The sequence below is a fragment of the Bos indicus genome, chromosome 5 (assembly GCF_029378745.1).
Source record: "Bos indicus isolate NIAB-ARS_2022 breed Sahiwal x Tharparkar chromosome 5, NIAB-ARS_B.indTharparkar_mat_pri_1.0, whole genome shotgun sequence".
In the NCBI taxonomy this organism is placed as follows: domain Eukaryota; kingdom Metazoa; phylum Chordata; class Mammalia; order Artiodactyla; family Bovidae; genus Bos; species Bos indicus.
Genome location: NC_091764.1, coordinates 33894082 through 33966170, shown reverse-complemented (window position 1 = coordinate 33966170; position 72089 = coordinate 33894082). Strand labels below are relative to the sequence as shown.

At 41.1% G+C, this 72089-nt stretch overlaps 1 protein-coding gene and 2 long non-coding RNA genes across 4 annotated transcripts; 1 reads left to right on the top strand and 2 right to left on the bottom strand.

Annotated features, from left to right (window-relative positions):
- Positions 1–15494: 15494 nt before the first annotated feature.
- SLC38A2 (solute carrier family 38 member 2) lies at positions 15495–29972 on the bottom strand. 2 transcript variants are annotated; one of them, XM_019960739.2, is made up of 16 exons: positions 29672–29972; positions 28340–28537; positions 27976–28057; positions 27712–27827; positions 24699–24772; positions 24517–24609; positions 24305–24386; positions 22823–22905; positions 22376–22434; positions 22117–22284; positions 21631–21710; positions 21416–21516; positions 20707–20831; positions 20197–20341; positions 19989–20086; positions 15495–18503 (listed from the first exon to the last, which is right to left on the bottom strand). In XM_019960739.2, exons 2-16 carry the CDS (start codon positions 28453–28455, stop codon positions 18405–18407), a joined length of 1521 nt encoding a protein of 506 aa, XP_019816298.1. In that variant the 5' UTR covers positions 28456–28537; positions 29672–29972; the 3' UTR covers positions 15495–18404. The 2 variants fall into 2 exon arrangements, with proteins under 2 accessions (XP_019816298.1, XP_070645332.1); XM_070789231.1 differs by lacking the exons at positions 27712–27827; positions 29672–29972 and having other exon boundaries at positions 28340–28533.
- Positions 29973–37441: 7469 nt separating this feature from the next.
- On the top strand, positions 37442–46033 carry LOC139183109 (uncharacterized). Its single transcript, XR_011566591.1, has 2 exons — positions 37442–37785; positions 37910–46033. It is a non-coding gene; the product is annotated as an uncharacterized lncRNA (long non-coding RNA).
- A 21219-nt stretch (positions 46034–67252) lies between these two features.
- On the bottom strand, positions 67253–68369 carry LOC139183108 (uncharacterized). Its single transcript, XR_011566590.1, has 2 exons — positions 68103–68369; positions 67253–67605 (listed from the first exon to the last, which is right to left on the bottom strand). It is a non-coding gene; the product is annotated as an uncharacterized lncRNA (long non-coding RNA).
- Between the last annotated feature and the right edge of the window lie 3720 nt (positions 68370–72089).

The following is a 72089-nucleotide window of genomic DNA, read 5'->3' as shown; positions in this document are numbered from 1 at the left end:
TGCAGCTCACAGGCTTAGTGGCCCTGCAGCATGCGGTATCTTTCTGGACCAGGGATCAAACCCATGTTCCCTGTATTGGTAGGTAGATTTTTAACACTTGACCACCAGGGAAGCTTCTCTTAATTATTTTTTATTTACCCTCTGGATGAAGCCTTTACATACACACCACACATACACATTCATAGGTTTATGTATATGTGTAAGTGTGTGTGTATTCTCAGTCTGCCTACTTAGTTTTTTTCACATGAAAAAGAAAAACACGCACTTGGAAGATAACTGTGGTGAACTTACCACTTCATTTTGTATCAAGAAAAGAGTGTTTGGGGCTCCGGGTGACTCTCCCTTTACCTCCCTTACTTTCTCTCTTTTTGATTTAGGCTTCAAGTAAGAAAGTATGAGTGTAAACGAGTATATAGTACCTTTCTCTCAGGAGAAAGCACACAGAAGGAAAAAGCACATCAATAACCAATACAAATGTGTATTTAAAACATGACTGGAATTGAAAACATGTGTCCAAAGACTTGTACAGGAATGTTGACAGCAGTATCATTCATAATAGACATATTGATCAGCCTAAATGTCCATCCCTTGATGAAAAGATAAGCAAAATGTATTTATGCATACAGTAGAATTAATTTATATTTCTATATAAATACATGCATATTTGTATTTGGTGTATTTAACTCTGTGAATATACTTAAAAGTCACAGAGTTGTATACTTTCGAAGGGTGAATTCTATAATATGAATTTAATAGTATGGGAATTACATTTCAATAAAGCTGCTTTTTAGAAAAGAAAAGAACTGTCAACTAGGTTCTGATGGAACTATTGTAATTTTCTTTTTATCACATCTATACATAATTTCACCCTACAAGTTATAGCATTTTCATAAGCAGCCTGAAGTTTATTTACACAAAACCAACTTTTTCTGAAAACATCTTCACCTTAGAAATAAAGAGTTTTCCGGGAAAAGCAGGGAACATTAACAGCAAATTTGCTCAAACTTCTTGGAGGATTATGGAAATGTTTGCATTCTCTATTCACACTCACCAGTTGAAGCTTCTGAGGCAATGTTTGTTTTCGGAACACTGAAAGCTTCCTGGAGAGATTGAAGAATTCTTATTATTAAGAGTAATGCCAAAACAGTATTACGCATTTGACATGAAGAATTAAAGAGAATGACTAATGAAGCTCTAGCAAAGCTCCTTCTAAATTCTACCTCTGTTCTCTTCCAGTGTGTATGAGTCTTATTTTCCTATGTCCAATTCATTTAAGCAATGAATTCTTCCAGAAATTGAGAAACTAGCAAGCAACGACAAAGTCCACTCTAAAAACAAATTTGAGCTTTTGATCGCGCTTCCATTTGATCTTCTTTAAAGATTAAAAGCAACAATGCCATCAATATGCAAAAGGAAGGAATTAGTTTAAAATAATGTTACAGACGTTTAAGTTATGCAATGCTTTTAATCATAGGTATGAAAGCAGAAGTGAAGTCGCTCAGTCATGTCCGACTCTTTGCGACCCCATGGACTGTAGCCTACCAGGCTCCTCCATCTATGGGATTTTCCAGGCAAGAGTAGTGGAGTGGGGTGCCAATTCCTTCTCCAGGAGATCTTCCCAACCCAGGGATTGAACCCTTGTCTCCCACATTGTAAGCAGATGCTTTACCGTCTAAGCCATCAGGGAAGTCTGGCAACTGATATTTGGGGGCTGGGGTCATTTTTTAGTTATCTATAGGAAAATTTCTACACAGAAAAAATTACATCATGAGATTAGATTCAGAGCTTATTTTGATCATACATTTAATTATACTTATTGAGAAAAAATAAATTCTAATTCCATAAGACAGATTAGAAAAAATAGCACAAATCTCCTTAGCCTGCCAACCAGTATTTTTATCAGTTATTATCAGAAATTAGCTATAATATTCAATGAGCTACAACTCCAGAAAAATAAATGACCCAATCAAAAAATGGGCCAAAGAACTAAATAGACATTTCTCCAAAGAAGACATACAGATGGCTAACAAACACATGAAAAGATGCTTAACATCACTCATTATCAGAGAAATGCAAATCAAAACCACTATCAGGTACCATTTCACACCAGTCAGAATGGCTGCAATCCAAAAGTCTACAAATATTAAATGCTGGAGAGGGTGTGGAGAAAAGGGAACCCTCTTACACTGTTGGTGGGAATGCAAACTAGTACAGCCACTATGGAGAACAGTGTGGAGATTCCTTAAAAAACTGGAAATAGAACTGCCTTATGATCTAGCAATCCCACTGCTGGGCATACACACTGAGGAAACCAGAAGGGAAAGAGACACGTGTACCCCAGTATTCATCGCAGCACTGTTTATAATAGCCAGGACATGGAAGCAACCTAGATGTCCATCAGCAGATGAATGGATAAGAAAGCTGTGGTACATATACACAATGGAGTATTACTCAGCCATTAAAAAGAATACATTTGAATCAGTTCTAATGAGGTGGATGAAACTGGAGCCTATTATACAGAGTGAAGTAAGCCAGAAGGAAAAACACCAATACAGTATACTAACGCATATATGTGGAATTTAGAAAGATGGTAACAATAACCCTGTGTACGAGACAGCAAAAGAGACACTGATGTATAGAACAGTCTTATGGACTCTGTGGGAGAGGGAGAGGGTGGGAAGATTTGGGAGAATGGCATTGAAACATGTAAAATATCATGTAAGAAACGAGTGGCCAGTCCAGGTTCAATGCACGATACTGGATGCTTGGGGCTAGTGCACTGGGACGACCCAGAGGGATGGTATGGGGAGGGAGGAGGGAGGAGGGTTCAGGATGGGGAACACATGTATACCTGTGGCGGATTCATTTTGATATTTGGCAAAACTAATACCATTATGTAAAGTTTAAAAATAAAATAAAATTAAAAAAAATTCAATGAGCTAATTCACTGCTAACTCTTTAAAGAACATAGCCTCCAGAATAAAGCAAAAATAAATTAAAAGATGGAGACAGTCAGTCCTTTGCAATCTCTTTAAAGTCAAATGAGATGATTCCTTCCTGGGTCCAAACAGCCTTCTCTCCAGCTGATATCACCAAGGAATTCCCCACCCAGTAAGCCTGAAGGCTATATTGGAAGTGAAGGGCAAAAAGAGCCTCATTTCCAGGGACAGCTGCCTGTCTTTCCTGGCTAGAGACATCTGAACACAAAACTGCCCCCCAACAAGCCTTTGGGACACATTGGAAAACTTCAAAAGCCACTTTTGATGCCCCCCCGCTCATTGACATGACCCAGTGACTAGGGAGCCGTGATATCTGGTCATTGTAGACCATGTAGAGACTATTGCACCCACTTTGGATATCTTGAGACTCACTACATTAGATTTCATTTCTCACCAGCGCCTCTCCCAAACCATTCTAACATCTACAGTTCACCAAAGTGATGTACTATTCTTCTACATAGCAACCCTATTTACTTTTATTCTCACTTTCTCTACTTTGCTTGCCAAGGCATACTTTTTCTCTTCACAGACTCAATCTCTCCAATACACATTTTGCCTATCAATTTTGGAAAAAAAGTTCAAATCTCTCCACTAACTCACCCACCATCTGGGACTGATGGAGCATGTTAACCTGGGCCTAGCAGAGTAGATCAACCTGTTGCCACACATCCTACAGACAGCTGGGCTAGCCTGAGAATTGAACCACTGTGGTGTTTTGAACAGGACACCACTTCTCCCATGGTACATCCAGTTCCATCATTTTTTTTCCATTTGTCTGCTATGATTTCTCTGAACTTCTCAGCATCACAATTTCTTTACTACCGGGTATTGTCTAGAAGAACCATGGACGTCTCATGAGAACTTTCAGAAGAACTTCCAGTAGTCCAAAGAGTATAAAGAAATGAAATTAAATTGCCATATAACCTGACAATTCCACTTCCAGATATATACTCCAAAGAACTGAAAACATATGGACAAACAAAAACTTGTTTACAGCAGCATTATTCTCAATAGCCAAAACTTGGAAACAACCCAAATGTCCATCAGCTGGTGAATGGATGAACAAAATATAATATAACCCATACAATCGAATATTATTCAGTCATCAAAATGAATGAAGGTAAACCACAGCATGGATGGACTTTGAAAGCACTATGTTAAGTGAAAGAATCCAGTCACAAAAGATCATATATTGTAGGATTCCATTTATATGAAATACCTAGAATAGGCAAATTCGCAGAGACAGGAACTATATTCGTAGCTCCCCAGGACTGGGGCTGGCAGGGGAGGAAGGAATGACAAGTGACTGATGATAAACTTGGAGTTTCTTGGCTCTGAATAGGCTTTACATTTCCCTCCCTTTGCCTTTCCAGACAAGCAGTGGTAATGGCTCTGTGCTATTGCTTGTCCCAGATTCTTTATCTTCCCTTGTTAGTTCCTTTAATCTTGTCCACATCTGTTTCTTGTTGGGACAATGGCTGATATCTGCCCCCTTTCTCTGTGTATGTCCCCAGTTTCTCACTCTGAGGCTTCTTGCTGCAACTCCATATATCCACTTCCTTATTCTCTAGGGATAAGCACATTGATGGATCAGAAGTAGAGAAAGGATTACATTACAACTCTTCCTTTCTCTTTTATTCTACACATACTGTTGAGAGATGTCAACTATCCAGGACACAGTGCCGTGCTGGCCTCTAACTAGGGTGTTGGGGTCTAGGGTGTTAGACAGAAATGGGCTCAGTGGCAACCTTGCTGTGCTCCCATGGAATTTTAAGAGACAGCCTGGTACCCAAGTTGCCCTGAAGCTTTAGGATTTTAGCTATTGTTATTTGTAAACCCCATTGTTTTTGTGAGTGAGGGCTTGTATTATACAGACCAACTGGCTCCATTTTTCCAGGAAAGGCATAACTCCTCTTCAGAAAACTAAGATAATTTAGGGTCAAGCCAGAGCCAGACAAGAACCTATATTTATTTCGTTATACAAAATACAAATCTTCCATTGTCAAATGTTTACAATGAGTTGAATGCCCCATCAGCCCAATCAACCCCACACTGCTGAAAACAAACCCTTTGTTAGGCAAAATCAAGTTTATTGGCCCATTGCTATGAAAGAGATCACAAATCAGAGAAACTGTGGAGCATCTCACTAACCAAAGCAAAAGGTAAAACTAGAATAGAGAGAAATCTGGGTAAAGGCTAAGGCTAGGGTTAATAAAATTTAAATAAATCAGTGTTTTTATAGTCTCCCTGGGCTCAATCTCTGGGTCAGGAAGATCTGCTGGAGAAGGGAATGGCAACCCACTCCAGTATTCTTGCCTGGAGAATCCCATGGACAGAGGAGCCTGGCAGGCTACTGTCCCTAGAATCGCAGTCAGACACAACTGAGTGACTAACACTTTCACTTCATTTTCAAGCAAAGTAAGGCAGTGTAAAGTGGTCAACCTCATATTCAGAGTGCAAAGGAGACCCAGGGTCTCATTTCCTTGGTAAAAAGAAAGCTAACATAGATGAGGAATAGAAACTCTGTATCTGAAGCTCTGCACCTGTGCTGTCAATCCAGATTGCTTCTCTGCATCCAAGTAACTTAGACCACTCCCCTCCCCAGACAAGAGTGCATTGTTCCTCTCTTACTGATAACAATTTAAATCAAATTACTTATATTTCTTTTTAAATATTTTTTTAAATTAAAAAGTTTATTGTTTCATTTTATGCATTGGCTTTAATGTTAAAACATTATTTTCTTGAAATTGGCCACGATGGCCATATTTACACCACAGAAATAATCAGACTCTACAGATAGGGTGTTTATCCCCAAAGAACTGGTTTATCAACCCCCTCACTACCTCTCTCCTAGTCCTTCAGTTCCCCTCCTGGTCAGCAACCCATTGTTATCAAATTTTTTGTACCCTTCTAGAACTATTCTATGCACATGTTTCACACTTAAACACACACATGCACCTTTCTTATTACAAACATTAGCACACCATACACATCATTCTCATTTTCATCACACTATGTTTTGGAGACTGTTTCACATTGACAAATACACACTCGCCTCAATCTTTCCAACAGGTGCATAGCATTCTGTGTATGGATGTGTCAACTTGTGTTTAACCAGTGACATAAAAATGGGTTAGAGAAGGAAATGGCAACCCACTCTAGTATTTTTGTCTGAAAAATCCCAAGGATAGAGGAGCCTGGCGGGCTGTAGTCCATGGGGCTGCAAAGAGTCAGACATGACTGAGTGACTAAATAATATAAAAGGTTATTTAGGTTGTTCCCATCCTTTGTCACAGCAGATAAAACCATAATGAATAATATCATATCCACTTGTGCACAGAATGTTCGTTTTAGTTTAACAGACAAGTTTCTGCTCTAGCAAAAGTATTGAACATTGGAGAGTAATACATCAATCTTCCTCTGAAGTTTGCTTGAAGTATCAAATTACTTACACTTTTGACAGTCTCTGATTTCAGAGAATAGTTTCCAAGTGAGGAAGAAAGCAGTCACTTAAAGGAGAGAGCTGGTATGACACTTTACAGTGCAGTGTGTCCTTGGGGGAAATACTGTTTCTTGTTAACTTTGCAGCTGGCTTTATCTGTGTCTTTTATTCCAGTCTAAAGAATGGCAGGACAGATCTTTACAGTCCAAGCTATTTTTACTTTCTCATTGCCTTGGTGAACTGCGTTGAGCATGTAGCAATAAGCAAGAACCAAATTTCCCTAAGATTAAGCTGCTGAGATTCTGGGGTTTTGTTGTGTTGTTTTACCAGAGCATCACCTAGCCTAGCCTGGATGTCATAGATTGTTCTGTTTTAATTATATCTCCACAAAATGAGGTACTAGCTTTGGGGCTGGTAGCAGGTGGCAGAAAACTATTATTGGAGGATGAGTGGATGTATATCTGCATTGTGTGTGCTAAGTTGCTTCAGTCATGTCCAACTCTTTGCGATCCTATTGACTGTAGACTGCCAGGCTCCTCTGTCCGTGGGATTCTCCAGGCAAGGATACTGGAGTGGGTTGCCATGCCCTCCTCCAGGGGATCTTCCCAACCCAGAGACTGAACCCATGTCTCTTACACCTCCTGCAATGGCAGGTGGGTTCTTTACCACTAGTGCTATCTGGGAAACCCATATTCATATTATGCACTGGCAAACTTTTGGTAAAATTGTCATCTGAGGTAATTTGGAAGGCATATCAAGTTCCTAATAACTTGTAGCTGTAGAAGAAGAGATTGGCCAGTATTGGTTGTTAATGACCATGTTTGGCAAGGTGTCATAAGAAATAGATGAGCTCAGAAAACAAGTGGCCAGTGTGTGTGTGAGCAGTAAAGGGAATAGAGACTATCTATAAATTTGGGAAATTATAGGGTTGCAAGAGACCTCAAACAGTAAAAAGTAGCAGTGAGCAATTCTCTGATAACAAAGTCTGATTAGAATAGTCCTGAAGCAATAATCAAATCAAGATAAAACCACTGGGCATGTTGATAAAATTTGTGTGGGCTAATCTGGCACCTGCTATGTCTTTTCAACTGGACAAAATAGGGTTAATGAACTAAAAGTGTGGCTTTCCCACCAAAGATAGGCCCAAAGTAATTGCAGTTGAGAGAGAAAGAGAGAGAGAGAGCAATAAAGCAAAGACATATAGAAAATCCAAGATGTATGAGTAAAGAAAAATCAAAACTATGTCCTTTCAAAAGCTTGTGCATAAATGTATATAGCAGCATTATTCATAATAGCCAAAATATGGAAATAATTCAAATGTCTATTGCTTGATGGATAAATAAAATACAATATATTCATACAAAGAAATACTATTTATCAGTAAAAATTAAGTACAGATACATGCCACAATGTGGATGAACCTTGGAAATATTATGTTAAGTGAAAGACACCAAGCACAAAGAACTATATATTATATGATCCATTTTATACGAAATGTCCAAAATAGGCAAATCCATAGCGTCAGAAAGTAGATTTTGCCTGTTGCTGAAAGAGCTGCGGTGGGAGAAAGTGGGGGAAATCAGGCGTGACTGCTAATGGGTATGGGGTTTCTTTTTGAGATGATGAAATTGTTCTGTAATTACTGGCAATGGTTGCATAATTCAGTGAAGATACTAAAAAGCTGTTGAATCTTACACGTTAAATGGGTAAATTGTATGATATATTACTTTTATCTCAAAATAAGCTTGGATTTAAAAAAGTATATCTCACAAAGAACCGTGGGTATGGCTATTGGTATATGAAATTGATGAGAATCAGACGAGAAAAGAACGAAAATTTTGAGAGAGTTAAAAATGCTAAAGCGACCACTAGTCTAGAAAGGAGAAATTGACTGCTTGGGATTTAAAACAATGCTTGGTCCCAACCTTCGATGAGTAGAAAATGGGCTAGAAAAACTGCCTCACACCTAAGGAAGAGCTATTCAGTAATTCCCACTAAAGGCTAAATAGGATATCATAAAGGAAAGACTCTTACAGAGGGTTCATTCAAGGGCTGTGAAGACAAGAGGATTTAAGAGTTCCTTGTGAAGGCAGAATTGGAGCCTAATTAAAAACTTAACCTATCTCAGGTGAGGAAGCCCTCCCCGGGTTGGCTCAGCAATATTTTAGAATTGCTACAGACCTGGACTTCCAGGAGTGTTTGGTGCACTGACCTAACCTATGATCCTCAGTGTATAGTGTATTGAGGGGCTGATATCTTTTTAGTTCCTAGGACTTTCAGCAAGAAGAATCGCATCTAGACCTAATGTAGACAGAATAGGGTAGAAGCCCAGTGAAGGGAATGCTATACATCGCCCGGAAGTCCTGGACTTGAAGGTTGATGCTGTGGATGACTTTTGCCTCAGCTCCCTCAGGACCACCTGTAGGACTCCCCTCAGCGCAGTAGCTGGCACGTGCTAAGCACTAACTGATGGGAATTATGCTAAATTTTGTTAGAAAGGAAGCCAGCTGAGTTATGGACATACATAACCTCAAGGAACTTGCTGGAGATCACACAGCTAGTAATGACAAATCAGATCTTGAACAAGTTTTGCACAACCACAAGGTCCTGCTTTCCCCCCAGACTTCCCATAAACCGTGGCAGAGTGACGATTAGCGTGGAACGATTCCTGGCATTGGTGATTATTCCGTTTTCTTCAACAAGTATTGTGAAATTTGTGGTGGCCTTTTAATTTAATTATTGCTTACATGTAATGTGTGTGTGTGTGTGTGTGTGTGTCTGTGTGTGAAGAGTCTTGTTTCACTAGCTTCACCTCACCAGCAAGAAGGAATGTTCACTTGCTTTCTTCGTTGCCTCCAATGCAGGCAGTAAGTACTAAATATTTCTTTTTGGAGCAGTTTATGAGAGAAGAACGTTTTCAAATTTATGAGGCTTTCGTGCATTTTCAGAAGAGATTCTCATATTTCACATATTTCCTTCTTTGGATCTTTCTATTTAGAGATCAGTTTAAAAATACAACCCCTCTATCTGGAGCAGAAGGGTTGTGAACCATGAGTTCCACATCTCTGGAGACTTTGAGTCACTTTAAAGGCAAAATATGAAGAAAATAAAAGGAAATTAAAAAGATATATAGCTTAGTTTTGGCCTGGAATGCAGCATGATCCTATGATACAAGCATGATTACAATAGATTGGAGATACTGAAAGAAAATGCATCATTTACCAAAACATAAGGGATATTTTTCCCCCCAAGAGATAAACAGCTGCTTGTTAGAATTGTGTCCTTATAGTAGGCATCCTCAGTATATCTGGTTCCTTTTACTGCCTATTTAGACCAAATACTTTACTCTTAAAAACTATACTGATGCATGATTTTGCCACATTTTCGGTAAGCATGTATAACTTTGGAAGTTTAAAGTTATACACTTAGGACCTAGGATTAATTCCCCAAATCTTTAAGAAGCAGATGGTTCAGAAGAGCAGTTTATGATCACTTGTCCTTTGAAAATTAAAGACCTCCAGAACTACATCTAAGTGACGGTCACCATGTTTTTAAGGTTTCTTACCCTACCTATTTAGAAAGGCTACAATTTCAGCAACCTGAAGGCAGTTTTTGGCAATGGCATCGTTGTTGAGTAGGGGAAAGGAAATGGATTATTTGACATTACGTCTCTTTTCCACTTTGATTTCTTTACCTCTCCGTCTTAGATATATCTGGAAGGACTTGCTTATTTCCTCAGCAACACATTCACCATCAAGGAGACTTGACTTCTATGTGAACTTCGTGTTCATCTTGAGGCTATTGGGTTGTATTGAGGTAAAGAAGACTGAATTGTAGACAGGAAGCCAAGGCCACCATTCTGCCAGTAAGGCAAAAAAGAGGGGACGCAGCTGCTGAGCTTCTGGCTGGCAGGATTCTTGTTACCTTGGGGTCTCGTTCTCCTAAAAGAACTTGAAGCCAGGTTTTTTGAACCCCGTTACATAGAGCCCTAGGTTAAGGCTGCACCTTATGAACCATTGTGGCGGGATGAAGCAAGTGCAAAGAATTGGGAGGCTGAGTCCTTAGAATCTAGACTTCACTTCTGACAGTTTCAATCAGCACAGCTCTGTTTTTATCTACTGTACAGGTTGGGCCCTACATCACACTAAAAAATAATAATAATAATCAGATGAAAAAGTTGAACTTACCAGAACTCCTTTCAGGGAAAGTACTGTAAGTGGTTAGAAAGAATACTAAGGTCAGACATTTAGGAAGGGTGGGAGCAGAAGTGATATCTTTAAGAGCAGAGTGGAAATAAAAAGATAGGACAAGTAAACTGCCATGTCAGGAGAGTGGGTACTGATGACTCCAAGCTTTTGTTTTTCCTGAGATGAATTGGCTGATTTGAGGACAGAGTTGAACTATTCATGAGAAGAGGGGACATGGTGTGCAACGAAGGGTGGACAGAGAAAATCTCTAGCTCATAGGACAGCCAGGCTGACCTGGGGGAAGCATATGTCAAGTGGGATTTTATGAAGCTGCACACAGTGGCATGTGCAAGGTAAAAAGTCCCTTTACTATGTAATCCTCTGACATCCACACCCAGGCAATATTTAGTAAAACTTGCTTTGGGTCTTTCAGCCAGAGAAGGCAAATAATGCTGAAACTTGCAGCTTGATGGTTTAGAGGGAAAAAGACACTGTAAGTGTTTCATTTGGTGATTCACTAGAAGGACTCTTAAGACTCAGTAGCAGGTATTGCTCACTGCTAAGGGCTTCCTTGGTGGCTCAGATGGTAAAGAATCTGCCTGCAATGCAGGAAACCCGGGTCGATCTCTGGATCAGGAAGATCGCCTGGAATGGCCACTCCAGTATTCTTGCTTCGAGAATTCCATGGACAAAGGAGCCTGGGGGGCTGCAGTCCATGGGGTCCAAAAAAGTTGGACATGACTTAGCAACTAACACACACACAAGGGTTATTACAGGAAAGGATACAGAGCAAATGCAACAGGAAAGAGAGACACAGCAGGGTATACCAGAGAGGACCATCATGGGCTTCCGAGACCTTTTTTGTCCAAGGTCACACAAGAATGCTTTTTGTTGTTGTTAGCACTCAACTATAGGGGCGTGTGTGGAATGTCTTTGTCTGGGGAAGTCCGAATGAGCCTCAAGTTCCAAGGCTTTTATGGGGGCTAGTCACATAGGCATATCCTGCTCTGCAACCAGGCTTAGCTATCAAAACTCAGAATTCCAATAATGACATCAGGCACACGTCATAAACCTTGGTGTTTATAAAGCAACCTGAAAAGCCAATATAGGATAATCTGTTGCTTCAAGGGTTTGTAACAAAATCATCGATCATCACATAGAGAACATTTTCAGGGTAGCATTCCCAGGAGTTGGCCAAGGGTCACTCAGGGTTCCCTTGAATCAGGCTTGCAGTTAATGTTTTTCTCACAACATGTGGGGGACAACCTAATTTGACTAGGATTTGGAAAAGGATGTCGCAGCCACAGACTCACGTTGTAGAGGTTAAAGATGGCTTCTGCCACCTGGAGGCAGATCATAGGCTAGGCAAGAAAGCCTTCCAATTGGAGGCCTCTTGTTTTTGTTTTTTTTTATGTTTATTTTTAATTTTAAAAAACGGTTTTATCAGAATTTAGTTGCTTTACCATGATTTTGTTTCTGATGTACAACAAAATGAATCGGCTATATATATACATATATCCCCTCCCTCCCACCCTCATCCCACTCCTCTAGGTCATCACAGAGCCTGGAGCTGAGCAACCTGTGCTATATAGCAGCTTCCTGCTAGCTAGCTGTTTTAGATATGGTAGAGTATATATGGAGACCTCTTGTTAAAGATGACTGAACTCTATTTTTTAAGTCTAAGTGTTTAATTTCATGATACTAGCTATATTTATTTGGCAAGCATTTAGTAAAATTTTGAGCCTCACCTCGACTCTCAGCGACCCCATGGACTGCAGCCCACCAGGCTCCTCCGTCCATGGGATTTTCCAGGCAAGAGTACCGGAGTGGGTTGCCATTGCCTTCTCCGCAACTATGCTGCACAGGGCATATTTATTCATTCAACAATTATTTTCAGAATGTATGTACTATTTGCTAGACATTGTTGTGTTGAGGGTAAATTAATGAAAACTCAGATGTCTGTTTTTATGAAGCATACAAGTCTTGTGGGGGGAAATCAGAACAAATGTGATTTGAGGAAGCTATAATCTACTGAGTTTGGAGCAAAGTCATAAGAGAAGGCAGGTGCACTACCTGGAAGTCTAGAAAAAAGAAATCCAAAGAAACTGGTTATTGGTGTCTGTGGGCTATTTTACTAGATCAGCCATTCGAATTTGTCTGGAACTGAGGTGTTTCCCAGGATGCAGGGCTCTTTCTGTGAAAACTGTTCTCTCAGCCAGGGGGTGAGTCCTGCAGCCATGGCTCTGCTGTATTACCTGTTCACCTGACTAGAAATTAGGACCCATTATTAGCCAGTGTTTATCTCCAGAAGTTGGCTGGACAAGTTGCTCTGAATCTAACTGCATAGCCCCATCATGAAGTCTGCACACCTGTCATTGAGGTCTCTAGAATAAATCTAGCCTGTTTAACTTTTTATTTTGCAAGTTTCTTTTTTTTTTTAAATTTTTAATTGGAGGCTAATTACTTTACAATATTGTGGTGGGTTTTGCCATACATTCACATGAATCAGCCTTGGGTGTACATGTCTTCCCCATCCTGAACCTCTCTCCCACCTCCATCCCCATCTCATCCCTCAGGGTCATCCCAGTGCACCAGCCCTGAACACTCTTTCTCATGCATTGAACCTGGACTGGTGATCTGTTTCACATGATAATATACATGTTCCAATGCTAGTCTCTCAAATCATTCCACCCTCGCCTTCTCCCACAGAGTCCAAAAGTCTGTTCTTTACATCTGTGTCTATTTTCCTGTCTTGCATATAGGGTCATCGTTACCATCTTTCTAAATTCCATATATATGCGTTAATATACTGTATTGGTGTTTTTCTTTCTGGCTTACTTCACTCTGTATAATAGGCTCCAGTTTCATCCACCTCATTAGAATTTATTCAAATACATTCTTTTTAATAGCTGAGTAAGATTCCATTGTGTATATGTACCACAGCTTTCTTATCCATTCATCTGCTGATGGACATCTAGGTTGCTTCCATGTCCTGGCTATTGTGAACAGTGCTGCGATGAACATTGGGGTACACGTGTTTCTTTCAATTCTAGTTTCCTTGGTGTGTATTCCCAGCAGTGGGATTGCTGGGTCATATTAGCCTGTTTAACTTTTAATTTTCTGAGATACCCCAATCTCCTTCTAAGAAGCTCACTGCCATTGTTTTTTTCCAAGAAAGACAATTACTTCAAAATGAAGGGACAAAAGATTTTTTGCTAGATGTGTTATTGTTTCCATAGCTAAACTACTATTTTGATGCAGTCCAATGCAAATACCAAATGGATATTTTAATGTTATTTTAAGAAAGTGATAAAAATGTGTTTCATATGAACCTCATAAAAGTTTCTAGAGGTCCAGTGGTGTGGCCCAGAGAAGGCAATGGCAACCCACTCCAGTGTTCTTGCTTAGAGAATCCCAAGGACAGCAGAGCCTGGTGGGCTGCCGTCTATAGGGTCTCACAGAGTCGGACACAACTGAAGCGACTTAGCAGCAGCAGGAGCAGCAGGGGTGTAGGCATGTCAAGCTCTTTCTTTTATAGGCATAACAGGACGGCCCCTTCTTCCCAATCCTGGCAGATTGACTCCATCAGGTTGTTCTTCTTAACAAGGCCACTCACTGCTCCAGTAGACAGCTGGTTTCCCACCTTTGACAGGAAGTCTCTGCCATCATTCTTGCTTATGTTAATTAAGTGGATCTTCTTTACTTTGTTGTCAGAAACTGAACTAAAATGAATTCTCTAGGTAAGAGTATTTCCAAGATGATCAACAGCTCTGGATTTTTCTGTTCCTTGGCTATTCCTCAAGCTTACTGGAAATATCTGGCTCTCTGTAGAGCTGAAATTTATCTCAAGTGACCCACGCACCAAATATATTTCAAATTTCAGATCAATAAACTGGCATCCAGAGTTCAGTATTTCTTAAAAATGAAATCATTTCACTAGATTTTAAAAATGGTGTGACTGAAAACTGGATTCTGTGAAAACCTGAGTCTGACACATTACCCCAGCCTCTTTCCATGGGCACGTTACTTGCACACAGTAGCTGTTTCATTAAAGCTTCTCGGGTGACTAGAAACTCTGCTAGTCCTTTGTTCTTGAGATGTTGCAAATTCTGCTGTACTTTCTAAACACAATTTCCTTCCCTCTTGCACAATGTTAGTAACCGGATATAAATTTATTGCATTCAAGTTTCCCTTTGTCTTTGGAACCACTCCCTGGCACACCTGTTTTGGATATTTCACTTTCTAATCCTCAAGCTTTCAACCAACCAGCAGGCCACACCTGAGCTACGGTGTGTATGTCAGTAAACTTCCTCAGTGTCCATCCCTCAGGTAACTTTCAGCTGGTCTGATCTCTCTCCAGCCATAACACTTCCTTTCCTTTACTGGAACTATTCCACAAGGGCTGAACTCATCTGACTTCTTCCCAGGCCTATTTCAGCACCCCTTATTTTACTTATGCATCAGAAATCACTTGGATACCTTTCTGGAGAAACAAACAAAAATTCCTAGGCTGCCCTCCAGACCCATGGAATCAGCCTACATAGGCACATGCTCCAGAAAACTTAATTCCCTCAGGACCCTAGTTTTTGGACCTGGAGTCCCCAGATAGTGGCACATTAAAAAGCTCCCCAGGTGTGATTATGGTGCACTGTTTACTTACAGCAGGTTCAAGACTTGGTCCTCCAGATTAAAAAAAAAATTTTTTTTTCCATTCCTCCAAATACTTGGTATGCAAGCATTTTTGATGACCATTTTTGCTTCATCATAATCACTAACACTATATGAACCCCTACTAAGTGCTACCTTACTGTGCTTACAAAATACACAAGACACAACTTATCACTGCTTTAAATAAAACACTGCTGCTCAGGATTAAACATGTATTTATTTTAGTTCAGTTAAAACAAACATACAATGTTTCATTGAAACGGTGTAGCACTCTTTGCCAACAAGTCTTACTGGAATTGTTGGCCTCTATAACAGTACAGTGGGGATATTTACATTATATACAGAAAGCTTACCACATCCAGGTTCTCAAAGGTCTTCCACCACACTAGAGCACATTTGATTTCATTACATTAGATCATGTTTTAATGTGATGTTTTAATAGCTAATACATTTTGAAAGTTTAGACCTTATTTAAAATTTAAGAGTTCTGAACTTGCACCAAGTTTTCATGAAAAAAATGTGTTGTTCACATAGTCTGCTTATTGCAAATACAATTTTAACAGTATTTTAAATTTTTAGTGTTTACACAATTTGTCAATTTGTTTATTGAAATCTCTGTACAGGTACTTTTGGGACAATTCTTATAGATACATAATGTGAATTCATCAAAATGCAGTTAAGAAACTTATAAGGATATATACATTTCAACCCAAGACCCAAACCTGACATTATATACAACCTATTTACAAATACATATGGACAGACACTGTATGTACATAAGATTATCATAAATATTGAAAAATAGGTTAGCTTTAATGGATTAATGCTGTTCTATAAATAACATTAGTTATAACTGAAACATCCACGGAAGACAGCAATGCAAAATGAGGTGACAAGACAGTGGTTTTAATACTGAAGACTGCTCATTACTGGGAATTCACTGTTTAGGAACCTCCAGATAGACAAAGATAGCTCCAAGAAAATCATGCAATGAAATTTACCCTTGGCAGTTGATTTGGAACCTCAAAGAGCCAGGGGACTGGAGGAACCTTCCACATCGATTTTTTTTTTCATTTCTTCCTGGTTGCCTCGGTATTTTCTCCCAAATAAAAGGATGTAAACTGTAGAGGTATTCCCAGGCAAGTCTTAAGTTACAAAACCAGCAATTCTTTCCAGGAATTCAAGCAGAAGTGCCAATTCTTGGTCTGAGCTAGAGGTGAGGTTCTGGATTCGAATGGAGTGCCAAAAGCCCAATTGAATGAAAGCAGTGCTGTAGAATCCGTCTTCTCACTGCCTTTCGAGATGGTCCCCACTTTCATTTTTGTAGAAACAAACAAAAATGGACCATTGGTTTCACCCAATGGAGCACTACAAGACGTCTTCCAGTTCAGTTCCACAAGGGTCTCTGACTACAGACACATCTTGTCTGCAACTGAGTCACATATAATACAAGAATGCGTAACAAAAATCATGTCTGCCACATTTCTGGCCCTTGCCTAAAACTAAAAATGTTAAGTTCAAGAGAACAACCTTACAGTCAGGTGACAAACTGATGATTCCATTATTTGCTTCCCTCAACCACTAATGGAATTATGTGTATTAGATTTTAGACATTATGCCTAATGAGCAAAGTACCACATTATTTAATAACATATTCACCATACACCATGACGTACAATAAATGTGCTCTTAAAGCCAAGTAATTGTTTCACTTCTAACTGGGATTGAAATGGAAGGGTGATCATGCAGTCGGACCAATAGTTACACTCAGGTTGCACTGTTTTCCCTAGCTAACCATTTGTTGGATGTAAACAAGTAATTCTACATTGTACAAGAATGAGATGACAATGCAGTGCACGTGAGTTTTTTTAAAAAGCTTACTGCATGAGAAACCCAGTGGCCTATATGAAGAGAACTTATAGCAAATATAGGTGTAACCTATGGATTAATTAGACCTCTACTGTAGACAAAACATGAACACAACTAAACCATACATTGTCAAGTAATTCACACTTCCATAGCAGATGAGCCATATGAAAAGTTGTACTCTCTGGATAGAACAGTTTTGGCCTACAGCCATCAAATGCCCATTTTCCACTTTTGGAAGCAATGCCAAAAAAGGGCTGGCCCAAAAAAATCCAGAGCTGTCAACCCAACTCTGGAGGCAGATGCAACTGAATAAACCCTGTTTTACCCAATTGCACTATTTGGTACCTCAAAATTAGTTATTTTATTTCCCACAGAAATACCTGCATTATCTTCCATTCTAATAGACTGAAGCCATAAATATTTCAGAGTCTAAATGAACAAAAATATTTGGGGACAGAGAAGAAAAGTGATGAACAGAGTTCACCTGATTTGGTGTAGCCACAATCAACCAATTGTCTTTAAAGGTAAAGTCTGAATGGAAAATGCTCCTAATTACAGTGTAATTTTTCATTATATCATTTCCTCTAAAAATTATTTTGGATTAAAAAAAAGTATTTGGCTTAGTATGCCTACAAAAAGGCAAATCATTTCATAATACTAGTAGTAATTGTTTTTAAGTAACAATGATTTTTTTCATGGAATTCACTGACAACTGCTTTTGGATAAAGTTCAAAAAAAGCAATTTTTAAAAAATAAAATAGTGCTTCTGAGGTCTTTGAATATTTTTGGTACAAAAAAATAATAGTGTTTTTCTCAATGGTTATTTCAATACTTTGCTGTAAATTAAAAAGAATTATTTCTCACATCGAATGGTTCCATTAGGCACATTCAAGTAAAATCATAAAATATCCAAGTTAAACAATGACACAGCCAAACATGTGGCTTGATTAAAGTTAAGAGTTCGTCCATTCTCTGGAATGGAATAAAATTGTCACTTCCGTTAACCCGAGACTCGTGGTTTGGTGTTAATATCCATTTCTACCATACAGAATAGTTTCTTTAAGAACAAAACAAAACAAAACAAGAGTTCACTTATTCTGCACTCAGAAGAACCAGCGAGGAATCTGCACTTCAAAAGGAAGTGAAACTGAAAATATTAGGTGAAATTTCATAGTAGTTGAGAGCTGTAGACTCAACACTGGCATCAAATGGACTACTGTGGAGTTTTAGAGGTGGTGGTTAATGGCCACCTCCCGGGGCATTGTGGACCCAATCCAACACAATCAAGGCCATGCTTCCGGTCATCACCACTATGCCACTGAGCAGAAAGAACATAGCCTGCAATGAGCACAGAGAAAATGGATTAGCAAGCAACAACACATATATGCTAAATATTCTTCTACTTTTAAAAACTAGGCTTATAGATTCTAAAGGGGCTCCCAGGTGGCGCTAGTGGTAAAGAACCCGCTTGCCAATGCAGGAGACACAAGAGATGTGGGTTTGATTCCTGGGTTGGGAAGATCCCCTAGAGTAGGAAATGGCAACCTACTCCAGTACTCTTGCCTGGAGAAATCCACGAACACAGGATTTGCACTAGTGAGCAATAGTCAGTTGGTCCCAAAGAGTTGGACAGGACTCAGTGAATTAGCACATACAATAAATTCCTAAAAGTATGTCTGTATTATTTCACAGAGCTACAGTTTAGCTCACTAAACTGTCTTGAACCATCAAAGTTAAGTAAGGAAAGTCGCTCAGTTGTGTCCAACTCTTTGTGAGCCCATGGACTGTAGCCTTCCAGGCTCCTCCGTTCATGGGATTTTCCAGGCAAGAATACTGGAGAGGGTTGCCATTTCCTTCTCCAAGGGATCTTCCTGACCCAGGGATCGAACCCAGGTCTCCTGCATTGCAGGAAGACTATGATCTGAGCCGCAAGGGAAGCCACTGAATGATCAAGGGGTTATCCATAGAATACTAAGTTACTGTATCTTTAAAATCTTTTCAAACTTTCCCTTCTCATTCCTTTGTATCAAAAGAAAAAGTAAATAATCTTCTTTACTAAGTAAACTATTGCACGCAACAAAACTGGACTGGTATTTTTGCATTTTTGAAAGGGAAAAATCTTAACTTTTAAAATCAAATCTAAGTTATCTTAAAAATGTAGCCCAAGCTAAAGCTGGAGGTTTTTCTAAGAGACATGAGTAGGTCAACTCTAATTTTACTCTTCAATTATTGCACCAGATATTTTGAGTAAAACAAGATAACGGTTGTTGGTTCATAAGCATTTCTAGTACTTCAGTCAGACAACAGTTGTGGGAAAAAAGGACTGAAATGCAGTCTTTCTTCTTCTAAGTATCCCCACCAGGATCGTTTGTGGTTAACATATCATAATCTTTGCAAAATCAGTTGTTATTATACTTTATAGTGTAATAACCCCCTGACCCCACATGAGCTTTGCTTTGAAAATGGTTAGTCTCATTTGACTAAATACTCCATTTTTATTCTCTTTTATACACTCCAGGCCCATTTAAGTGCCTGTCACACAGCAGGTGGTCAAGGTTATACTTTTAACCTCTATTCCTATTTCTAAAGTATCTAGTAACTTTCTTGCAATAAACTTAAGAATACATACCAGAAGGCAAACCATGTCTCCCCTCCCCTCCTCCCCTATTCTTCCATCTGTGAAGTACACATTTATAGGTATATTTATTAGAAACTTAAAATGAAACTACAACAAATGACATTTAGGAGACTAAAATTACAATCAGTTGAGGAACTTCTGGCATTAGATTATTATTATTTTTATGGTCATAAACTCTCACTCACCCCAATCTTTTGTACAGACTTCATAGGTTCTTTCTTCACTAACTTGATATAGAATGCAGATGGAAGAATAAAAATCAACATAGCAGCTGCAGATGCACCTGTAAAAACAGCATTGACTATTTCTTAAGAATTCAATGAATCACTTGCTATTCCTTTAACTTTAAAACTCCTGATAATTCAATCAACTTTGATACTTCCCAAAACTTACCAATGAAACCAAAGATATCCCTAATATTTGGTACAAAGATGACAAGCAAATTGGTAAACACCAAGATAGACACTGTAATGACACTATGACGCCACCAACTGAACTCTTTCGATGCACACAGCAAATGAGTTATGGAACTCCGGATCTGCAAAAAATAAGTGAATAAATCAAAACTGCAGCTTTAATCAATGAAAAAGAGCTACAAACAACAGGAACTACACCTAAACAAGTAGCTATTTAAATACTCAAAGTGTACCCCTCCTCTACTGCTCTTTTCCTAAACATCTAAGCATTAGAAAGATCATTATATCCTGAATTATGGGAAAAGATCCCAAGATGTATTTTAAAGATGGACAAAACATTAACAACAACAACAACAAAAACCTTTCAAAACCAAAAACCCTTGATACTGCTGTAGTAGTGTTTTTCTTCTTAGAGAACACAAAAATCTCACAAATCTTCATGTCTAACAACTCATTCCTACTGAAAAGAGAGCAGGTGATCACTTACTGGGAAAATGACAACAGGTACTGTCAGGGTGACAGCCACCAACACAGCCAAACGGACAATGAGAAGCAGAATATCAGTTTCCATGACAGAAGAGTAGGTATGAAGCAATTCTGACTCAACGTGTCCTATAGAGAAAGACAAAAAAAGAAAAAACGCTTCATGTGTGTTGTTTTCTCTGGAGATTAGTTAGAAAAATCTAACTTACAGCTATTATCTGCACCAAAGTTATTAGCTACTCACAAAACGACTATAAACTAAGAGGCTAATAAGATTAATTTGGAATTAGGGTTAATGCAATTAAAATAACATTGAAGAAAAATTTTTCTAAATACCTAGGAGAGATTTAGCCACATGACCCCCATTAAAAACAACAGGAGCTAAATAGCTAAATCCCAGGGTTTGGCTTACAGTCTGCATGTGTGTTGTATAATCTGAAGGGAACGGGAGAGGAGAGCCAGGATGAACCTAGATGCAAGCACATCACATATAAAAATGCCATCATATGGCTAATGGTGGATTTTGGAGCCTGTTCTCTAGAAATTACTGATTCAATATACACTACAGGAAATTCTAAACTCTAGGTTCAATTGCTCATCACAAATATGAAATATACTGAAACAGACTGAGCATTTAAAGTGACAGAACTATACATACAAAGTATGAACTTCATTTCATTCATTGTCCTTTTTGTAAACTAGACATTATTTACCGTAAAATGTCAGGTATCCAAAGAGGGCAGCAAGCAGGTACATGAGAAACATAGCAAAAAAGGAAATCTTGGACACATTCATCATTCTTCGACGGCTGCGGCTGCACAAATTCAAAGGAAAATATACATGCATATTATAGCCGTAGTTGTAGCAGCAATCTAGTATTTTTCCAGCTTTTCCAATTAATTTATATAAAAGTTGCTAAAGCACTCACCCTTTAAGCTCTTCATAAATAGGAAGAATAGCAGGATGACAGACAAATGAAAAGGTCAGAATTGGCACAGCGTAGACAGTCTGCAAAAAAATGTGAAACCCTTCTTAACATCCTGATGTAACAAACTCATGCGATATCACAGTCCTGCAACCTACATTTTATACTCATTAATCTTAGAAATCAAAGCTTAAAATGTTTTCTTGCCTAATTAGCTCTTCTAATTTGTTCACTAGGTGTGACCAATATTCTCACTTCTGAATGTGGCAGTTACTAAGATGAGATGATCTTCTCATCTTTCAATCTACTTTAAGATACAAACCAACACTTTCTTCTCAGTCCTCAATAATGAACTAATAACCATGCTTCCTAAAGAGGAAGCTACTACCTCACCTCCCTTTACCTTAGGAGTGTTAAAACTTCCAGTGGGTTGTTTTCCCTATTTTCTTCCCCAAAATCTTTCTTTGAAAACAAAATGATTATAGTTACCTGTGAGTTGAAGATAAAATAACGTGGTTGGCAAGAATCACTTTCAGTCCTATTAAAACCCATATCAGGTAGAAAAGTTGCTGGCTGTGTTAAGCTGCTGTTTACTGTTTCATTAACTAGAAAAGCAATTTCCGCAGGACAAGAAATCTGAAATTTCTTGAAAATCACCTGAAAATATATTATTTTGCATTTGTTAGAATGAATAATGTGACAGGGCTTAGAAAAAGAATCTTTAGCTTTAAAGAAAAATTATACCTACCACAATCAGAAAGAACATCATACACAGCAAGGAAAGGCCACTGGTATATCCCAAATATCCTACAAGGAGGAAAAAACATGGGATTCATTTACTAAATCAGGTTTAGGGCAAATATGACTCAATTCTGTTTCTAAGACTTCAGTGTGGACACATGAAATTTCTAATTCTTATACAGCAAGACGCAGAATTACTTAAAAATACTTGTTAATAACTAAATCGGTAACAACTATCCCTTTTGCATTTTTTATAAAGCACAAGATGTTCTAAATGGCAACCAAGTGCTTGGGCCTTTTGGTAGAATTTCTTGAAGACTGGCAAGTTACGAATGCGATTCTCAAAGGTATGTTTTTGGGGTTCTTTAACTCAGCCTTCATTATTTTCTATTAAGAGAAAGCCAACTAGTTGGTGGAGCTCATTTCAATTCTCTTTAGAGATGGATTTGCTCACCTAAATTCCTCAACAGTGACAAGGGAAGAATGAGCACCAGTGATACCAGCAGAACCAAATAGTCACCGTTCAGATACCACAATCTGAATGAAAGAAAAGAAAACCAAGGTCACAACCAGTCATAAATATCCTCAGAATAACATATATTTCTTCTCACAGGGCTCGTTTTATACTTAAAAAAAAAAAGAGAGAGAGAGAGACAGACAGGTTGGAAAGAGTTATCACTTATTCAAAAAGCCCACATAGGCAGGAACAGCTTTCTAACTTAGTGTGCACAATGAATATTCACTCAGGTTAGAAATGGGGTCTGCAATAGTATCACTTTTGTCCCACTGTTTGCTCTGGGAAGGCTGCCAGCTGCTTCATAACATAAAATGCTTCTTAAAGGCTTGATACTAACGGAGGGAACAAAGCGGCATTGTTAAGCCAGTTAATCTTATCTTTAAGCATTTTTAGAAAATTGTACACCAACTTTGTCATAGCTTTAGCTCACATTTTTTAAATGCTGGAAACAAGGAAATTTTAAAACAAGTTTCTATCAGACATTTGTTAGCAAATGTACTTACTAAACATTTCAACACGGAAATTTTTTCACAGTTCGATAAAATACATAGGCAAAAAACAAACAACAAAACCCAGTCCCCTCCAAACAAGAGCTTATTTCAGGCTGTCAAGAGTATGTGACACCTTGACCCACCTTGACTCCAACAGTAAAAAGATCCCTTCTGAACTCAGAGAAAATGTTATGCACCTCTCTAAAAGTTTTAGCAATGTTTTTTCCTTTTTAGGTAATCAACTATACCTTGCTTTAAATCACTTATTTTCAAATTCTAATTGCCCTGTCAATTCTAACTCAGCTCACTTTAGCAATAAAGACCCCCCCAGAAAACTAACATTTAAAGACCAGCTTATTAGGTTTCAAATGCTGCAGAGATAACCACACTTTTCTGTTTTGAGATATGAGCTGCATGTAAGCAGGGAAGTACATTATCCCTCCTCATGTTTACTTTAGATAAAAACCTGTTAGTCTGCTCGGATGAGTAACTCTGCTGGAAGGACAAGGTTTCTACAGCATGGCCATACATTTTCTGGTATTCTGCATTTTCAACAGATTTTCCAATTCACAAAAATCAGACAGGGATTGATTTTTAATATAATTCAAAATGTTAGTCCTAACTTAGGTTGGGGTATAAGTTATTCAACTGAATCTTCTGGGGACAGAGAAACTAAGTAGTTTCAGAAAACCTGTTTACATACATACATACATTTGAAATTTGTTATTCAGTTAGCTATCTAGCCACTATCTTGGCCTTTCCTTTGTGAAGTTCAAATCAGTTTCTGGAGGACTTCTTGGTCAGTTTCAACAGGAATATTAACAAAAAATAATTTACTGATAATCATTTTGTATCCAACTTTGATAAAATGTATCTAATCATTTTAGACTGCAATTGTTTCTTATGAGTAACCTTACTTAGCACCTACCCATTTGTATCTTCAATGTTCATTAATGCCTGGATCACCAAAGGTAACTCATATTTCACTATGAAGAGGTAGCTTGACATAGCTGGAGGAAAACAAAATTATACCATTACAAGTGCAAAATGTTGCATGTGACACCAAAAATAGCGTGTCACCACTCTCTGCTACATAAAGAGCAAAAAACTATACCCAAATCATCTTTTAAAAACTCTTACCTCCAATGTTCTGCATTGTAATGGATCCAGATGCTGTGAGCTTCCCAACCATTCCAAATGCTTTATGTCCCAGCTGTTCATATAATAAAGACCCTATAATTTAAAGAACACAGATGCATGAAGGGAGATAAAGAAAATCACGATAGGCATAATTGTTTTAGAAATACAGAGTGCTACCATACCTCCTTCATTGGCAGTCTTCAGAAGGAGATGAACAGAATACAGGGAAAATATTGACACAAATGTCAACAGAATTCTGATGAGAGAAGAAAAAGGTGCAGGGTTATACATAAGCACGTTTATACTTAAAAGACGATTCTTTTTGACTCTATTTAAACATTAAATACAAAACCTGTCCTAATATTTTTGCTAGACAGAATGACCCCAATGATGTGTGTTCACTCTTCTGGCTAGCATGTCAACAAGCTCTTACCTGACCCTAAACATGACTGCATCATGTCTCAGGTAATAGCTCTACAGTACTGGTTATGAACAGGGTCCACCCACTGAACCGGTGCTGGGAGACACTGGAAAGATTAACTTTCCAGTGGTAGAGTTATAAGACTTATATTCTGATTCTGCTACCATGGTAATTAGTTATGTACTTGCTACTTCTTTGTGTTGTAATAGTTCCTATACCTATAAAACGGTTTTAACATTTGCCAGTTACTTGGGAAATCCAATTGAGACAAGTTCAGGAAAGGTCTGGAGTTCCCTTGAACCATATAGGTAAGCATAGGAATGGGACTATATAAAGGAAGGAAGGATGATACATGCTAAGTGTCAGGGACAGCTTTACAAAAAACTGTCATCAGTTATTTGTAAAACTGATGGGTGTCATCAGCACACACCAGAGGAGTAACTACTGAGAAGATGTACTATACTGTACCCCATGGTATGGAAGACAAGCCCAGCACTGCCACAAAGTTAAACAATGTCTGTGTGAGAACAAGCAATCTATCAGTGAGACTGGGCTGTCTCCTCCCTCAGTCCTTTCGCTTGGATGGAACAGGAGAAAAAAAAAGAATAGAGAAGAACTAAAAGGTTCTCTACTCAGTCACTAAGTTTTCCTTTAGGGCACACATTGTCTCTCATTCCAGCTTTCCTTTCCTCCCCACCAGGCAAGCCGAGAAAAACAAATTTCTTTTTATTAAAATGAGCCAACAACAACAACAAAAAATCAAAACAGGGAAACTCATAGAAGACTCTGCAAATAAGATGACAGTCACATTTTCCAAATTCTGAAATGGCAAACTGGATAAAGTACCATTTAAGGTCTGGCAAAGAAATAGATGTCTGTTAGTTAAACATAGCTGGTGGCATTAAGCTGCCGTTCCAGTGCCAAAAGTTTAACGGTGTCTAATCTGCAGTGGCAATGACACCATCAGCCTCATCGCTAACTGAACAAAGCATGGCTTAATCAAAAACAATGTTGAAAGTGTGCTAACAAACTCAGTCCCTCTTTTACACAGAGAAGACAACGAGGAATGAACAGACTCCATAACCTTTGAGGTCACTTTCAATCTCAAGACTGGGTCTTCTTTATAGGGTAAGCTACAGAGTTGTTTAACCAGATGAGGGCAGCCACGAGGCTTTTGGACCATTTACCTTTATACCTCGACATATACCATGTAAAACAGTGACGGATTTAAAACTCACTTTAGCATTTGTGATATTATTTAGCCATTTATTGAATAATCAAATATTCAAACACTACTAAAGTATAAATAATTTCAAAAGTGCAAGGGTACATATCAGAATTCTGAGTTCCTTTATGAAACAAAGGTAGCATTTTACCTCATGTAAATTCTGCACCACAACCACACTGGAAGCATTTAAAAATTGCCTCTGGTTTTTACATGAAGAGTTAGGAAGGGTTTCAAACATTTAACAATGATGCCATTCAAATACCCCACTAAAAACTTTGAAAACTCTGGGGTTCTTTCTATGTAAATTCCTGGCTCTTGGTCTTAGACCTCAAAAAGCCTCATGGTTGATGAAGCATGGTGAGTGAATCCTAGCTTCCAGTGCTCAAAGCCACACTTAACACATGTGGAATTTCACCACAGAGCAGAGTTTTGCAAAGGCTTGCTTTTCTTTTGATGAACATTCTCTTCTGCTAGAAAAAAATAACTTGAGTAGAGGCACCAGTCAGCTAACTAAAATAAGACTGTAGCAAAGAGCGAATTCCATGCTCTGTGTATACGTAGTTTCCTTGTCTGCACAGTAAATCACCCTAAAAAGAAAGTGCCTTAGCCAGGAGTCCACTGTAGCCCAATCTTAGGAGCAACGATACAAACATCGCGGAAACATATACTCAAAATCACAGGTATTTTTCTTTTATGCCTTTTTCCTGGAAATAAGGTCCATAGTTTTATATTCTCCAAGAGTCAGTGACCCTAAAATGGTTAAAAAGCACTGTTTGAAAGTCTTCTCCTGCTCCAAAATCCTATTCTACGTATTCACGTGGGAAAGCACAAGGAGTAACTAATTCTAACTAGACAACTAAGGAAAAAAAAAAAAACCAAAGCAATTCAAAGCAGGTATTTTTTAAAGTAGTCACATTTTGTTGTGGTAATCACACAGACATGGATTAAAAAAAAAAAAAAACCCAAAAAATTGAGACAAAAAAAAAAAAATATATATATATATATATCACATATGGGTTGTTTTTCGGTGTCCAGAAAATTACGACTCACTTTTCTTAAACATGTTCTAGGTTAGACAAATACCATCACACCCTATATATTAAAAAAAATAAGTTGTTTTCCTTATGTACATAAGAGGCCACAGGTCCTTGGGGAAACTGTCAATTTACTAAACGGAGTTGAAGGTACCATGCTTTTTAAGTATTTCTTGCTTCAGAGTTTGCCAGAGTAAAAATTTTACCCTGGATCCATCCACAGTTCTTTATAAATACCCAATCCCTATTCAACTTTATTCCCTCCGACTCAAAGACTTTTCGGATTATTAGTTTTAAAAGTTGCCCTAATTTTCCCTACCTAATTGACTTTTTTGGTATCATGCAGTTATGTAGCAGAATAAAGAGATTATTGGATTTCTCACATTTTAAATTTTAAGCAAATGATTAAGTCAATTACTGCAACTGTAAATTCAGTCTCTGGAGCCAAAATATATGCTGTATCATCATATTAACTGCCCTGCGTGGCAGACTCACTACTTACACATACTTACATAAAAAGAGCAATTCCAGTATTAGCCATGGCATAAGAAAGCCCAAGGATTCCACTGCCCACAATCGCATTGCTCAGATTAAATACTGACATTCCAAAGGAAGTAGTACCTGGATGCTACATAGAGGGAAAAGGATAACCAAACATATAACAATAATTAAATGGAGAAAACCAGCTTTGGGCAAGTTAGACTTGAAATCTAAAAATAAAACTATTCTTTTACTCCATAAAGCCACAGAAACACAAATGATTATTTTTAACTTACAAAGTCAGTTTCATACTTCTTCTTCCCCAAATTCGATTCAAGTAAAAAGTTCTGGTTTTCAGGATCTACATCGGCATAATGGCTACAAAACAGAAAAACAAAAAAAATCCTAAATTGGTTGAAATACACAAAGGAATGCTTCAACACAAAACGCCCCCGCGTTTAGCTGTCACATATTTTAAATGCATATTAAGTAGTAGTCGACTTTCACACGACCTGAAGGCGTGTTCCCATACAACAACCAGATAATGTTCCAGAGATTACACGCTCTCTCCAAATGCTACAATAATTTTAAGCAACAGAATTCTACGTAAAGAACTTCCGATGCACACAAGCCGTTTTTAAAAACGCACACATCTCCCACCTTTTCAGAGCAGCTTGTTTGGTGGGGTAGGAGTAGTTGAAGTCGCTGTTGGAACTATAGCTGCTGCTGTCCTCATCTGGGGAAATATTGAACCTTCCCATTTCAGCTTTCTTCATGTTGGGCAGCGGGAGGAATCGGACGCTGAGTGTAGTGCTGGGTTCCTTTTGTCCTTGGAGACGCACGAGCCCGCGCGGCTGCCTGTGAAGGTAGAGGCGGCGCGTCAGGACTGCAGAGCCCGCCCTGGTCACGTGACACCGCCGGGAGGCGCAGCGCGGCTGATTCATCCCCCGCCAGGCGAGTGGAAAAGTACCAGCCGAGCGCGAGGGGCGGGGGCGCGCGCCGAGGGGCGGAAAAGTACAGACCGCGAAGCCGCCGAGAACAAAGATAGTCCCACCGCAACGCTGCGCCCGCTGAAGCCCGCGCCTTCCGGGACCCTAAGGACCCTCTCCCGCGCAATTTAACGTTTTGCCCTCTCTATTAGCCCAAGTTTTACGAAAGGGGCGTGGGGGGGAGCTCTGTTTCGCTTTTCCCGCAGCCTCCTTGGTCGTGCACAGGCACGCAGGGCACACATCCCATCCAGATATTTGGCTGGTGTGCATTGCATGTAGCCCAGGCACACAGCTCCCCGTTTCCAGCATTTACAATAGCAATGCCGCGTAATCCTTTCACGTCTGGAGCCCCCAGATGGGGAACTGCCTCTGCGGCAGACAGACTCGAAGGGGGCGTTAGGCGGACACGAGTTTTATCCCGAGAAGAGGAGCAGAGGGCGCGCAGAGAACCGAGGGTTTGTTTACACGCGCACGCCCGTGCCCTCGAGCACACCCGTCCACTGGCATTTGACTCCCAAGCTCTTCGCCCGGCCGGCCCCTCCTATGCCCGGAAAGGAAACTGATGCAATATCGATCGCCGATTGTCAAATGTGCCCGGTATGTCTTCCCCAATCGTGGCCTCTGCTACATTAAAAGCTCGAACCCACATCCGCCCTCCCCCAAATTCCAAGACCCCTGGATTTAATTGTTTTTATTAAATCAGTCACCAGACTTGTCGCAGTGGAACCGCGGGCCTGGCTGGCTTCCCCTCCCCCTAACGGGAAGATGCGGCTCCGATCTGGGCGGGCACACGGCCCCCGCGCCGCGCCCCTCCCCCGCCCATAAGAGGACAGTGACCCCCGCTGCAGGCCGGGATAGCAGACTGGCCAGCAAACCGAAAACGCCCTCCCCGGGAAGAAACGACACCCACAGCTGCCTTCCCGCCGCGGCCCCTCCCGGACGCCCCTCCCCCACTCCCGCCCGGCCCCCGCGGCTTTTGCACAGACGCCCCCGCGCGTGTTACCTTGGTGGTCTGGGTTCCTGTATCCCGGAAACAACACGCAAAAGACTTCGGTGAGTTTTTCTCAGTCAACAAAAATCATAAAGAAAAATAGAACAAAACGAAAAACCCAACAAGAGCCAGGAAAAGAATTTTAATTAAACAAGGAAATGGCAAGTTGCCGCCCCAATCGTCCGGCGTCCGCCGTCTGAAGGGAAAGGCGCGAGTGTGCGGAGCGCGTGGTCGGGCTGCTGGCGGCGGTGCGAGAAAAGCGCTCCGGGACGGCAGCGACGCGCGGCTCTGAGGCAGCGGGGCGAGCGGTGGGTTTTAGCGGGAGGACGCGTCAATGGGCGGGGCCCCAGCCTCCCGAGCTTGCTTTTTTGTATATCAACACTACCTGGGCTCCGCCCCCGGCCAGCCTGGGCCCGCGAGGCCCCGCCCAGCACCCCGCCCCGCCCCCTGCCCCCCCGCCTCCCTGCCCCACTGCGCCCCTCCGGGGTGGCGGAATCAAGCAGCCTAGCCCCGCCTGCTTCCTCCCCTGCTCCTTCCAGGCCAACTCCACTCTGCTGACTCTGGTCAGCCTGAAAGACCCCCTCCCCTCGCCCGTGCTTTCCCCTGTCTGTCCCTTTCAGCCCAGACTGGTGCCAAATATGCTCTTTCTCCAAATATGCTCGTGTCCGAGTTACCAGCAGGCTTTCCTTTCTCCTCTAGGCTCTTTGGGGACACATCCCGCCCATCCAGTGCTTTTCTGCATGTTATTTTTATGATTTACAGGGGGATTTTCTCTCGCACTCTTGGGCCAACGGAGCAACGTAGTCTCCGTGGTAGGTTTCTGTTCTCGTTCTTTCTTCTCGTTCCTAGACCTGCTTTCATTCTTCAGAACAAGCCTGATTAGGTCGGTTGGCAGCTCAATATCGGGATATCCTTTTTGTACGGAGATGGAAAACCCTATGAAGTGTAAAGCGACATCCTGCCCAGCAAGCCAGACTCTTTGCAAGGGTCCCCAGTGGGCGACTCGGCTCCTCCGAGGGGGTGTAGGATCCCGTTTTTCCTTCCTGGACATGTTTCGCTCATTCCACCACCCCAAATGAAGAGCTCTTCTCGCCCTCCTCGCCTTTCTCTCCTATTTACAGAGGCACTGCCTCCTTTGGAATGCGGGTGCACCCCTTCCAGTGTGGATGTGTTCTTGCTTAGCCAGGCAACTAGGGGGACCCTTCGCTGTGGAATACTCGGTGCTGCCGGAAAGGCTGGAAACAAAGGCCTCTTAGGAGAGAGAATTGTTGGTTGAATGAACGAATCAACAAACGACCTGACCTACTGCTCTCTTCCTTTTGGAGACGTGGGAGAGACTGAGCAGGGTTGGGTGTGATCACAATTTTTGCTTTCAATGTTTTCCTGAGGAAATCTGTACAACTGTTTCCATGACACGTGAGGCTGCGGGTGCCCTTGGCTTGCATCAGTGTGTATGATTGACATGGGAGGACCCGATTCCACTTTATACTCCTTTCTTCCCAACCCCTTCAACTGGTCAGACCAGTCTCACCTAAACAATACTCTTTCTTGCTTTAGAACCCAACTTCCCATCGCCATCACTCAGGGCTTAGTCACTGAGCCTCAGGAAGGCTTCCTTCCTCACCCCTCTTATTCCAAGGAGTGTTTGCTAAACCGTGTGGTGAAAACGTTTTAGAACCTATGCTGTCTTGTACCCCGAATTGTTCGTGTTTGTAGTCTTGTCCTACCAGGGAGACTGTGAGCACGCCAGGGCAAGTTTGGCATTTGATACACAATTAAGACTTTCACACAAATTCCCCGATAACACTGATCAACTCTTCTAGACTGGACAGCAATCTTAATAGTGGGTTAGGAAGGACTCCTTGAAAGTTCCTTACTGTCAAGTTTCAACTGATGAAAATCAAAAGGTCTTAAGTCACTTCTTCATCCAATTTAGTCCCCTGCATAGTCTGAAGTGATTGTGATTGGCAAGTCCTACTCTCAGACTAGTTCTCTCGTCAGTTGAATTTTTTGGTGGTGTATATCACAGTGCATGGGCTTCCTTGGTGGCTCAAACGGTAAAGAGGTGGCTCAAAAGGGCTCCAGTGCAGGAGACCCGGGGTTCAATCCCTGGGTCAGAAGATCCCCTGGAGAAGGAAATGGCCACCCTCTCCAGTATTCTTGCCTGGAGAATTCGATGGACAGAGGAGCCTGGTAAGCTACAGTCCGTGGGATTGCAGAGCTGAACATGAGTGAGTGACTAATTTTCACTTTCATTATAATGCATGCTTAAGGGAACCTTTAAATTTGACTCGTGTGTGTGTGTGTGTGTGTGTGTGTGTGTGTGTGTGTGTGTGTGTATGTTGGGAGGAGGGCTGTAATCTTGTTCTGATTTTTCTATGACAAGAACCTGAACAGTAAATGACAAAAAAGAGGTGGAGGTGTTGAAACATCAATTTTTCCATTGGCAAGTTTGATTATATCTGATCACTCAAGTGGCTTCCAAGTGAGGCCTCATGTGTTTGAGATTTTGCTCTTACGCTCTAGAGTAAGAGCTAGTAAGGGCTAGAGTGCATGGGACATAGTGCTGCTGCTGCTGCTGCTAAGTCGCTTCAGTCGTGTCCGACTCTGTGCGACCCCATAGACGGCAGCCCACCAGGCTCCCCCGTCCCTGGGATTCTCCAGGCAAGAACACTGGAATGGGTTGCCATTTCCTTCTCCAGTGCATGAAAGTGAAAAGGGAAAGTGAAGTCACTCAGTCGTGTCCAACTCTTAGCGACCCCATGGACTGCAGCCTACCAGGCTCTTCCATCCATGGGATTTTCCAGGCAAGAGTACTGGAGTGGGTGCCATTGCCTTCTCTGATGGGACATAGTACCCTGACCCAATTTCTGGGAGACTAAACTGCCAAATTCTTGTTGGTCAGAAGTGCTACAATTTTGCTCTTTTCCTAAGCGAATGTTTAGCAGAACAGTGCCTTTCAAACTGCAGAGTGGGTCCCAGGAGTCGATAGTGATGCATTCAGTGGATTACTACAAACTTTTTTCCCCTTTAATTCAATAGTACAAAATAGAATTTAAAATTTCAGTATGCCATACGTGGAAATGCTAAGTACTAATCTATAAAATTTTACTTTTGATTATGTATAAATATGTATATATCCTGAGTTATGATGTAAAATCTGTTTCATACTGTGAACTGGGATCAAAGAATTTTAAAAGCTAGTGAGAGTAAAGACAGGGACATAATCACAAATATAAGTTGTCAACTCTGGATTTTCAGAAATGCACTACATTGTCAAGATAGTTTGGTAGCAGTTTTTAAGGACGGTGGATAGATTTCTTCTGTAGAATTATTTGACCTTTATCACCTGATAAAAATAGAGCGGGTCTGTTTCTAAGGGCTCCAGTGAATTGTTTCCTAACCTGTGGTTGAACAAGATCATATTTAGGATGGTCCTCAAAATTTTATTCATCCAGCATTTCAGATTGCTTGAAGTGGGCTCAAACATCATATTGGTTCTCTCTACCCTTTATGGGACTTCCCAGGTGGCACACTGCTAAAGAATCAGTCTGCCAAATCAGGAGACACAAGAGACGTGGGTTTGATTCCTTGGTCTGGAAGAGCCCCGGAGTAGGAAATGGCAACCCACCTTAGTCTTCTTGTCTGGAGAATTGCATGGACAGAGGAGCCTGGAAGGCTACAGTCCATAGGGTTGCAAAGAGTCAGACACGACTGAGCGTGCAGGCACGCATCCCTCCTGTCCAGCCGTTCTCAGGTTGGCTTTCATGGCTGTCTCTGATGTGGCACTAGTCTGTGGCCTTCGTGTGTGCTCAGTTACTTCAGTTGTGTCCAACTCTTTGTGACCCCCTGGGCTGTAGCCCACAAGGCTCCTCTGTCCATGGGATTCTCCAGGCAAGAAGACTGGAGTGGGTTGCCATGCCCTTCTCCAGGGGATCTTCCTGTCCTGGGGACTGAACCCATATCTCCTGTGTCTCCTGCATTGTAGGTGGATTCTTAACCCATCAAGCCATCTGGAAAGTCTGGCACTAGCCTTTATTTCCACCCTGATCCCCCACTATTTCTTGTGGTAGGTAGCTTCTGAGATGGAGCTCAACGAACCTCACTTGATATTCATACTTATTTGTAACCCCCTTTCCTTGAATGTGGATTGGACCTAGTGATGTGCTTCTATTCAGCAAAGTGATGGTATATTACTTCTAAGATTAGGTTACAAAGAGTTCTGGCTTCCATCTTGTTCTCTCTTGCTCTCTCCCTCATTTGCTTTGAGGGAAACCAGCTGCCATCTTGTGAACTGGCCTACAGAGATGCCCCCAGGGCAAGGAAATAAGTCTCTCTGAACAGCCCAGGGAGGCCTGCCAAGTCACAAGAGTAAGCATGGAAGCTGATCCTGCCCAGTTGAACCCTGAGATGACTGCAGCCCCAGCTAATACATTCGTGAGAGGACCCAAGTAAGCCCAGCCTGGATTCCTGACCCACGGAAATAAGTGATAATAAATGTGTATCATTTTACACCACTAAGTTTTTTACTGGCCATAGGTAACTAATACATTTCCCTTCTTATACCCTATGCTTTTGCCACTCTTCTCACTAGAAACCATTTCTCATTTAAGTGATACCCACTGCTTGGAATATTCTTTATACCTCCTTGTCCCTGGTATTACTATGTATCTAAACTTTTTCCTTTGAGACTCACCTTAATTTTTTTTTTATTTGATACTCCCATTTGAAAGTGGTCATTCTATTTTGAACATTGTACTTTTAAAATATCTTTTTGTGGCACTTCTTTTCCTGTTGTCAATTTACTTGATTTTATGTTAGTTCTTTCCGGGGTTGTTTTTAAGACAGCTCCTAAGCCCCCCAAAATAGTATTAACTCTGAGTACCCTGGTGACTTCAGCGCGTTTTTCTGGTATTGAAGGGTACTCTACTAGGTATTAATTGCTGTGGAACAAATTATTTCCAAAACTCAGTGGCTGAAACTCTCAAACTTTGTATGAATCAGAAATTTGAGAGCAACTCAATTGTGTGTTTTAGCTTGGAATCTCTTATGAGGTTGTAGTAATCTGACAACTATGTGTATAGTTATCTGATGGCCTGACTAGGGCCGAAAGATCTGTTTCTAAGGTCACACACTCACATGCTGGCAAGTTGGTACTGGCCAGTTGACTCTTCTCCAAGAAGGCTTCTTCACAAGCCCGTCTGGTGTCCTCATGACATGGTAGCTGGCTGATTCCAGAGCAAGTTATCCAAGAGTGATCAAGGCAGAAGTTGCAATGTCTTTATAAAGCAGACTTGGAAGTCACACTTATATTTCCACCATATTCTCCCGGTCACAAAAGCAAGCCTGGATTCAATGTAGAAGGGGATTATACAAAGACATGAATACCAGGAGGTAAGGATCATTGGGGCCTTTCTGGAGGCTAGGTACCACCCAGAAAGGTTGTCAGTTGCAGAAAACTGTTTATTGTAAGAAACACAATATGCAATTAGAAGTGGCTTAAATAATGATACTTAGTATCTCATATAATAGAAAGTCTACAGATAGAGCAGACCTAGAATTAATTCTTAGCCTTTTAATCTCCTCAAAGACTGAGAGGTCACCATCTTTTCATTCTGTCATCTTCAGCATGCAGAGATATCTCCTGGCATGGGCACATGTTGGCTGCAGTGGTTTCAGAGCTCCTGGGCAGATGGGGCCATGTCCACTGAAAAAGAAAGAACTGTCAATTCTGTGAATCATTTTTATTAAGAGAGATAATATTTCCTGACAGTACTGTTGTGGATATCTCTGATCCTATTGGCCAGAATCAGGTAATAGTCATGCAAAAAAACCACTTTATATTGTGAGTCTGTATGTTTGCAGGCATTATGTTTTGCAAGTGCACACCTTCTCATCCAGAAAAGGAAAATTATGGTGCCCACAGAAATTCAATCTTAAAAAAAATTTTAGAAATGTTTAGCTTTACAGACCTGTTAGTATAAGCATATTTAATTATGTTAGGACTGTAGAACAACTACCCAGAGTGTCAGTACTCTGTTTATCGCATTTCCTCCCCAAATAAAAAGGGAAGGAATGACTTGATTAAAGATCTTTTTGTGGTATTTACACAGTGGCCTTTTCCTGAGACCCTGGAAGAGTCCATTTTGGTAGGCGTGGTATATACTAATGAATATGAACAAAAACTGTCAGAAAGATGACAGATTTTTAAACTGACAATAGTTCTTTCACTGGATAAGTTAACATCTGCTAATTAGTAGTAAATGACTTAAAAATTTCACTCATAATTTTCCATAATAAAGTGATTTAAAAATACTTTTATTTTTAGTTTTTAATTGTTAGCAGTCTGTTTTCTTGTCCAGAGAAAAAGGACAGCAACTGTGTGATGTATGCCTGTGAGCTCAGTGGTATCCAACTCTTGCTGACCCCGTGGACTGTAGCCCACCAGGCTCCTCTGTCCATGAAATTCTTCAAGCAAGAATACTGCAGTGGGTTGCCATTTCCTACTCCAGGGGATCTTCCCCACCCAGGGATCAAACCCATGTCTCTTCTGTCTCCTGCACTGGGAGGCGGATTCTTTACCACTCAGCTATTTGGGGCCATGATGGACATTTATTCCTGGTCTTCAGTTTCCCACTCTTTCTTTGCCCAGGGCTATAAGATACTAAAATAAGGTTTTATGAAAATTAACATATGTACAATTCTGGTTCTTAGATGAAAAGCATTTTAATATCTGGGCTTGGTTCTGGGATCTTTACTTAGGTAAAACTACTGTTTTGACTGAAACATTTGACACCACGTGTCAGATTAAGGTGCCTGGGTCCACCTTCAAGTAACCTTGTCTTGGGACACGTGGTGTACCAACGCCACTTCTCAACCCCTCTCCCTATTCAGCGACACCCATTTGCAAGAATAGTCCAGGGCCCACCAGTCCCCGAAATTGTTAAATTTTGTTTGCTCTCTTGAAGTGAACCATTCACATAACACATCCCTTTTGAGTACCGTTTGTCAACCCTGGATGGGTGAAGTCAACAAACTCCCCGAAGTTGCTGTCTCGGGAATACATTTTATTCGTGGCTGGGGAAATGAAGTGGGGGATGTCAGGGACAGAGAAAACAACTTGTTTTCCAGGTGGTGAGCGGGGTAAGTGAACTACAATAGAGCTGACGACACGCTGTGTCTGAACGAGGACGCAGTGCAGGGCGTCAAATGAGTGGAAGCCAAGACGCCCATCGGAACCGTGTCCTCCCTTTGTCTTCTGTCCTTCCCCTGAAAGGTGTGGGGGGACCCGTATCACGCGGATCGGAGGTGGCGGGGCCGTGGGGGCTGTGGCGCCCCTGAGGCGAAGGCGGAGGCGCCAAGACGCCGCTCCTTGCCTTTCAGGATGCCAGCGGGGTACAAGCAAGGTCGCGGGCAAGGCCGCACGGCGGCTCGGAGCTCCAAGGTGGGGCACGAAGGAAGCGAAGACTGCCGGCCGGAGGGCCAAGGCGCGGGCGGCGCCAGGCGGGCGGGGCGCGCGGAGCGCTGCTCTCGTGGGAGAAAGGAACCTCTGCAGAGGCGGCTCGGGCCGCCGCCGGAAGGCTGGGGGCCGGGGTAGGTGCGGGGAACAGAGGGAAGGGAGGTGGGGGCGGGGCCACGGGCGCGCAGCCGCAGTAGGTCTCTGAAAATTTTCCACTAGGGCCCCGAGCGACCTAGCCGCCGAGGCGTTGTCAGCCTCTGCGCCTCCGTGGCCACGTGACCGTGACTCAACAGGCGCCGCCTTCCGGGTCTCAGGCCGGGTAGTGCAAGGCAGCGGAGGGAAAGTGGAAAGACTGCTCGAGGTGCGGGGATGGGCGTTTATCTCGGCCCCACCAACCCCCCTCCTCCGTCCAGCTCGGCCAACTGGGAGGCTGCCAAGTGCGCGCCAGCCGGGCTCGCCCGGGACGCGCCCAGCCCGCGTCTGCGACGTGGAAAACCTAGAGAGCCCTAAACATCAGGGCTAATCTGGGGTTCTTTGAGGAAAGCCGCAGGGAGCTTCGAGGCCCCGGGGAGTTTTCGCGGACTCGCCTGACCGCGTGGGGGGATGCATTGCGGAAGACTGCAGCCTGGAAAGTGATCACGCCCTTTTGGCAGCTGTCGATGCTTGTGTACGTGGCTCCTGCCGTGGGGAACTGTGGCTGTGACAGCCTGCACAGGAGGGAGGGACGAAAGAGTGAGGCCTTGACCCATCCCCTGTGCCCAGGGAGTCCCGAAGGCACTGGTATTTTTCAGATGAAACTCCCGGACCCACCAGGAAATCCTCGAGGCTTTCTGTGAATGTGAGATTTGTCGTGCAGCAGGTTCCAGATGGTCCCCCGTTAAGACTTTTGGAAATCGAAATTGGCTTATCGAAAATTTCCTCTGATCCTGCTACTGCATTGAATAGACCCAGACACACCGCCCTATCTGTGCTCTTGTAAGGAAGGAAACGTTTGTTACAGAAATACTCCCAACTGTTTCATCTCTCGTGTTTCTTTCTTTTCTTTTTTTTTAAGATTCTTTCTAGTAACTGTGACCGTTTCTTTCTCCTGAAGTCATTCCATCAAAGTCTTGGAAGCAAATTTAAAAAAGAAAAAGAGAAAATACTAGATCAAATTAGAAAGTTAAGATCTTTGTTTACCGACTGCTTTGCCTGAAAAGACAGCCTTATGGATCTGCTAGGTTCAGGTTTCCTAACAGCCTCTTCTGGGGGCCTTTTCCTCTCACTCCCACCTTGAGAAAAAAGCCCAGACTGGGACTTGCCCGAGGTCCCTGATTTTCCACAGCGGTTTTAACTTTCCCACCAGAACTGCATTTTTTTTCTTAAAGGCTTGTATAATTAGAATTATTGTAATTAATAAGAATAGCTAATATTCATATAGTACTTGAGGCAGTTGTTTATAAATATGCGATTATTTAACTCATCCACTGTGTGAAGTATGAACTATTATTGTCCCATTATTCAGCTTACTTCATTCCTTAGAGGTGAGGAAATGGAGGCACAGTCAAGTTAGATGACAAGGCTCTTTCAGCTTGTAAGTGGAAGAAGTGGGATTTGAACCCAAAACTGTCTGAGGTAAAATCCATATTGTGGTCACAGTGTTAAAGAAACGCTGTGTTAACAAGCATGATTGTACTGAAACATAAAATTTACATTTTGTTAGAGATTATTTTCCTTTTACTTATTTAGCCTTCCTGAAGTTTATTTCGGAGAAATGTCTGAATTTAATGTGGATAGAAAACCACACACAATTTAAAATAGAAACACTTGAGAACAAACCATACATTCTGGGGCAGTTTTATGCTTTTCTTAATGTAAGATTATTGAACTTTTTTACCTAGGAGCTTATTTTCGTTAGTAGACTTGTTTTCATATATCTTGAGCCCCGAGAGCATGGTGAGCCCTCCAGGAAAATGATAATGAAGCTCTTCAATCATCAGTTTGAAAAATATATATTGATTAAATGTGCTCAAGAAGTGAACACCCTTGAAGTGATTGATGACGTAATTCCAAATGAAAAGGAAATTTCCAAAAAGAAATATAAATATTAGGTGGATTCAATAGGGAAGATACTCCAGGGTAATTTTTTTTTTTCTGGAACCTTCTTCTCTGCCCTTGAACTGACCCTCCACGACTGGGTTAGAAGCCTCTTCTATATGCTCCTGTGGCACCTAGAATCTATGCCTGTGGTGATACATTGAATTCTCATTGCTTGCTCACCTGACTCTACTTCCTAGAAGATCCTTAAGTTTCTGAGGGGCACTCTGCCCTTGTCAACAGTGTGTCTCCAGATCTCAGCACAGTTGTTTGTCTTAAGAAGGAGCTTAGCAATACTAGTTAAAAGGATGAGTTTACTGGTAAGCCTGGTCTTGTCGGGATGTACTGAGTTGAGATTATAACAGAAACTGAGAGATGAGTAAGGGCTTCCCAGGTGGCACAGTGGTTAAGAACCCACCTGCCAATGCAGGAGGTGCAAGAGATGTGGGTTTGATCCCTGGGTCCGGAAGATTCTCTGGAGTAGGAAATGGCAATGCATTCCAGTATTCTTGCTTGGAAAATTCCATGGACAGTGGAGCTTGGCGGGCTACAAAACTGAGCAGACACGAGACCAGTATACCCACTGTGAATGCAGTCTCCATCCAAACCCCTCCCAGTTTGCACCTTTCTTACATTTCTTTGTTTTTTTCCTCCCTTCCTTTCCCACTAGATATAAACTAGCTGTATATTTTGAGTGTTTGTATAGATCCTATTGTCCGGCTTGTTATTTTGCACATAACAGTTTTTAATGTTTATTAAATGAGAACAAAACAACCTGAAAAATTTTATGTCAGGTTAGCTAACTTTATTTCTGCACCCAATTAATAATCCCGCCCTTAATCCTGACCTCACAACTCGCAGTCTTTAGAATGACAGAATCACAGGATTTTCCTTTTTTTTTTTTAATTGCTGAAGGAAACCTGATAACTCTCTAAGACAGCCAGTAGCCACAAGAGACTATTAAATTTAAATTGATTAAAATAAAATTAAAAATTAAGTTACTCCATAGCCTTAGGTACATTTCAGGGACTTAATAGCACATGTGAGGAGTGGCTCCTCTATTGGTGAGTACTGATAGATAGAAGTTTTCATTATTGCAGAAGGTACCATTGGACAGAGCTGGTAAGTTACAAAAAGTAGGTAAAAGGGCATAGTTTTATTAATTTAAATATATCACTATTACTAAAAAGTATTTCATACTAAAAAGTATCACAGCAGTTCTTTTACATACAAAGAACAGCACATTCCTCTCTAAGATGTGTGTTATTTCACATAAAGATTTTTCCTTAGTAGTTGTGTTTAATGCACATTTAAACATATTCAGAAGAATATAGATGGTTCAAAAGTATTCCTTTTTGTATACCCCTAATGTGAATATGCACTCAGTCAGTCCTTTGGGAATCTTAATTTTTTCTCTGTTTAAAAATACTCTGATCATCTTTGAGTCACTGCACAAGTTTGACATTCATTAGATTCGGCTGTGCATTTTAAGCTCGCGTGATTGAGAAACTAGAATACTCAGTAATGTTGGTAAAGGACAAATGCCAGATAGTTTTGGACTGACCAAATATATATTTAATGACATCACACATACCATAGAGACAGTTCTCAATTTACAAACACTCTATTCAGAAGCAGCCCAAATATAAAACACACTGGTGTACTTTCCTTAATCTCCTCCTTAGAACAGTATTGCCAAGGTAGTCATGGTACAAAAAAATTAGTCAATAAATAAATAAATCTTGGAATTTTTAGAGAATGGATAGCTTGAATTATAGAGGCAGTAAAGACACAGAAAAACCCTGGGGAATTGATAGAGGTTATTTCTGCAGTAGAGCAGATTTGCTTAAGTGGTAACCCCCCTGACAAAAATAGTCTAGCTCCACCTTTCTCCCCGAGGCTCTGCCCTTCCTTGTTGAATTTCTGTTTCTCCTACTCCCCCAGTCTTTTACAGTTCTCCAGTTTAATTTGTAATTCAGTTTTGTGACCTCACTTCTCTAAGCCTCAGTTTTCTGAACTGTAAAATAGGAATAATAACATGCTGATTGTCAAGAATTAAAGGAACATTTATGTGAAAATACTTTATAGATTAGCAAATGAATGTAAAACAAGAGACTATGATTATATATCTTAATAAAATTCAGCTCACTCCACCCCAGGGTTAAATGGCCCTCGAATGTGCATATGGTCAGAATCTGGTTGATCGGAATATTTAAGCCAGAGTTGATGGTTTGAAGGATCTGAGGGTTGCGGAGGTGTTCTGGGAGATGGAAAAAGATTTAAAAAAGGAAATGGAAGGCTGTGAAAGAAAATAGTTCAAATTTGGCAAGAGTTTGTATAAATATCACCTTTTCCTTTAAGGAATGAATGTAATTGCTTGCATTTTCTCCCTTCTTCCATCTTCTGTTTCATTGATTATTCCTAAGGCTAAAGTTTCTACTTTACATCCTAATTCATCTGACAGAGCGTGTTTTAAAAAACTTAACGTTGCTTACTTTTATTTTCCAGTTGTCTTTTGCTGATGGAGCTTCTGTGAAGGGCAAATTCAAAGTACAACTGACTACCACAGCAAAGGGAGAGGAAAATGGTGGTTGTGTTTCTGAGGGGTCCTGGGCAGCTAAGCCTTTAACTCTTGAGGTAGCAGTGCCAGTCACAGCTACTTGCTGGCCTAAGGCAGAGGAAGCAGTAGTTAGACCAGAGCAAATCAAATCAAACCAAATAAAGCCAAACAAAAATGGCATCGAGGGGTGAGGGGAGAGGGAGAGAGAAGAGAGGGAATGAAAACGAGAATGAACAAGGGAGCGGTGGTGGATGAAGAGGAAGGGAAGGATGCCAAAGAGAATGCTGGATACTGTCAGTAGTTCTAAGCACAGTACATGTATCAACTCATTTAAGCCTCACGACAGTCCAATGACATGAGCACTCTTATTTTTATCCCCATTCAGTAGATGAGAAAATTGAGGCACAGAGATGTTGAACAACTGTTCCCAATGTCACACGACTCCTAAGTGGTAGAAGGAGGACTTGAACTCAGCCAGTCTGGCTCTGCAGTTTGTGATCTTAATCACTACACTAGCAATTCTCAAGCTTTCTGGTCTCAGGACAACCCTCCCTCCACCCAACCCCCCACCTCAACACACACACTTTCAAAAATTATTGAGGACCATGAAAGTTTTGTTCATGTGAGTTAACCTATTGATATTTACCATATGAGAAATTAAAACTTTTAATGAATAGAGTTCCCTGTGCAATACTGTATGTTCTCATTAGTTATCTATTTTATAAATAGTGTTGATAGAGTATATATGTTAATCCCAATCTCCCAATTTCTCCCTCTCATCCCCCATTTCCTCTTTGGTGTTCATACATTTATTCTCTATGTCTGTGTCTCTATTTCTACACAAAAATAAAGTCATCTATACCATTTTTCTAGATTCCACATATATGTGTTAATATACAACATTTGTTTTTCTCTTTCTGACTTACTTTATTTGGTATGACAGTCCCTAGGTCCATCTACATCTCTGCAAATAACCCAATTTTGTTCCTTTTTATGACTGAGTAATATTCCATTGTACCACATCTTCTTTATCCATCTAGTCAAAGCTATGGTTTTTCCAGTGGTCATGTATGGATGTGAGAGTTGTACCATAAAGAAATCTGAGCCCCAAATAATTCATGCTTTTGAAATGTGGTGTTGAAGACTCTTGAGAGTCCCCTGGACTGCAAGGAGATCCAACCAGTCAATCCTAAAGGAAATCAGTCCTGAATATTCATTGGAAGGACTGATGCTGAAGCTGAAACTCCAATACTTTGGCCACCTGATGCAAAGAACTGACTCATAGGAAAAGACCCTGATGCTGGGAAAGATTGAAGCCAGGAGGAGAAGGGAATGAGATGGTTGGATGGCATCCCCGACTTGATGGACATGAGTTTGAGCAAGCTCTTGGAGTTGGTGATGGACAGGGAAGCCTGGCATGCTGCAGTCTATGGGGTAGCAAAGAGTCAGACATGACTGAGCAACTGAACTGAACTGAACTGCCTACTTTAATTTTCAATGGGTTGTTTGGATTCTTTCTCTTCTATATATATGTGTGTGTGTGTGTATACACGTATATATACATACATACATTTATATACATATATTTACACATACATACATGTATTTGAGATTCAGTAAAAAACTGTCTGTAGCATAACTTCTGAATTGGGAGGCTTCCCTGGTAACTCAGAGGGTAAAGAATCTGTCTGCAACGCAGAAGACCCGAGTTTGATTCTTGGGTCAAGAAGATGCCCTAGAAAAGGGAATGGCAACCCACTGCAGTATTCTTGCCTGGAGAATTCCATGGACAGAGAAGCCTGGCAGGCTGCAGTTCATGAGGTCGCAAAGAGTCAGACACAACTGAGCCACTTGCATTTTTTTCTGAATTGGGAGGGATTTTAGAGATTATCTGCTTAGTCTTATTTTATGGAGGAAAGCATCTGAAGCCAGGCAGGAAGATGACCTACTGCAAGACTGGTGGCAGAACACAGGTCTCCTGTGTTCTCATCCACTTCAGAGAATCATGGGTATTAATAAGTTGTATTATTCAGCCATTAGATAAATCTGTTTCTACCAGAAAACCTGTGATTTGACAGCCATAAGATCTATGGCACATTCACAGACTTCATCACTGCCATGGTGAAAAATTGCCCTTCTCTTCCCCAAATTGCCTCTCCCCAGATATCTTGCTCTGGTGGGTATTTTGTCAGGACTTATTACCACTCCTTGCTTATTGCCTTTTGCTTTACAAGTTGTGCTGAAGAGAACATGAGCTTGATATTGAAAAGAGGGTAAGGATGTGTGAGGAGCAGCCGTTCTGAGACATCTGAGAATCCTGACTGTCAGCCCCGTTATCTGCAGGACTTGCTTTTCTTAAGGATGAGCATATTTGGCTCTTAAGGTTTCCAAGACAAGCACATTCCTGCCAACATGATCCCCGGACAAGCCGTTCTGGAATTTGAGCTTGCTACTGAAAGGGGTTAAGTCCAGGACACACACACTACTTTCAGTGGGGGGTGAGCCATAGTTGGCTATGTTAGCACCTCATTATACAACAGTTCCAGAGAAAGTGATTCCAGATGTGCTTTCAGAAAGTACCTAGCACTTAATGTTTTTAAGTCATTAAGCCAAAAATCTACCTTTTCAATTTTGGAGAACAAGAAGTTAGTTAATTTACTAGTAATTTCTAGTTACTTTGTAAAGTTGGTTCTAAATTGGCCTTACTTTGCAATGTACTTCAAGTACCTGATTATAACCAGAAAAAACATGTATTTACACATTGTTGTTGTTCAGTTGCCAAATCGTGTCTGACTCTTTGTGACCCCATGGACTGCAGCACACCAAGCATCCCTGTCTCTCACCAGAATTTGCCCAAGTTCGTGTCAATTGAACTGGTGATGCCATCCAGTCATCTCATCCTCTGTCACCCTCTTCTTCTACCTTCAGTCTTTCCCAGCATCAAGGTCTTTTCCAATAAGTTGGCTGTTCACATCAGGTGGCCAAAGTATTGTATATTTACACATACGTCCAAGTAATCATGGGCTTCCTGGTGGCGCAGTGGTAAAGAATCTGCCGCAAAACAAGAGACCCAGGTTCAATCCCTGGGTCAGGAAGACCTTCTGCAGAAGGAAATGGCAACTCACTCCAGTATTCTTGCCCAGGAAATCCCATGGATGGAGGGCCGGACAGAGGGTTGGACAGAAGGATGGACAGATACTCCATCAGGTCACAAAGAGTCAGACGTGACTGAGCAACTAACACACACACATGTGCTCATGCATACATATATCTTTGACTACAATTAGAAATTCGTTTTGAGTACTGACTTATGATCACTAAGTTCCTTTGTCCTGGAAATTTCATTATGAAAAGTAAAGAGAACATATATCTGAAAAGTAGTATTCTAGTTTCCTTCTAACTAATCACGCTGCTTATGATTCTGAAATTTCATGAACAGTCATTGTTAAAACTCTCTCCCATCACTCCTTATTTTTTTTTAACACAACTTGAAATTTTTGTCTTCATAAACTTTGTAACCTGAATTTACAAAGTATTGAAGAGAAAAGTTGCTGAATGCTTTCTCTGACAAGTCAGATGATTATTAAGAGTGGGATTTTTGCATCCCTTGGTCCCGAAGAGAGGGAAGATCAGGGTGAGTGTTTCATCTTGCTTTAAATTATTTCAGATCGCAAAAATTATGGTTTCTGTTGAATACAAAGCAGATCTTCTTAGCTGGTCTCTGTTTACTTGAGAACATTGTATCCTGATATTCTCTTTTGATAAGATATCTAAAACATTAAAAAAAAAAACAAACTAGGGATTATATCTGGCTTCAAGGACCACAGCATTTATTTGCCAGACTTTAACCTGGGGCATTATTTACAACATGGAGGGACTGGAAAATAAGTTTTTCAGAGGTGACTGTTTTGTTGCAGATAGAGTGGCAACTGTGCTGTGCTTGTGTCAGACTCTCTGCAACCCCATGGACTGCAGCCCCCCCAGATTCCTCTCTCCATGGGATTCTCCAGGCAAGAATAGTGGAGTGGGTTGCCATTTCCTGATCTTTCCAAGGCAATCCAGACCAAGGGATGGACTCTGGGTCTAGACAGACTATCTTGATTCTTGGTTCTGTTTGTTAATAGCTGTGAGCTTCAGTTTCCACAAATGTAAACTGGAATAATAACTGCTGAGGATTTAATGAGTTTGTACTTGCAAAGAAAGCACTTAGAATCCTGCCTAGCTCATGTTAACCATTATGCTAGTGTTTTTTTAAGCAAATAAAAAAATCTCAAATTTTGTCTTTGCCATGTCAGAGATGCTAATATCAAGTGGCAGTTTCAGCAATATATCACTTGTTAAAGTTAAAAGGAAGATGATCCTTGTGATTTATCCCCTCTTATGAAGCACCTCCTAGGTGCTTCTATCAGACTGGGGCTATAATCAGAGGACAAGAAGATGAAGAACACGTAGCAGAGTGTGAAGGCTATTGCTTAGAGCCCCAGGTGGGGGCCTTGCTACATACTGATTTGTTTATGTTATTTCCAATTGGAGATAAAGGCCCTTGGTAGTACCCTTCAGTGTGAGATGGGCCTTAGTCAGTGTGTGGAGTGTCAAGCAATTGTAGTTTGATCATGTGAAAGGCTTTCTCTGGAGAAAATGGAAAAAGTCATGTTTTTTCCCAAAATCATTTACGGACTCACTACTGAGTCAGTCAGGTAAGGCCCACTAGTCTCTATGACAGTTTTGTGACAGCTAGCCTTGCAGCCCTTCAGACTTATGGGCTTTTGATTTGCAGAAGGCTCCCTTTTTCCTGGTGGATGCAGGCCCATCCCAGGGTGCAGGGCTTGACAAGTGGAATACAGGCTGGATTTCAGCCCCCACCCCCTTTTCCACCCAGCATTTGGCGTGGTACACAGATTGCATATTGAATGTGGTAACCCTGAAAGCAGGTGTTTGAATATCACCTCCTATGCCTCAACTCAGATGTGCTGTGCATTTGGTTTGATCATAGTCTACTTAAATAGCTGGAGCTGGGGAAGAGATGGTTGAGTGGTTTTTGTCACTGAATCCATTGGGCAGTTGTTAATTACTACTTAAGATGATCCACAAGCATCTTGCTGACAGTCCAAGACTGCTTTCTATCAGAGGTTTTACTAAGGTAGTTAATTTAGGGTTAAGATCCTGCTGAACTATATATATGTCTAAAAATGAGGAGAAAGGCATCAGGATATTAGACCCTTTTAGCCAGAAATCATATTTCTGCAATGCCGTTGGTTTGTTTTATCAATATGCACTTATAATTTGAGATGATGCTTTTTATTCTATTTCCAATGATTTATAAGCTGGAAGACCAAGTACTTGGTGAAGGCCCTGGCTAACAACCAGTCAGTCTATTGACATAAAATCATGTCAAGAGTGGCCTCACAAGATTTGTGGGTTTTGGCCTAACTTGTTTCTCATTCAATATATCTTTTCGGTATTATCGTCAGTTAAATTCCTCATTGGACAGGCAATAGATTAAAATCACATTAAAGTCTGGACTTCAACCAAACATAGCGGAAAGTCTTGACTCTTTGACATTACCTCCGCAGATTCTTCTATTACAGTTTCAGTGGTCATTGTCTCTGGAATCAATTAATATCTCTACTAGCCTGTCGGGGAGAGTGCCACATGTAAAAAGGCATTTCAGAGTTTTATTGTCCCAAATATATTTACTCACATTCTCAGCGAAACTTGAAAGAACGTCTATTGGTTCTGTTCTTATCCTTTTTTCACTTAGAAACCTTTCCTTTCCATTCCCATCTCCTGCCCTATTTTTTTTTTTTTATATTCTGAAATGAGTAGGAACTCTGCTTTTTTAGCTCATTTGTGGTATAAACATAACTCTAGAAACTGTTGTTTCTATTATCAGATTTCTATTTAATAGTAAGTAATATGCATTCAACACATTACAGTTTCTAAAGTACTTTTCAAATGCGTTATCACATTTAATCAACCTGAGTGTTCGAGAGGGCTATGATGATTTTCTTCATTTTTACAAACTGGCAAACTGGAGTGCTGTCTACACTGCTACCTAAAGGACATAGGAAAAGAAACAGGCTTTGTTTTTTACCGTTTATTGATTAAAAAAAGATGTTTGTCTCCCTATTTCCCACTAACCAGTACAACAATTTAAAAACATCTTTCACTTGCTTAGTTATGTGTAGCGTAGTTCGTGTGGTGGGAAACACATACCTTGGTAGCTAGCCTGTGAATTTGTTCCAATTTATTTAGAGGAAACTTTTGGAATGATTTAAAATTCTTGGGATTTTCAACTCAGACTAGACAAAGGACAGTAAAACAACTCTGGAGCAAATTTTAAGTAGTTAGTATATCTAGCCTTTCCAAGTAAATCAGTCAGAGAACCTTGAATTTCTGTTTTGTTTTGCATATTATATGCCCCAGTTAATTTGACATTTTCACTTTTTCTAACTTTTTTCCTGGTGTGTTGACACTTAGGTTAATTCTGAACTGCTTTTAAGGACAGCCACTGCCTAGCATATTATAGGCATTTAATGCGTTTCGAGTAAATGATTGAATTGTTCAACATATGGACACATGGCAGTTTGTAAATACATACCCGTAAATACAAATAATCACATTATATTATGGTTTTAAACTTGAAGGTTTTGACAGTCTGAAGTGGTGAGAAAGAAGCAAGGACTTTGGAAAGATCTGGATCTGAATCTTCACCCTAATATTCACTGTTTGTTATTACACTTTCCTTGGGCAATAACTTCTCTGATCTTCAGCCTCCTTACTTGCAAGTTTGGAATTTTATGGCCTACTCTGCAAGATTGCTGTAGGGATCATTTGAAACAGAACATGCAAAGTATACAAGTATGCATAAACTGTGCTTTGAGTTTATGGTCAGTAGTTGATGAAGACAGAGATAACCGTCATGGGCTCTACATTATTGCACTTTGATAAAGATATTTTTGAGTGCCAGTAGGTATTAAACATGTGATAAGAATGTGAAGATAATATATAACATTCTCCTAGCTCTGTAAATTCCTACGCTTGGGATGGAGGCAGTGACAAGCCTAAAATTTCCAAAGAAGCACAGACTAATTTAAATCCTATCTCAGAATTTGTGTGACTCATGTTGAGGACTCTGAAGGGCAAGCAGTTTGGAGCAGTGCCGGGGAGCAGTATAGATGAAGTGGGACATTCTCCAATCTCGCCTTGCACACTGGCCAGTGAAACAGTACTGGGACTTTCTCCTGTGTCATTAGGAACTGAAGAAGCTGCTGCCAGCTACTGACACTAATCAGGAGGGGAAAGAATCGTTGGTCACTGATTGCCATTATATAAAGCAGAGTGAGGTGGCCAAGTCTCTTATTGATGAAAGACCCAACATCTGTCAATATTCATAACTAACCAATGTTTTACAGCAATCATTTTTAATATGATTTGGGGATATGGCACTTTTCAAATGTGTATATGTAATTATTAGTATTTAAGCTCCCACTGATCAGATTGTACATATCTATTTAATCTTTGTTTGTAAAAATCAGCTGCACAATCCATAGCATAAAATGCTCGTCAGGATAGTAGCAGTTCAACAAGTTATTTTAAATTTTGCACAGGAGAGCAAAAAGCCAAAAATAGTTAAGATAATTTTGAAGAATAATAGAATTTTGCTTTAAAAGAAGTGCAGAATTTTACTTTCATAGATACAAAGACTTACTATGAAGCTGTAGTGATCAAGATAGAATAGTAATGGCAAAGGCTTAGATATTTATGCTTGTGCCATGAACTCCTTACTGCCAAATTCAGACTTAAATTGAAGAAAGTAGGGAAAATCACTAGACCATTCAGGTATCACCTAAATCAAATCCCCTATGATTATACAGTGGAAGTGAGAAATAGATTTAAGGGCCTAGATCTGATAGATAGGGTGCCTGATGAACTATGGAATGAGGTTCGTGACATTGTATAGGCGACAGGGATCAAGACCATTCCCATGGAAAAGAAATGCAAAAAAACAAAATGGCTGTCTGGGGAGGCCTTACAAATAGCTGTGAAAAGAAGAGAAGCAAAAAGCAAAGGAGAAAAGGAAAGATATAAACATCTGAATGCAGAGTTCCAAAGAATAGCAAGAAGAGATAAGAAAGCCTTCTTCAGTGATCAATGCAAAGAAATAGAGGAAAACAACAGAATGGGAAAGACTAGGGATCTCTTCAAGAAAATCAGAGATACCAAAGGAACATTTCATGCAAAGATGGGCTCGATAAACGACAGAAATGGTATGGACCTAACAGAAGCAGAAGATATTAAGAAGAGATGGCAAGAATACACAGAAGACCTGTACAAAAAAGATCTTCATGACCCAGATAATCACGATGGTGTGATCACTGACCTAGAGCCAGACATCCTGGAATGTGAAGTCAAGCAGGCCTTAGAAAGCATCACTACGAACAAAGCTGGTGGAGGTGATGGGATTCCAGTTGAGCTATTCCAAATCCTGAAAGATGATGCTGTGAAAGTGCTGCACTCAATATGCCAGCAAATTTGGAAAGCTCAGCAGTGGTCACAGGACTGGAAAAGGTCAGTTTTCATTCCAATCCCAAAGAAAGGCAATGCCAAAGAATGCTCAAACTACCGCACAATTGCACTCATCTCACACGCTAGTAAAGTAATGCTCAAAATTCTCCAAGCCAGGCTTCAGCAGTACGTGAACCGTGAACTTCCTGATGCTCAAGCTGGTTTTAGAAAAGGCAGAGGAACCAGAGATCAAATTGCCAACATCCGCTGGATCATGGAAAAAGCAAGAGAGTTCCAGAAAAGCATCTATTTCTGCTTTATTGACTATGCCAAAGCCTTTGACTGTGTGGATCACAATAAACTGTGGAAAATTCTGAAAGAGATGGGAATACCAGACCACCTGGTCTGCCTCTTGAGAAATTTGTATGCAGGTCAGGAAGCAACAGTTAGAACTGGACCTGGAACAACAGACTGGTTCCAAATAGGAAAAGGAGTTCATCAAGGCTGTATATTGTCACCCTGTTTATTTAACTTATATGCAGAGTACATCATGAGAAATGCTGGACTGGAAGAAACACAAGCTGGAATCAAGATTGCTGGGAGAAATATCAATCACCTCAGATATGCAGATGACACCACCCTTATGGCAGAAAGTGAAGAGGAACTAAAAAGCCTCTTGATGAAAGTGAAAGAGGAGAGTGAAAAAGTTGGCTTAAAGCTCAACATTCAGAAAACGAAGATCATGGCATCCGGTCCCATCACTTCATGGGAAATAGATGGGGAAACAGTGGAAACAGTGTCAGACTTTATTTTTCTGGGCTCCAAAATCACTACAGATGGTGACTGCAGCCATGAAATTAAAAGACGCTTACTCTTTGGAAGGAAAGTTATGACCAACCTAGATAGCATATTCAAAAGCAGAGACATTACTTTGCCAACAAAGGTTCATCTAGTCAAGGCTCTGGTTTTTCCTGTGGTCATGTATGGATGTGAGAGTTGGACTGTGAAGAAGGCTGAGCGCTGAAGAATTGATGCTTTTGAACTGTGGTGTTGGAGAAGACTCTTGAGAGTCCCTTGGAGTGCAAGGAGATCCAACCAGTCCATTCTGAAGGAGATCAGCCCTGGAATTTCTTTGGAAGGAATGATGCTAAAGCTGAAACTCCAGTACTTTGGCCACCTCATGTGAAGAGTTGACTCATTGGAAAAGCTCTGATGCTGGGAGGGATTGGGGGCAAGAAGAGAAGGGGACGACAGAGGATGAGATGGCTGGATGGCATCACTGACTCGATGTACGTGAGTCTGAGTGAACTCCGGGAGTTGGTGATGGACAGGGAGGCCTGAAGTGCTGTGATTCATGGTGTCGCAAAGAGCTGGACACGACTGAGCGACTGATCTGATCTGATCTGATCTGATAGAATGTAAAGTTTAGGACCTCGTTTTATATATGTATAGACCAGATTCAAAACTTGGCATATATGAGAGGTCACACTGGAGAAAGTTTGATGGCTCAGTAATGGATTTTGTTATAACAGGAAAAAAAAGTAGTATTAGATTCCTGTATCATACTATACATAAACATCAACTATAGACAGAGTAAAGGCTTAAATGTGAAAATGATATGTTTTAAACATCAAAAAGAAAAGATTTTATGAACTTGGGATAAGTAGAAATTTCTTAAACAATGTACGGACTGGGTAAATAAACTTGACTATGTTAAATTAGATCCTTCTGTAACAAAAAGACTGAAGTGAAAGACAAGTGAGCAAGTAAGAAACAGATTTAAACATATAAAAAAATTCATGCCCAGAATATATAAATGATCCCTCAAAATCAATATGGAGAAGACAACCCAATAGAAAAATGGGGAAATGATAAGACCAGATAGTGCACAGAAAGATTACCCCACATGGCTAGTAATCGTGAGAATGTGGTGATCATGATAATGCAATATGAAAACTGTCAGAAGTCTGGTCCCACCAGAGAGCAAGTGTTGGTGAGGATGTAGAACAAGGAGAAATCTTAGGCGTTGCTTGTGGGAGAATTTCACTGGCATTACCATTTTGGAAAACACTTTGACAAAATGTAGCACAGTTGAAGATGAGTCTGTCATACTACCTGTATCTGCCTTGCTGGGTTTAATCCATGGAGGAAGTCCCACTGTACCAACCATAGTCCTCGTGTGAAGTAGGAGCTCAGTGTATAGAACTTACAGGAGGGAAGGAAGGAGGGGTGGAAGGAGGGAGGAAGGAAGAAAATTTATGTTTTTGACTTCTTTTTGCTTTGTTCTGGGTATTGAGGGACAGCTTCTTCCTTGCCAGGGTGGTCCCAAACTGTCCTAAAAGTCTGTCAACTCCATTGCAACTTTGGGGAGCTCAGAAGATTAGCCTCTATATCTCTGAGAATCTACTGTGAATGGAAATAATGATTTTCATAACTGATGAATTGAGTACATTCTGTAAATGTATTTTTGTATAGAATTCACAGTGGTATGAATACTGAGCTCTAATTGCATATTTAAAATGAATCTATCTAATGCATGAAATGAGATGCACCAGTACATTATGGGTAGCATAAAATATGAGTTATTCCTGGATCCTTACAATTCTATTGGCAAAGGAAAATGAGACCTAATGCCCCCAAAAGATAAAAGTCTGGAGCTGGATGAATTAGGCGTTAATTCATCTTGCTGTACAGCAGAAACTAACATGACATTGTAAAGCAACTATCCTCCAATAAAAGTTAATTTAAAAAGAGAAAGGCAGATGAAAAAAATTCCGCTGGTTTATGAAGAAATGGGTGCTCTTTTAAAATAGTAAATATTCATATACACTAAGCCAGTCCTTTTATAACATATATTCCTAAGAGCATAGAAAACATGGCAGCTCTTCCCATAGCTGGAAAAATGTGTGGTTACCCTGGCAACAGCATCTTAGTTCATGCCAAGTACCACCTGGTGATTTCAAGTCTAACAGCTGTGCAGCATCTACATTTCCATTGAGGAAATAAAATGCATTCATGCATCATCTCATGGCACATTTAAGAAGAAACAAGCTTGCAAATTTGGGGAAGGAGGGAAAGAAATAGCACCACATACTAGCAGAGCCAATGGAGGTTTGAAAACTCTAACTGCAGTCTTGGAAACATGCCCAAAGCAGTCAGTGCCACCACATTAGGGCTGTAGGATCTCGAGGCAGAGTTTTCATCAAAGCTCTAACACTCACTTAGGTCCAGTAGCTTGAGAACATTTTTTATCCCTTACTTAAAATGTGTACATTTAAGTGGGATTCTCACTCTCCATCCTAACAGGCATTTAAACAAAATCATTGTATACCCATTACTATGACAAACAGGATTATGAAATAAAGTGTTCCCAGTTTCATGATTTCTCAGTGCTCCTAGTTTTACCCCAAGTATTGGGATCTTCTTGAGATCTAGTCATATTAAAAAAGCCAAGTCCTACAGTAATTACTACTAGAATAAATTTCATGGGCACTTCTGAATCAGGTAGTTGAGTGCTGCTGCTGCTGCTGCTGCTAAGTCGCTTCAGTCGTGTCCGACTCTGTGTGACCCCTTAGATGACAGCCCACCAGGCTCCTCTGTCCTTAGGATTCTCCAGTCAAGAATACTGGAGTGGGTGCAGTGGAGAAGAATTGCATTATTAGACTGCAGGGACATAGTCAGCTAGGGAATAATTTCCTGCTCTCTCAAAAAACCCAAAGACTATGAACAAACAATTTAAGATATATATTTAATTTTTTCCCTTTCCCCTTTTTCTGTATTATTGTAATTCTACACATGTGTTATGGAAAATTTAGAAATAGCAAAAATTATATAGAAGGAGAAAAAAATCACTGAAGATTCTAACCTTGTTAATATATTGGAAAATTTCTTTTATTCTTGTTTATGCATTCTTTTTGCCTTTGTGCTGCATTTCAGAAGAGGTACTCAAGTTATCCATCCATACTACAGGTGATTTTGTGCAGGACCAAATGTAATCATTATTACTTCAAGGGAAGACTTTCATTCTGATATGGCATTTTGAACTCCCTTGCATATTTTTTTTCATTCTGTTTTTTTCCTTTCATTGTAATCTATTCATTCTTGAATAGATGTCCTCTGATTTCATGGAGATCATGTTTTCATACACCTCTGTTTAGGACACCAAAGACGACATCGACATTTTCGCTGGTACTGTGAAATCTTTTCAAAGTCATCGAATTGCTTTTCTCCTGCTTCATCTTTGGTCAGGGAGAGCTCTATGTAGCCCAGTATAAACAGGGTGTACTGAACGGCCCTAGCTCTGTTCTGACAACCTTTCCTCTCTCACTAAACACCGAAGGCTGGCTATGTGCACAGCTTCTGTCCAGTTTCCAGGGCTTAGAATTCTTTCATTCAGTTACTTTTCTAAATACCTGGATCCCTACTATGGGCAGACAGTGCTGTAGGTGCTGAAGATAGGGCAGTGCATAGAACCAGTTAATGTAAAAGAGATTAACCTGTAACTGTGTAATTATACAGGATATATTACAAGGGCAATTGTAATATTAATCTGGTAAGGAAAGGAGGGGCTTCCCAGGTGGCGCTAGTAGTAAAGAACCTGCTCGTCAGTGCAGGAGACATGAGAGATGTGGGTTTGATCCCTGAGTTGGGAAGATCCCCTGGAGGAGGGCATGGCAACTCACTCTGGTATTCTTGCCTGGAGAATCCCCATAGATAGAGGAGTCTGGCGAACTACCATCCATGGGGTCACACAAAGTTGGACAGGACTGAAGCAACTTAGCACAGCACAGCACAAGGGAAGGAGCGGGTAAGGGAGGCAGTTATTTTACCTAAGGAAAGACCCTCAGGCTGATAAGGTAACATTTGAACTAATGGAGATGAGGGAAGAAGTTTTGTGGTTATCTAGAAGACCATTCCCACAAGAGGACTCCAAAAAGGCCTTTAAAGCCATTCTACGGTTTTTATTCTGAGTGAGCTGGAATACCATTCTAGGGTTCTAGGTTGAATGAAGTCCCAGAAGCTGAGTGAATCAAGTGTTTTCAGAAAGAAGCAGACCTCCAGCATGTAGCTGATGGGTGGGTGAGAGGAGGGCTGGGAGCTGACCCTGGGTATAGCAACGTGGAGATCATCTGTGACTTTGACAGGAACTATGTTGATGAAGTAATGAGGCTGAAAGCAGTTTGGAATGGATTCCAGAAGGAATGGGAGGAGCTGGACAGGAGGCAGACTCTAAGGCTACTCTTTAGAGGAGTTTTACTCTTAAAAGGAAGAGAAATGGGGTGGTAGCTGGAAGAGGATATGGGACCAGGAATGTTTTACAATTTTATTAAGTGGGGGAGATTCTGACAGCACATTTGTGTGCTGGAAATGACTCAATAGAGAATAACAGCTCAGTGATGCAAGGGTGAGTATACGATTTGGAGCATTATCTTGGAGGAGGTGAGAGGGACTGGGCCCCAGTGCACAGCGGCAGAGACAGGAAGCGGTCAGTTATGGCCACAAGGGTGAGGCAGGGTTGTGAGCACAGAGGGCCCTGTGCTGGGGGAGGCCCAGACGTCCACTCAGTGTCGCTCAGGTAGACTCTGGCCGGCAGTTGATGTATTTGACAGACTGAGGTGCCACTTGCTGGCCTCTGTCCCATGCGCACATGTGCTGTCTGTGAAGGTCCACCTCTCTGCCCCTCCTCTCATAGGTACACGAGTCCAGGAGCTGTTCCCTGGCCTGGGCTCATTCTCAGCAATTTGTTTAAGCAAATACTACCCTTTTGTCCATTTTGCAGTTTAAAAGACTTGGGCTCACACAGGATCCAGCGATCCCACCTCTGGGCATCTATCCAGACAGGTAAAACTATACTTTGAAAAGACACATGCACGCCTATTTTACAGCAGCACTATTTACGATAGTCAAGACATGGAAGCAACCCAACTGCTCCTCAACAGATGAATGGATAAAGAACACGTGGTATATAAATACAATGGAATATTATTCAGCTATAAAAAGGTATGAAATAATACCATTTGCAGCAACATGGATGGACTTAGAGATTACATACTGAGGGAAGTATGTCAGACAGAGAAAAGACAAGTACCATACGATATCACTTATATGTGGAATCTAAAATATGACACAAAGGAGCCAATCTATGAAGCAGAAACAGACTTAGAGAAATAGAGAGCAGACTTGTGGTTGCCAAGGGGAAGCATGGATAGGGGAAGGAAGGACTGGGAGTACAGGAATAACAGATGCAAACTATTATATATAGAATGGATAAACAACAAGGTCCTACCATATAGCACAGGAAACTATGTTCAATATCCTGTTATAAACCATAATGGAAAAAGAAAAGACTTGCGCTCGGACCGATTTAGTTACTAACATAAGGTCATCTGCGAGTAAATTGTAGAGCAGAGAACTGACCCAGACACTTTGACTGTTTCTGGGTTCTTCCACACCATCATTGGTGTGGATGGAGGAGACAGAGAATGGAGATTTTACTTCCAAAGATTCAGATTCCACATCTTTCTCCTGCTCTTGTCTGCACTGGGGCCCACCCCAGGGGTGATTGTATAAGTTCAAAGTCCATGCAGACCATGGAGGTGTTTCTTCATCATGTGGAGGGGGCGCCAGTTTGGGCAGGAGATGGGGATACATGCCCCATATGCTGAGCGGAGTCTCAGAGCACTCCAGAGGCTCCCGCTCTCTCCATAGCTTCTGAGGGACTGCGCTTGGGTGGCACCTCCCTGCCTGCTTAGCCTTCTACCACTTTTCAGTAGATGCTCCACTTTTTCCTTTTGCGTTTTAGATCTGGGGAGAAGCAGGTTTTTAATGCTCGTTCAATTGCCCCTAGAAGGAGAGCAGACTTTTGAACTTGGAAGGAACCATTCCAGGACCTCTGGTGTAACCCTCTTCTTGTGTACCCTGCTTTATTCAGCTTCTGTGTTGGCATGGAAGCACCACCAAACATCTACTTCTAGAACTTTCTATCTCAACTCAGGAAAACACACACACACCCACATTTGCTTGGCTCTCTTCTGGAAGAAGCTCTCAGAGACAGGATATGAGGATTTGGCCTGAAAATAACTCTCCTGCTCTTCCAAGGACTGTCGTTGCAATCATTTTTGGGGGCCCGGGAGGTCGGGCTTTAGCGTGCTTCTGGCATTACCTTATTTAAGATGCATTCTCCTCAAAATGGGGCTTCTCTGATGGCTCAACTGGTAAAGAACCCGCCTGGCAATTCAGGAGAAGCAAAAGATATAGGTTTGATCCCTGGGTCAGGAAGTTCCCATGGAGAAGGAAATGGCAACCCACTCCAGCATTCTCTCCTGGAAAATTCCATGGACAGAGGAGTCCGGCAGGCTACAGTCCATGGGGGTCACAAAGAGTCAGACATGACTAAGCAGCACCCACAGGGATGCACTTCTCAAAATTTGCTACGTTGTATCAGATGAACGGTACATTCCAAGCAGCAGGTGTTTTCTATTACACATATTAATACACACATGTGTTCAGTCTCTGTAAACAATGGTGTCATGTCATGGCTAATCCATTCAAACTCCTAATTGTTATGAGGTGTTATTAACAAGGTTCAGTGCTATAGATGAATGAAAAGGGCATTTCAGGTACTGGAATAAGACACATGTAATAAGGACTGTATTTAGATGACACTTAAAATGGTAAATTGTAGAGTGTTTCTGTATATGTGTGTGTATATATATGCCTATATGATTATATATGTAAATGAGATATTTTGGCTCAGCTGGTAAGGAATCTTCCTGCAATGCCAGAGACCTGGGTTTGATCCCTGGGTTGGGAAGATCCTCTGGAGAAGTGAGTGGCTACCTACTCCAGTATTCTGGCCTAGAGAATTCCATGGACTGTATTGTCCATGGGGTCACAAAGAGTCGGACCAACTGAGCAACTTTCACTCAGAAGCATAACCCAGGAAAACGTTTCGGAATGAAAGATGTTTAGCTCTCTGCTCTATGAGAGCAGAGAAGCATACTCCTCCTATGGTTCAGAAGCATACCCCAGGAAAACATCTCGGAATGAAAGATGTTTAGTTCGGAATGAAAGATGTTTAGTTCTCTGCTCTCACAGAAGTTTCTGCATGGGTCCTCACTTTGCTTTGCTGCTCATTGCCCCAAAGGTCCACTTCTTTGTGGAGAAGTTCAGGCATGGGTATGGGGAGAATCCATCATTTTGGTGGAATGAGATGATGGCTTTGCTAAGTGTTCCATATATGTTGATCGTTTGGTGGGGGTGGGGGTGGAGGCGGAGGACTAGGCAAAAGCTAGAATTAGTCATATGAATTATGTGCTTGTTTGGACACTGGGCTACTGCTGCCCAGAACAGTGCCAGCAAATCCTGCAGACAGCTTCAACACCACTGCTCTGTTTCTGTCCCACTCGTATAAAATTCCATGCCAAGGTACAAACCACAATCCTCCCTTTCTTGGTTTTTCATGCAAAAACTATTTTAGAAGAAATTTAAATGTCAAACCTTCAAGAACTTTGAACAGAGGAAACTTTAGCTCACTCACTTTATAGCATGGCTAAAGAAAGTTTTTTTTTTAAATTCTGATGAAAGTACTAACATTTTAGTGGTGTCTGTTTTTCACTGAATTTATGTTCCAGAGAGAAACAAAATCACTATGTTGGAAGAATAAGATTAAAGCAGAAGCAGTGAGGAAAGCATACATATCAACAGCATCACTTTCATGCCCAGGAGAGGCCCCGAGACCCCGTGTGTGAAGGGCATTTCGAGGCTGCTTTATGCAGTATGTCAATAAACCCCACACCATTTAAAATATTCCACATTGACCTAAGCAGGCACAGACAGAAAATGCCTGTCTAGGCAGACATTGATGAATATACACATAGAACATATTGCAGGAGGAACTTGATGCTCCCCTCCACCCCAAACATTTTATTAGGCACAAATTTCAGATTAAATACCCATTCAGAGTTCAGTCTGAGCAATAGAAAACATGTTTCAAAATTAGTCCTAGACAGCAGAGAAAACCTTCTAAAGGAGTTCTAAGAGGTTTGCTCTTCATTTAAAGATGTTTATTGATAATGGAAGGAAGGAAATTATAGGATGTATCTCTAGCTTCAAAGAGTTTACATTGTAGTAGAGATGAGGCAAGTCTGGTCATCAGAGAATTTAAGAAAACTTTTATATAGCTATGTGAGAAAGGAAAAAAGTCACAGGGAGGAAAGAGAAGGTCAGAGTTTGGATTTCAGAATTACAGACTAAAAGTGAGTGTCTACGCAATCTGGAAGAGTTTTGATGTAGAAACAGTTGAAACAAACTCATCACTATGCATTTTCTTAACCAGTTTCCTACAGTATACAATCCTTTGATCCCATACTGGACTCCTTTGAGAAGGTGATGAAAGTTATGGGCCTGGAAATAGCTATCTACCCTCAAACTCTCACACAAAATGTCAGGGATTTGGAGTCTAAGTCCATGGGCTTTTGAGTTTAAATTGAATCCAATTATATTTACCATGGTTAGTGTCTTATAACTATTTACATACTTGTCTTCTCTACTAGAACATAAGCATTTCTAGGACATAATTATGTTTTATCTTTTATTCAAATCCCTTTCTGGTTAGCATTGAATACTGTATTTGTTGTTGTTTAGTTGCTAAGTTGTGTCTGACTCTTAGAGATCCCATGGACTGCAGTCCACTAGGCTTCTCTGTCTGTGGGATTTCTCAGGCAACCATACTAGAGTGGGTTACCATTTCCTTCTCCAGGGGATCTTCCTGACCCAGGGATTGAACCTGCATCTCCTGCATTGGCAGGCAGATTCTTTACTATTGAGCCACCAAGAAAGCCAGAATTGTTGTATAGAAAGCACTAAAATGTGGACTGTCTATGGCCTATCTTAATGTATAGGTGTTAGGTTAATACAGCATTTTCCAAGTGTCAGTCATTAGAGTAACTTCCTCTATAATTTTTGCTGCAGATGTTTACTCCTTGAATTATTATTTATTATCTATAGCAGCACAAAAATGATTTTTGGTGATAGAGCCCTACATAATATTGCATTTCAAAATGAGCAAGTTATTTTCACTCTATTTTCTTTCAACATGGCTTATACCAAGGAGAGAGTTCCAGTTTACTTCTGCTGCTGCTGCTGCTAAGTCGATTCAGTTGTGTCTGACTCTGTGCGACCCCATAGGTGGCAGCCCACCAGGCTCCCTGGTCCCTGGGATTCTCCAGGCAAGAACACTGGAGTGGGCTGCCATTTCCTTCTCCAATGCAGGAAAGTGAAAAGTGAAAGTGAAGTTGCTCAGTCGTGTCCGACTCTTCTCGACCCCATAGACGGCAGCCCACCAGGCTCCTCCGTCCATGGGATTTTCCAGGCAAGAGTACAGGAATGGGGTGCCATTGCCTTCTCTGCCAGTTTACTTCTGGTGTATCTTTAATACCTCTCTGACATTCGGAGATCTTTTGGGGGAACTAATATAAAGGCTTCTGTAGACTGCAGTATCTGGTAGAAGTGAGTAATATTGTTTTGTTTTTCCTTCATCATGTTTAGTCATGAAAAGAAACTAATTTTCTATTTATAGAAGTGACAAAATTTTCTTTTAACGAAAGAGTTTTTTAAAAAGAGCTGATTTAAAGAAAACTGGTGTATCTGTTATTTATTGCTGTGTTAACAAACTATTCCAGAACATAGGGGCTTAAAAAGCAATGACTTCTTAGGACTGTGAGTTGACTGGGCTCAGCTGGGCAGTTCTTCTTTTTCACATGCTGTCTGCTGGGATCATTCCTGTGGCTTGAGTTTGACTGGGACTAAAAGGTGATGGACAGGGAGGCCTGGCATGCTGCGATTCATGGGGTCACAAAGAGTTGGACACGACTGAGCGACTGAACTGAACTGAACTGACTGCGAAGGTCTAAGATGGCTTCACACATGAGTCTGGTAGCCCAGCTGGAGTGACTGCACTTGGCTCAGCCCGCTTCTGTGTGGTCTCTCATCATTCTGTAGTCTGGCCGGGGCTTTCTTATACTGTGCCTGGACCCCAAGACAGTGGGGAAAAAAAAGCTGCAAAATCTCTTAAAGTCTAGGTCTAGAAGTCACACAGCATTCCTCCTGCTCCATTTTATAAGCAAGCGACAGGACAAGTCTAGGTTCAAAGGGAGGAGAAACAGATTTGCATATTTGAGGGGAGGTTAGTGGCACTTGTGTTCAGGGGTGGAAGGAATCTTTGGCAATCATTTTGTAAACAATCTACCCCAAAAGGTAAGTAAGTAAACAATAGGGCAAGTTGTAGCAGAGATGCCAAAAATCGTGCAGGTGTTATTTACATGACTGATATTTAGAAGACACTGTGTTAACCTTGGAGAAGGCAATGGCACCCCACTCCAGTACTCTTGCCTGGAAAAGCCCATGGACGGAGGAGCCTGGTAGGCTGCAGTCCATGGGGTCGCTAAGAGTCGGACACGACTGAGCGACTTCACTTTGACTTTTCACTTTCATGCATTGGAGGAGGAAATGGCAACCCACTCTAGTGTTCTTGCCTGGAGAATCCCATGGACAGAGGAGCCTGGTGGGCTGCAGTCCACGGGGTCGCACAGAGTCGGACACGACTGAAGCGACTTAGCAGCTTAGCAGCAGTGTTAACCTTACACCTAAGTATCACTGTAGACAGTCTGTAAACAGACAGTTGTTAGTAGCTAGTACATACTAAGCACAGTGCTACACACAACAAGATTAAAGAAAAAAGATAAAACATACAGACTTGCCCTAGAACTCCTTACATTCTAGTGAGGGAGACAGGTGTGTCCCCCATAAACAGTTACAACAAAATAATCAGAGTGCACATTGTAGTAAAGGGTTTAAAATACAGAGCCCTGATATTTTATATCAGTGTGAGAACACATGGATTTTCCTGGACTCATGACTTTGATCAAACTCTTGAGAAGGTGTGAGACCCTAAAAGGACCTAAAAAGCACTGAGTGAATCAACAGGCACAGTGGTGTGATGCCCCAAGATGACAGCCGCTAACTGTAGAGTGAAGGAACAGGCTTCACATCAGCGGTAACTCCTACATGTGGGAAGGAGGGACGACTGAGGAGGGCTGCAGGTGGGAACCAATCAGATGCAGCAAGGGGGTTGTGGCAGTGAGATGCCTGGAGGGGAAGAAGGAGGAAAATGGTGCAAGAAGATAGGAATGTGGGAGCTGGAGAAAGGAGGAGAGGGTTAATTCCCGGAAGACTGAATTCTCCAGCTGGGGAGAACGGTAGGAAGAATAAAGAGGAGGTTTTCTGGGGACATCGTTCCTGAATTCAGTTTTTTTCCAAGTTGTAATCGAACTGCCCACATGATAAAAACTAACCAACAATCGAACATGCAGATCTGAAACTCACTACCTTGTGCCAGGCTCCTTGATAGGAATTGGGCATGAAGCAGTGAATATCCTGAGAGAGGTGATGCCTGTGTTCCCATGGAGCTTACATTCTGGTGGGGTTGAGGGGAGGGGGAAGATGAGCAGAGAGGCAATTCATATGTAAGAGAGTTCAAGTAAATTTTGCGTGCATGTGTCTGTGCTCAGCTGCTTTGATTGTGTCTGACTGTTTGCGACCCGATGGACTATAGCCTGCCAGGCTCCTCTGTCCATGGGATTCTCCAGGCAAGAATACTGGAGTGGGTTGCCATGCCCTCCTCCAGGGGATCTTCCCAACCCAGTGATTGAACCCACGTTTCTTAAGTCTCCTATATTGGCAGGCAGATTCTTTACCACTAGCTCTACCTGGGAAGCTCCCACACAGATTTTACCTAATATTAACCGCCAATAATAAAATAAATCTACTTAATGGAATAGAGTGTTGGGGCAGTGGCTTTATGTAGGGTAGTATGGTAGTGAAGGCAGCTCTAGGAAACAACTGAAAGCCAGAAAGGAGGACTACACTGTTGTAGCTGAAGAAGGTAGGACAATTGTCCTAGCAGGAAGTTAACCTTGGCAGTGTAACCTTGCCTTACCCAGAGAGCAGCTCACTGTCAGGGACCTTCCCTCACTGCCTCCACCCACAGAAGTCTGAATCTTCCCCGTCTCACAGCAGAACCATGTGGAGTAGATCATGAGAATAACAGATCACACTCGGATGGTCAGGAGACCAGAGATGGGAACTTCCAGAAAGACAGGAACTAAAGGAAAAAGAGTGAGGATGTACGGAAGATTGGCAAGAGGGAGTTACTCCCAGACCACCAGTGGTGTGGCCATATGGGGCTCCTATAAAAGAGACTGAGACCTGCTCCCAGAGTTAGTACTAGGAACAAGTTAGCTAGGCTAGGGACGTCACCCTCAACTCCTCATCATACTTGGAATGTTGTACACGATGGTTTACAACACCTGGACTTGAGTGAAGACGCTGTACAGTCTTCTGCCTTTTGGGGGCGCTGATCGGAGTCAGTGGTAGGACCTGAACCTCCCTAACCATACACAGAGAGAGTTGTCTAGACCTTTCTGTGGGGACTGATGGGCTAAGAACAGAGTTGCCGCTGGATCAATCTACCACCAGTGACACTTTGACTTGTGATTATTCTACTCCATCTACACTAAGGTATAGTTAATTTTTGAGAAAATTTTATTTTTTAGTCACTCATTTCTGAACACATCTCCCCCCATACATCAAGAATGGTACAATGTTAAGTAAATCAGTCTCTGGCAGTGATTCTCACCACATCTACCTTGGCTGGTGCCAGGATGTCCCTCTAGATTTAAGTTGAACAAGGATAAATTAGTTCATGACATGTGTTGAGATGATAGAATCCTGTAAAAGAAAACCTTCAGTGATTGGAATGTATCATTATTTTAGAGCTTATAAAGATTTTAAATATTGAATTGGCAAAAAAATAAAATAAATGATTGGATCTATTATTTTTTTTCAAACCTTAGTTAAAATCTAATTAAAAAACCATAGCCTTTGAGTATTGCTAGATACTGTGGGTAGATGAAGCAGCGATGATCTGGTTTCTACTTGCCACAGCTCCAGACGTCATTCTGAGAGGAGATTTGGGTTTGGGAACAATTTTAGACTATTACTTTTCTGCCATTTTCTGCTATCACCTTGATTCAATCTATTCACTGGGGTGTTATTCAAAATACAAAATATTCTTAGGGAAGAATCACTCCATCTGACACAGGCACTATATAGGGCTCTAAAATGCTAAAAAGCTTTAACATATTACAGAAAATTTGGAGAAAATGTGGGCTTGGTATCCTGGAGCTGTCGTCTTCCTTTATCCCATTGTTTGTGACCTTGACTCTTTGAATCATGACGTAAACGTGTGGAATCAAATCGCTGACATGTCTATGATTCTCTCGTCCCATTTGGTAGTTATTAATACTGTAGAGGTGGCAAGGACACGTTCAATACACAGGGCCTCCTGTCAAGAGAAAGTGAAAACCTTCCGGTAAAGTCCCCAGAGCCCTGCTTTGTCCTGAGAGTACAGACTCTTAAAGTGGGGATCTGAACTATTCACCCTAAGCCAAATATAAGCGAGGGAAAGATAACAGTGTTGGAATCCTTGAGTTGGTGACAGAGAAAACTACTCTTACCACTACTGCTACTAGCAGTAATAACAAGGCAAATGACAGCTATTACCTGGTGCATACTATGTGCTACGGACTAAGTGCCTTCCCTGTGTTAACCAGTTTAATCCTCGCAATAGCAACGGATGCCATTACTACCCTCCTCTTATAGATGAGGAGACTGAGAGGTCATACTTCTGAGAGGTGGAGGAGCAGGGACAGGTGATGGTGCTGGCAGGTGAATGATACTGATCATTAAAGTGAAGAAGGTAAAATTTTTCTGTGAGGTGAAGAGAGTCATTTGGGAAAAGGCCGCTCCATCTTTGTAGCCATTGCTAACCGAGAGGTGAGAGAGTGGCAGCCACCTCCCTGCCTCTGGCCTTTGGGGATGGGGATGCGGGCTGAGGGAGGTTCCACTCCACTGGGATGAGAAGAATCAGGAGAGAGGTTGCATGAGGGCAGCTGCTGAGACTCTTCTCATGCACCACCATGCATCCCAGAATCATAAAATGTTTGTGCTGGCAGGATAGTTGGGGTTACATGAACACTCCGCATTTTACAGAGAGGTCTCTAAGGTACCACAGGGACTTAATGTTGGGTTGCCAGGGACACCTTTACTTTGATCCTAGGAAAGTCAGCATTCAGGGGCCAATTAATTGAGAAAGCATCTGGAGCCCAGTTTATTTGTGTCTTTCTTTAAATTCTACTGAGGTATAGTTGATTTACAGTATTGTGTTAGTCTCAGAGGTAGAGCAAAGTAATTCAGTTACTCATATACATATATTCATTCTTTTTCAGACTCTTTACCCTTGTGGATTATTAAAGAATACTGAGTAGAGCTCCCTGTGCTCTAGTAGGTCCTTGTTGGTTGTCTTATATATAGTAGTGTGTGTATGTTAAACCCAAGCTCCTGATTTACCCCTACTTCCCAAGTTTCCCACTTGGTAACCATAAATTTGTTTTCAAAATCTGCCTGTTTATGTTTTGTCAGTAAGTTCATTTGTATTCATTTAAAAAATTAACTTCCATCTATGAGTGATATCATACATTTGTGTATTTCTTTCCTTTCTGTTCCTGACAGACAGGAATGACAAGGACAAAAGCCAGGAAAAAGCGAAGGAGATCCTACCAGATTTTATGAAGAAACATGTGAATAGGAAGGAGACCTTCAGGCAAGACTTGTTTATAGCACTGTCGGGCGTATGGATTTGTGGTTATGGGTATGGACATTCAGGAACTATGCAGCTTAAATTCTTTTAATGTTCTTTGTAGGTGTCCTGGTGGATTCATTATTTTAGTTTTCATACTGATGCTCTTAGCAAAAGCCACATTTCCTCCTAGAAACTCCTGCTGGCCCCTCCTCAGGAGGGCTACTAGGCTGGGCATTCTTTCACGCTGCATATTTTGGACATGGAGTCCTCACTGTTACCTGGACTCTTTGGATGTGGACTGAGGGATGTCAATTAGGCAAGCTGGAGAGAAGGCACTTTCCATTGCTTCTGTATTTTGCCCCAGCTTCTCGTTAGTGTGTCTTTTCTATCTCCTAATTATGCCTCTAGGTCCTTTCTGGGAAGGGTGACATTTTTCTCTCGACCGGCAGTATTATAGTCTAGAACTATCCTTGTCACTCTTTATTGCTTTTAGTCACTACAGAATCTCTCACAAGATGTCTAGAGTTTCATAAACATATGTTGATGGCCCTGTTTTGTCAGCCTTCAAATGGTCAAGGTCACAGACAATATACCAGAGGAAGGAAGACAGTGAGCACACTATTATAAATAGATGTGTAGCTTGAAGATACACTTTCAGACATGGGGATATTAGCTGGCAATAGGAAGGAAATGATGACATACAGCAATAATTCTATATTACTTAGGGAATTCTCCATGTATGTGCTAAATGCTTGCTGTGTTTAATCTGATGGGCATCTTGGCATGTCAGAGGTTTAAACATTTATTTCATGAGAATCAAAAGTGAATTAAAAGCTAAGAATGGAGCACAAGTACAGCTTGGATAGTTGAAAGTTGGCATAGGATAATATTAATTTAGGAAATCTAAGTGGGACACATAAGGACAATATACCTTGCCTTTTGTCATTCTGAACTCCTAGAAAACACAAGCTCTGGGGGACCCTTTTAGGTAGAGTTGAAATAGTAGTACTGAATTTCATTCTCTTGCCTCTTGATAATCTCATTCATACTCAAAAAGTATATATGTATATATATTTTGTACTTGAAAGGGTTGGAGTATTTTAATAGCCTTTAACGGAGAAGCCTGGTAGGCTGCAGTCCCTGGGGTCGCACAGAGTCGGACACGACTGAAGCGACTTAGCAGCAGCAGCAGCAACAGCAGGGATAGAAATATTTTTCTTTGACATTTCAAAACTAGGAAAGTGATAGTTTGTTAAAGGTTAGTTGCAATGTGGAAGTAGAAACCATATCTATAACACTTTTTTATTCTGTTAACTAAAATCTATTCATCTATCTGCATTTTGTTTATCTTATTTTCTGGTTGTTCATTCCTAGTTTACAGAAATACAACTGATTTAAGTATTTTGATCTTGTTGTGTCCTGCAAGTTTATTGAACTGACTTATTAGCTCTAAAAGTTTTTATTTCTCTGTTTTTTTCTTAATTTTTATTTTACTTTTAACAGGTATATTTCAACAATGAAACATCTAAAAGGTCTATCAGTTTTGTTATCTGGTGCTCAGAATTGTTCCCAAGGCCTTGGTTTAGTCTTGTGGGTGTATGGGCTCATGATTTGTGCCTGATGGACCTCAGAACTCCCAGCATCTGGAGAGAGAGGAAAGCAACAAAACAAAAGTATCACCATGGAAGGAAATAGCACCAAAAATAATGTCAGTAGTGTTCACTGATAGGCGTACACACAAATGTTAACCCTTACAGTATCCTGTTCAGGCAGGTATTATAACCAAGACTTCCCTAGTGGCTCAGATGGTAAAAAATCTGCCTCCAATGCAGGAAACCTGGGTTTGATCCCTGGATCAGGAAGATCCCCTGGAGAAGGGCATGGCAACCCACTCCAGTATTCTTGCTTGGAGAATCCCATGGACAGAGGAGCCTGGCAGGCTGCAGTCCATGGGGTCACAAAGAGCCAGACACGAACGAGTGACTAACACTTCCACTTATAACCATAGGCAAGGATTAGCTCTTGGATAAGTTAACTAACTCCTCTCAGAACTGCAATTTTTCGTTTCTAAAGGAAGAAGTATTATTACTTCTAACAATAATTAATACTGCCCTGAATTTTCCCCCCTGAAGATTAGTACCTATTTTATGGTTGCTTGTTACCATCATCATAATCAGTGTTCCATTTTTCAGATGAAGTCACAGCTCAGAGATTCAGGAAGCTGGGAAATAGAAGGCAGGAATCCATAGAAGGAGGCGCTTGACTCCGGACCTCCTGCTGATTGACGGCCCACCACCATATAGCATTAGGAAAGAGAAGGTTAGGTTAGAGAGAGGAAGGCATGGGACTGAGGCTTAACTTTTGACTGGGAATCTAACTCGCATTTTGGGAAGAGGTGACAGGAACATGGGGGAGAGCAGTTATTTATAGTCGGGGCCTCAGAGACCTCAGATGCCTGCCTCTGTTGGCACTCTTTCCTCTGCTGGATTTCTGCCTTCTCCCAGCAGTGTTGCCCTTTCCATGTATCGGTTCCATGTATCAGGGTTGCCCAACTCTAGACAAGTGTTTCTTTACTTCATTAACCCAGTTCCCCTTTCTCTGAACTCGCTTCATTTCCTGGAGAACTAAAAGAAGGGAAAGGGACTCAACGACCAGTCAGCTATTTCTCCCTTCTTATGACCTGGGAGACCCTAGACAATTTATGCAGCTTTAAGTGTAGCATCTTTTGGGAAAGACACAACCCGTGATCTTCTTGAGCATTCGTCTGTTAAAATTATCTTCCTGGAACTCTCAGGACCAATAGCCATGCCAAATTGAGTCTGAATGAAGGTGTTATTGATGAGATTTGTAATATTTTTAAAGTTCTTTCGATTGTCCTCACTTCAATATGGCTTGGATTGTCCAAAAGTCATGATTACCAGTGGTATATGGAAAGTAGTTAAGACTAGAATGATCCTGGTGCTATCTCCAACCCAGGACAAGGATACTGAGCCCCTGAGATCATCGGATACATGCTGGTATGTGTTGCTCTTCTGACTAAGAGGTGGAAACATAGCCTTATAAGAATTTCCTCTGGTCTTCTATTTAGTTCCTCTTGTGCTAAAGACTAAGCATTTTTCCTGTGCAACACCCCACCCCTTGCAAAAAGGAGAGATGCTTTTTGAGGTTGAGGATTTTTTTTGTGTGTCATCCAATAAATCTTTATTTTGTACTCTTGTTTATTTAAGTGTTTGTAGAAAAAAATTTTTTGTATGGTATAATCTCCTGGGGGGGATTGGCAAACTCATCGAAATTTAATCACTTGTCCCTCGGTGATTCTCCCTTGCCTTAGATTTAGTTGTCGTCAGGCTTGCTTTCCTCTGCTGGAGCAGAGGCTTCTTGTAGGCAGGACAAGGCTTCCTCCTCTTTGCTTATACCTGGAACAGAGCACTACTCAGCAAACATCAGAGGACGTAGAGCTAGTGGATCGCTGCGGACTAATCTGGGCTCAACCTTCTTGCTGACAAAGGAGTGAAAAGGAGAAGGGAACTCATAGCCTTGATTCCACAAGACAGAAATAGTTTCAGCAAGTCAGGCTCTTCAGCTTTGGCAGTCATTAGTTGACACTGGCACAGAATGTGGAGAGGGTCAAAAGGGAGGGGAAAAAAGGGGAGAGGGCAGAAAGATGAAGAAGGACCTGAAGGTGAGAAAGAGAATAGGATAGGGAACATATTATTTTCACCCAGTTCCTAATCCCTGTCTTGGCCAGTGTGCTTTGCCATTACTCTGACTGCAAACATCTCCATTTCTTTGTTTATTTTTAAAGCCTAATCAAGAGTGAAAGTGAAAGTGAAGCTGCTCAGTCATGTCCAACTCTTTGTGACCCCATGGACTGCAGCCTGCCAGGCTCCTCTGTCCATGGGATTCTCCAAGCAAGAATACTGGAGTGGGTTGCCATTTCCTTCTCCAGGGGATCTTCCTGACCCAGGGATTGAACCTGGGTCTCCCTCATTGCAGGCAAATGCTTTACTGTCTAAGCCACCAGGGAAGATCGGATTTCAAATCAGAAAGAGGTGGCAGTTGAAACTACTTAGGCGGTGAAACATGTGTCACTGTTTTTCTTCCTTTAGTCAGGTCAAGGGTTCAATTATTAGCAGGGAGTTGGAGATGGTAAATCAGATTCTCTGATCTCCCAGATTGAGAGTCATGTGTTTTCTTTCTAGAGACTTCTCTGAAGAGAAAGGAAGGTGCAGGAAAAGAGAAGAGGAATAATAATGGGCAATGAGTAAAGTTAAAAGGAAACATTTTTTAAAAAGTGCAATACCGATTGCAGTGGATAGATTTGATTTTGGTTGTAATGGAGAGTACAGGAACATCTTATTCCCAAAGACAAATGCAATTCAGTTGGCTTGTTCTGCATACGCATGGCAATAGACAGCTTGGATGCATGGCCAGCATTTTCAGAATCAACTCCATCACGGACCTCGGGGATGATGAGCAACGTAGACTTCCCCTCCTGTTCCCAGTGTCTTCCATCTGTGACACTTTCTGTCACTTAGTTTCCAATTTGCTTGAAATAGTTTTATTTACTCTAAAGTAGGATGGTGCTTATGTTGCCAGTGATGGTCTCTGTGGCTCCCTCGTTACAGAAAATGCTATCAGTGCAGTATTGGAGAATAAAAAGCTAACAGGTGGAAGCTGAGTAAAGCCAGCAGCAGGCACAGATGGCAGTTTAAAAACCTTAACTGTACTCCACTTGGGGCATGCTTTGGGCTCCCATACTCTTGCTAACGTGGCACAAAGCTGCTGTGAGCCAGGCTCTTTTGATCTGTACTCATGGGAGAGGCAACCCTAGAGTTTGATTTTGGGGGTTTGGTTTCAGCATCTGTCTCATCCTCCCATGACATCTGTTACCTACTTTGCTAAGGAGCAGCACAACAGGTACTAAAGATCAGGGACACTGGCCCAAAGTCTCAGCTCAGTAAATGTTTACTGCTTCCTCTTACTGCATTTGTAATCCTGGGGTTATAAAGACGATAACAGCACAGTTCCTCATGGCTTAGCCAAGTGAGACAAAGGCAAAGGCAGCCTGGGCTGAGGGTGAGATGCTGCCTATGCTTCATAATATTTGTGGAAGAAATGGATCGAGTGCTAGCTTTCTTGTATCAACAACGCATTTTGGCAAGACAGTTGGAGGAGGAAAGCCCAGAGGGTGAGTAGGAAGAAGGGGGAAATCTGGTGATGGTGCTCTGCCACAGTTATGGGAGAGTGAGGGGAACTTGTTCTATAGAAAACTTTCAGACTGACAGAAAAGTTAGAAAAATAGTGTGAAAAAAATACCTTTTACTATAGGCGTTAACCTTTAACAATGGCTAACATTTAGTTATATTTATTTGCGCTGTGTGCAATAGCTTTGAACTATAAAGTAAGTTGCAGGCAGATTTCACCCCTCGGTTGTTTAATAGGCATGATCACACCCTTAAAATAAATAATAATCCCATAATGGCATCTAATATAGAATCCATATTCAAATTTCTCTAGTGTCCCAAATATCTTTTATAGATTTCTTTTCTTCCCCAAATCATAATTTGATCAAAGTTCACACATTGTATTTAGTTGTGTGTGTCTTATTGTCTTTAGATTTATATTTTGCTTTGCTGTGTTCCATGATATGGAATTTTTGAAGAATGTAGGCTGATTATATTGGAGAATATTCCTTATGTTGAATGTATCTGAGTCTATCTTCATGAATAGATTCAGGTTGAACATTTTGCGGCAAGAATCTCACAGATAGGTGTTGATGTAATGTAACAGCTTTAAACTGAGAGTTCAGAGATTTCATGGGTTTATGTATATGTATGTATCTGTTTTCCACTGGGGGAGGTTTTTAGTTTTATCAAACTTTTAAAGATTCTGTGAGCTCCAAAAGTGAAGAACTGGGGAAGAGGAAGAGGAAGTCATTATTAGCGGGAGGTTAATCGGTCTTCAGTTCACAGCTATTAATAAATCTTAAACCATTAGATGTTTTGTACATTTTTAAACAGTATTTTCACTTGTATTTTTAAAGGAATGTGATATACAGTAAAACATTTGAATAATACCAAAATATTACAAAGTGAAACGTGTCCTTCCGACTCCAGTTCTTCAA

Coding starts and splice junctions, on each gene's coding strand:
- SLC38A2 (XM_019960739.2), bottom strand. CDS start 28,455: ATGAAGAAAGCTGAAATGGGAAGGTTCAATATTTCCCCAGATGAGGAC. Junction 20,342..20,706: donor TACCTGTTGTCATTTTCCCA/GTAAGTGATCAC, acceptor TATTTTTTGCAG/ATCCGGAGTTCCATAACTCA. Junction 18,504..19,988: donor AGTCTGTACAAAAGATTGGG/GTGAGTGAGAGT, acceptor TGCTCATTGCAG/GCTATGTTCTTTCTGCTCAG.